This window comes from Ursus arctos, unplaced genomic scaffold (assembly GCF_023065955.2).
Source record: "Ursus arctos isolate Adak ecotype North America unplaced genomic scaffold, UrsArc2.0 scaffold_23, whole genome shotgun sequence".
Lineage (NCBI taxonomy): Eukaryota > Metazoa > Chordata > Mammalia > Carnivora > Ursidae > Ursus > Ursus arctos.
The window spans coordinates 42,122,089-42,189,209 of NW_026622908.1; the positions used below are offsets into that span (position 1 = coordinate 42,122,089).

General features: G+C 53.9%; 6 protein-coding genes and 1 non-coding gene across 8 annotated transcripts in view; 5 read left to right on the forward strand and 2 right to left on the reverse strand.

The window, feature by feature from the left end:
* The window catches only part of TSGA10IP (testis specific 10 interacting protein), a 15,112-nt gene extending 2,837 nt beyond the window's left edge, over positions 1-12,275 (forward strand). Inside the window, exons 2-9 of the mRNA XM_048217645.2 lie at positions 3,630-3,822; positions 4,578-4,711; positions 4,815-5,536; positions 5,697-5,844; positions 8,277-8,447; positions 10,993-11,092; positions 11,302-11,426; positions 12,126-12,275. Coding sequence (XP_048073602.2) covers positions 3,630-3,822; positions 4,578-4,711; positions 4,815-5,536; positions 5,697-5,844; positions 8,277-8,447; positions 10,993-11,092; positions 11,302-11,426; positions 12,126-12,249 — 1,717 coding nt within the window. The 3' untranslated portion in view covers positions 12,250-12,275. The remainder of the gene's footprint in view (positions 1-3,629; positions 3,823-4,577; positions 4,712-4,814; positions 5,537-5,696; positions 5,845-8,276; positions 8,448-10,992; positions 11,093-11,301; positions 11,427-12,125) is intronic.
* Positions 12,276-13,611: 1,336 nt separating this feature from the next.
* SART1 (spliceosome associated factor 1, recruiter of U4/U6.U5 tri-snRNP) lies at positions 13,612-28,644 on the forward strand. Its single transcript, XM_026483169.4, has 20 exons — positions 13,612-13,992; positions 15,834-15,891; positions 16,275-16,330; positions 16,863-16,989; positions 17,116-17,221; positions 17,484-17,561; positions 17,682-17,781; positions 17,872-18,014; positions 18,095-18,301; positions 19,408-19,532; positions 19,614-19,747; positions 19,847-19,989; positions 26,052-26,225; positions 26,418-26,528; positions 26,845-26,932; positions 27,268-27,358; positions 27,475-27,610; positions 28,160-28,249; positions 28,358-28,479; positions 28,560-28,644. The coding sequence occupies exons 1-20, from the start codon at positions 13,680-13,682 to the stop codon at positions 28,576-28,578; spliced, it is 2,421 nt and encodes an 806-aa protein (XP_026338954.2). The 5' UTR covers positions 13,612-13,679; the 3' UTR covers positions 28,579-28,644.
* Positions 28,645-34,919: 6,275 nt separating this feature from the next.
* On the forward strand, positions 34,920-35,027 carry LOC113244208 (U6 spliceosomal RNA). Its single transcript, XR_003312317.1, has one exon. It is a non-coding gene; the product is annotated as a U6 spliceosomal RNA (small nuclear RNA).
* Positions 35,028-48,976: 13,949 nt separating this feature from the next.
* On the reverse strand, positions 48,977-53,955 carry EIF1AD (eukaryotic translation initiation factor 1A domain containing). 2 transcript variants are annotated; one of them, XM_026483166.4, is made up of 6 exons: positions 53,761-53,955; positions 52,180-52,359; positions 51,925-52,033; positions 51,715-51,823; positions 51,493-51,543; positions 48,977-50,993 (listed from the first exon to the last, which is right to left on the reverse strand). In XM_026483166.4, exons 2-6 carry the CDS (start codon positions 52,264-52,266, stop codon positions 50,849-50,851), a joined length of 501 nt encoding a protein of 166 aa, XP_026338951.1. In that variant the 5' UTR covers positions 52,267-52,359; positions 53,761-53,955; the 3' UTR covers positions 48,977-50,848. The 2 variants fall into 2 exon arrangements, with proteins under 2 accessions (XP_026338951.1, XP_026338949.1); XM_026483164.4 differs by having other exon boundaries at positions 53,438-53,766.
* BANF1 (BAF nuclear assembly factor 1) lies at positions 53,862-55,492 on the forward strand. Its single transcript, XM_048214999.2, has 3 exons — positions 53,862-53,885; positions 54,855-54,992; positions 55,243-55,492. Exons 2-3 carry the CDS (start codon positions 54,870-54,872, stop codon positions 55,387-55,389), a joined length of 270 nt encoding a protein of 89 aa, XP_048070956.1. The 5' UTR covers positions 53,862-53,885; positions 54,855-54,869; the 3' UTR covers positions 55,390-55,492.
* Positions 55,493-61,746: 6,254 nt separating this feature from the next.
* On the forward strand, positions 61,747-63,146 carry CST6 (cystatin E/M). The gene is made up of 3 exons (XM_026483167.4): positions 61,747-62,012; positions 62,481-62,606; positions 62,956-63,146. The coding sequence occupies exons 1-3, from the start codon at positions 61,773-61,775 to the stop codon at positions 63,040-63,042; spliced, it is 453 nt and encodes a 150-aa protein (XP_026338952.1). The 5' UTR covers positions 61,747-61,772; the 3' UTR covers positions 63,043-63,146.
* Positions 63,147-65,865: 2,719 nt separating this feature from the next.
* CATSPER1 (cation channel sperm associated 1) overlaps positions 65,866-67,121 on the reverse strand; it is a 9,407-nt gene continuing 8,151 nt past the window's right edge. The window contains exons 13-14 of the mRNA XM_044378371.3: positions 66,099-66,213; positions 65,866-65,939 (exon numbers count right to left, since the gene is read on the reverse strand). Of these exons, the coding sequence (XP_044234306.2) occupies positions 65,913-65,939; positions 66,099-66,213 (142 nt within the window). The 3' untranslated portion in view covers positions 65,866-65,912. The remainder of the gene's footprint in view (positions 65,940-66,098; positions 66,214-67,121) is intronic.

Sequence of the window (67,121 nt, forward strand, 5' to 3'; positions counted from 1 at the left end):
AGGACTTTGGGCCTGAGTTTTCAAGAGCACCGCAGGTCACATCCACAAGGAGGCAGCTATCAACAAACGAACAAACAAAATCTACCAACACCCCCGCCCCCCCAGAACACAGCATGTGTTGGCAATGATATAGAAGAATGGGTACCCTAGGGCACTGCTGGTGGGAATGTGAAATGGGGGGATCAACTGTGGGAAAGTTCAACGTAGAATCACCGTATAACCCAGCACCTTCCCTCCTGAGCCCCCAGCCGGGGGAACGGGAAGGAGCTCCTGGGCGGACTTCTGTGCGTCCTGGTTCCCGGCAGCACTGCTCACAGTAGCTGAAAGCTGGAAACCACCCAAATGCCCATCAGCGGATGGACGGATAAACCCAATGTGGTAAATACACTCGTGGAATATTACTCGGCCTTAAAAAGGAAATTCTGACACATGCCACCACGTGGGTGAATCTTGAGGATTTTACACTAAGTGGAAGAAGCCAGTTGGAAAAGAACAAATGTTACATGAGTCCACTTACATGGGATTCCACTACCGACGAGGTCCCTAGAATAGTCAAAGACAGAGAGACAGGAGATAGAATGATGGCTGCCGGGGACTGGGGAGGTGGGGAGTTATTATTTAATGGGTAGAGAGTTTCAGTTTAGGATGATAAAAAAATGTTCCAGAGACGGAGAGTGGTGGGGCTTAGGTAACATTTTGTAAATATAATAATGCCACTGAATGGTACACTTAAAAATGGTTCTAATGGTAAATTTAGATAAGCGCTGAGAGTGGTGTGAGCTCAGGTGGGGGACATGCTCCAGTTCTAAATACACTTTGACAGGAGGATTAACTGCCAGACAGGATAGAGAAGAGAAAGAAGCAGCCAGGGTTTGGCTTGAGAAACTAGGAGGATAGGTAACCACTTGGCTAAGCTGGGGAGGGCCGTGGGGAAGACAGAGGGCTCGGTTTGCGACCTGGTACCCTTGGGATGCCTATCAGACATCCGGGCGGAGGAGTGGAGAAGAAATTTGACGTCTGGGAGAGAGGGATGGGGTTCCGAGTCTGAGAGAGGCACGAGGAGTACCGAGAACTTTGAGACTCACTCGCAGATAAACAGTATTTCAAAGATGAGTTTGGATGAGACCACCGGGAGCGTGAATGTGGACACAGAGGATCGCAGGCTGAGCCTGCTCCTGGGGGGGGGGGGGAGGAGTGAGCGAAGGAGGGGGGAAGGAGTGGCCAGAGAGGAGGAGGATTAGGGTACCTGGGGTTAGCAACAGGTGGCTGGGGAACAAGGCAGGAGCGGGTTCAGTGGGCAGTGGGGGTGACAGCCTGAGGGGAGCGGGTCCAAGAGAGAACAGGAAGGGGAGATTGGTGTTGGCAAGTCCGGTCAACTCTGTCAGGAGGTTTTGCTGCAAAGGGGAACAGAGAAATGGGGCAGTGCTGGGGAAGGAGAAGTGCGGTCAAGAGAGAAGTGACAGCACATTTGCGCTGATAGAAGCGATTCTGAAGAGAGTGGAAAGTGGCCAAGGAGAGAGGGGCCGATGGCTGGAACCACATCCTTGGGCGAGCAATAAGTGAACATAAATGAACTGTGGTTAGTGAAGTAGAGTAAGGGCACCGTGCCGCTTAGGCAGTCTTTGGCAAGGGACATTATAGCAGAAAACTGAAGGAAGTGGGAAAGTGAGCCACAGCGATTCTGGAGAGAGAGCATTTCAGGAAGCAGCAGCAGCAAGTGCAAAGGCCCTGAGGTGGGACTGACTGGTATGCCGAAGGAACAGTGCGGTTGGATCAGAGTGAGTGATGGGGGCAGGGATGGCACCTGCAGAGAGGTGAGGGGCGGACAGATCAAGCAGGACCTAGGAGGCCATTTGAGGCCTAGGAGGTCTTTACTCTATGCGAGATGGGATCCATTTGAGAGCTTTGAACAAAGGCATGACAGGCTCTGGTCTTAACAGCATCATTCCGGCAGCTGAGTACAGAACAGAATTGGGCAAGAGCAGAAGGCAGGTGAAGGGGCTTTTGCAGTGAACCAGATGAGAGCCGGGGGGCCTTGGGGGAGCGTGTTCCTGGTGGAGGTGGGGAGAAGTGGCTGGATTCTGCATGAATTCTGAAGGGGCACCGGCAGGGTTTGCTAGTGCATGGGGTGTGGAGCGTGAGAGAGAGGAATCCAGGATCCCGCTGGGGTTTTGGCTGGAGTGACCTTGACTGAGATGGGGAGCGTCTTACTTTCAACGCGCCAAGCCGAGATGCTCTCACCAGCCAAGTGACATATCAGACGGTTGGCGGGTAGGAGTCTGGACTTCGTAGAAGTCAGGGCTGCCATGTATAAACTGGGGGCGGGTGGAAGGCGAAGGATGGCTTGTGTCAGACTGGATGAGCTCCCTTGAGAAGTGAGAGTGGCTAGAGAAGAGAAGAGGTCTGCGTGCACCTCGTGAAAATACTGACCTGAGAGACCCAGGTCTCTGCCTAGGAAGGAAGTGGCCCAGAGTCCGTCCGGGAAGTCAACTGGGCTGGGGTCTGAGAGCAGAGGAGAGTCCACAGAAACAAAGCTCTGGGAAACGCACACCTGTAGGCCATCTGCTGGGATCTGCTTGCTCTACTGGTCTCACTGGGGCCGCACCGTTGGCTAAGGAGCAGCAGCTCTTCCATAGCAGTTAGGATGCGCCGTGGGAATGTTCTAGCACTGTATCTATCACTGTGACCCCAGGAGGTAGGTGCCATTATAACCAGCCCCATGCTGCTCGAGAGGACACGGAGGCATGCGTGGAGCTGGGATTTGAACCCCAGTGCCTCCTCTGTTCTCTTAACCACTTCGGGCTGCTACCTCCCAGTAACGGTCCATTATTGTTAGCAGTAATAATAACAAACATTTACCCAGGGCACCGCCTTTATGATTTCATTTAATCCTTGCCACAAACCTATGGGATGGGCCCTCGATTTCCAGTTTTGCAGAGGGGAGAGGTGGCTTGCCCAAGGTCACGGGGCTGGTGAGCAGCCAAGCCAGGCCTCCAGCCCTGCAGCTTGGTCTCTATCCCGGTGCTGCTGGTCACACTGGTCAGCCCCAGGCATCTCATGGGGATTTACCTTGTCAAGGCATTTTGGTGATGCTTATTAATTTGGGGTGAAATTTAAATGTTCTGACTCCCTCCAGAGCCTCCTCTGGGCCCTGGTTGCCTGCTGCTTCCCTCCTGGACGTGGTGTTCAACTTCCTGGCCTCTCTTGACCTGTCAGGACCTGGAAGGCCGAGCGAGAGTTCAGCTTGGCTTCTGCAAGGCCTCCATCAGGGCTGGGGTGGGGGCAGCCCAGGCGGCAGGTGGAGGGAGAGGGCCCACCTCATGCACCACCCGGCCATCTTCATAAGGTGTGAGGACCCTTCCAGATGGTCCAGTCTTGAGGTCCCTTGCACAGATAGGTGGGGAAACACAGGCCGAGTGAGGACAGGGGACTTTCACCAGGTCAACGAAGAGTGCCGCAGAGGCAGGGCTTGGCCCTGGGCCTTGGGACTCCCAGCCCTGGACCATTCCTCAGCCTCCTGCCGAACCTTTTCCCCCTGGAAGGAAGTCGGCCCCACATACCCTGGCTGACCATCTCTGGCCTGCTTTTTGCCAGAGCTCTTGAGACTGGCTGAGGACTGGTTGCCATAGAGATGGTGGGGAGGGCAGTTCCAAGGCTGGCAGATGGGGGTGGGGGACGGGGCAGGACACCAATATGCGAAACACCCATCAACAGCTGAGCAGGACTACTTCAGGGAGACCAGGGCGGGACACGCGGCTCCAGGCTCCAGGGACCACCATCGGGCTGCTCAAGTTTCTGTCAGACATCCCCCAGGCCGAGCAGGTGAGGGAGGCCCTGTGGGGGACTTCCAACTGCCTGGAGGCAGGCTGTCTGTCTGGGGGCAGTGGAGGCCAGGGCTGAGGGAGGCGCTGGAGGAGCCCCAAGACCGGAGCTGCGGCCCAGGTGAGAGACAGAAAGGCCCAAGGCAGGCAGGGACCATAGGGAGGCTTCAAGGGTTCGGGGTGAAGACGAGGAAGATACCCAGGGATGACTCCCAAGCTTCCAGTGGAGCGATGTGGGGAACACTGCAGGAGGAGGAGGGTTTCGGGAAAGATAAGGAATTTCCTCCACCTTGACTCAGCAAGTCCCGGGCCCCATGGGGCATTCAGAAGAGCTGTCCGGGACCCAGAGGCAGCATTGTACCATGGTGACAAATCCGGGCTCTGGGGACAGACCCAATGTGTTCAGACCCTGGCTCCACTTACTGTCAGGGTGACATTAGTCAAGCGATGTTACCTCTCTGAGCCTCAGTGTTCTCATCTGGGATGAGACCAGATCTCATAGGGATGACAGTGGAACATAGGGTCCTTGCGAAGGTTAAATGAGTTGATGTGCGAAAATCCCGAGTACCCAGCAGGTACTCAGTAAGCGGCATCTTTGATTATTAAAAATTGAGGTCGTGATTTTAAGTGGTTTTAGTGGTAACAAGACCCCAGTGGGCCAGCCAGGGTGCACAGAAGAGGAGGGTCCCCTGGGGGAGGTGTGAGTTGGTCCAGGAGGCTGCTCAGAGCTGGGCCTCCTCTCCTGTCTTCACTTAGGGAAGGACTGGGAGTGGCGAAGGTGGGATTCTGGGCCAGCAGCCGAGGTCTCGGAGCGCAGGGCAGACGGCAAAGAAGGACCGGAGGCCCCAGGCCCAGAACAAAAAAGGGCACGGCTCTGCCGAGGCTGAAGAGTAAGCAGTTGTGCGACAGGCTGGGTGGGAGGCTGGGTGTCAGGCCCCACTGGGGGCTGGCGCCCTGACCTTGACCCCTGCTCCCTGTTCTCTTCTTCCTCAGTCTCATCCCCTCTTCTTCTCGGAAACTCTCCTTCCCCTTCCAGTGGGCCTGGGAGAGCTTCACCACTGATGGCCGGGCTCTGCATCAGCCCAGATCCCTCTCGGCCCCCGGCTACCAAGCCCTGCCCCTGCCCCGAGCAGTCCTCAAGTACAAGGCCAGGTGCGAGTCCACAGCCACCCTCCCAGAGGCCCATGGCTTCTGCGGGAAGTCAGAGGTGCCAAACCTGGAGAGGAGCCAGCAGCTCAGGGCCTGGGGCTGCATTCCCATCTCTCCTGGCAAAGGGGAGAGCCCAGAACTGGAGGCACTCGGTGAGTGTGACCTCCAGCCACCTGGGAAGAGGTCAGGATCAGGATCCGAGTCTGAGGAAGGCACTGAGCTGGAAGCCCTGGGTGCTGAGGAGGTGGGGAGGGGCATGAGCCCTGGGGAACTGCCCCACCTCCTCAGGAGGGGGTCGATCTTCGAAGAGGAGCGGTTTACAGAGGTGACAGAGGAGGCCGAGGAGGGGGAGCACAGGGCCCCCCATAGAAGGAGGGCTGGCTCTCAAAGAAAGGGGCGGAATGTTGGCAAGGAGGCCTCCGATGAGGGTGACCTGCGGTGCAAGGGTAACAGCTCCAGCTCCAACCTCAGAAGATCGCAGAGGAGGAAGTCAAGGGCCAAGGAGCTGGAGGGGCCGTGGGACCTGGAGAAGCTGCAGTGGCAGTTACAGCAAGACTTGGACTGTGGTGAGCGTGGGCTAGCAATGCCTGGGTCCCCTGGGAACTACGCCGTTGGAAGGAGTGGTTGAGTTGGGAAGACAGGGTTGTGCTGTGCTCCAGGTGTTGGGCGGGATTGCCCAATGGGCTGGGAGGGAGGCTACTCTCTGACTTGTCCCACTGTGGACAGGCCCTGAAAAGCAACCCTGGAAGGCTTTGCGGGCTGCTGTCCAGGCCTCCAATCGGAGTGGGAAGTCCTATGCCTTGAGAGATGAAGAGAATTTTCTGTTTGCCAACTTTCCTAACCGTACCTTCCACAAACGACAGGAGGCCACGAGGTAAGGTGGGAAGAGAAAGGAGGATGGGAAGAAAGGGGTGGGAGTAGAGAAGGAGCCAGTTCTCCAGAGATGCTGAATCATTCATCCTCTCATTCATTCCTTCATTTATCCATTCTCTAATCTTCTGGTCATCCAATCTTCTTTGGATCCATCCATCCACCCATCCACCCATCCATCAATCCACCCTCCCACCCATTTACCCATCTATCCACCCACTCACCCATCCATCCACCCACCCACCCATCCATCCATTTATCTACCCATCCATCCATCCATCCATCCATCCATCCATCCATCTATCCATCAACCCATCTGTCCATCCACCCATCCACCCACCCACCCATCCATCCATTTACCTACCCATCCATCCATCCATCCATCCATCCATCCATCCATCAACCCATCTGTCCATCCACCCATCCACCCACCCACCCATCCATCCATTTACCTACCCATCCATCCATCCATCTATCCATCAACCCATCTGTCCATCCACCCATCCACCCACCCACCCATCCATCCATTTACCTACCCATCCATCCACCCACCCACCCATCCATCCATTTACCTACCCATCCATCCACCCATCCATCCATCTATCCATTTACCTACCCATCCATCCACCCACCCATTCATCCACCCACCCATCTATCCATCAACCCATCTGTCCATCCACCCATCCATCTACCCACCCATCCATCCATCTCTGTCTGCTTGCCCAGGTGTCTTGACACAAACCACTTTTCATTCATTTCCTGTCTTCTATCCATCCATTAATCTATTAACTAATGATTAACACAACATATGTTGCGTATCTACTCATGGGTGCTTAGGATGTAAAAATAAAAAGACTTGGCCCCAGCCCTAAGAAAGTCAAGGTCTGCTGGAAAAAGAGACAGGTGGGCTAGACAGCAATGAGGGCAGCAGAGTTAAACAGCTGCTATACTTGGGGCTTGAACAAAAGACAATGGGAGCAGAGGGGGAAGCCTGGGAAGGGGCCCTGTTGCATTGTCTAGGCGAGGGATGATAAGGGCCTGAACCAGATGGCTACATGAATGGAGAGGGGGATCCATTTAAGAGATATTTGGGGGCTGGCTCAGCAGGTCTTGGTGACTGGTTAGAAGTGGCAGGTGAGAATCCATTTCAGCATTCTGGTGGCGCACCTCAACTCTTACTCAGTCATCCCCTGCTTGCTTCCCATGATGCCCAGCGCACTTGGAACAAAGCTCAGATTTCTCGGGAAGGAGGCCCCTGTCTCCCACACTAGCCAGCCAGAAGGGCTAGAATGCCCCATGCTCTCCCTCCCTCCTCTTCCAGGACTGCCCCCTCCCTTATTCACCCAGCTAACTCGATGCATCTTTTGACTTCCAAGTCAGGCGCCCTCCAGGAAGCTCTCCCCTGGGCTTCCCTCTGCCACAGCTCTTGCCACGTGGCCTTGCATTGGAGTGCCGGGCTGCCTGTCTCTCCCTGTGTATAGGCTTAGAGCTCCCTGAGGACAGGTGCCGATCTTATTGGTCATGGCCTCCCTGGTGCCCTACACTGAACGGGGCACCTAGTTGGTGCTCAAGAAGTATGTGTTGAGTGAATGAGTGCATCGTCCCTTTAATTTGTTCAACCATGATTGGATTATGCATGAATTCACCAACACTGAGTTTCCATTTATGTGAAGCACTGTTCTAGGGGCTGGGGATACACTGGTGGTGAAGAGAGGGGTAAGGACCCTGCTCTCATGAGGCTTACACTCTATGTGGGATGAAAGAAAATTAATAAAGAAATGAACAAAATGTATAGCCAGAAATGGAAAATACCTGGGAGGTAGAAAGGGGTGGCCAGGGAGTCTCTCTCTGGGATCTGAGCAAAGACCTCATTGGCAAGGAACTGGCCATCAGAGCTAAGGGAAGAATGTTCCAGGTGGAGCTAGGTGTTGTCTATTCAACCATTCACACCATTTGTCCAGCCCTTCATCCATCCATTGATCCCATCACTACTTTGTTTCTGTTTCACATCCATTCATCTATCTGTCCTTCAAACCAAAAGGCATGAACCTAGTTCCTACCAGACATGGGGGTCAGAGAGAACAAGATCTGGCCCTGCCCTCAGAAGAGCTGCTTTGCCAGGGCAAGTTAGCAAAATGGGTGAGGGCACAGGGGCACCAAGCCTCACAGGGCTGAGGATATTCAGAGTTGGGGCACCCAGCTGGCTGGAGTGGGAGGAGGCTTCCAGAAGAGTAGGGAAAGTCCGTGAGGTGGACCTGAGGGCCGAGTCCCACATGCAGCCCTCGTCATGTCAGACTTCCATGACAAACCCCATCCCCCAGGCCTGTGATCCCTCCCTCAGGCCCCCATACTCCTCTCCCTGCCCCTGGCCTCCATGAGACTGCTGCTCCCCCCCCAGAATTCTCACATCCTCTTCTTCCCCTCTCCCTACCCAAGAAGCCTGCTGCAGGCCTGGGAGCGGCAGCAGCAGGAGGAGAGGCAGCAGGCCGAGCTGCGCAGGGCCCGGGAGCAGCGGGTCCAGCGGCAGGTGGCTCGATGCCTGGCGGCCTATGCACCCAGAGGGACCCAGGGGCCGGGCGCCGTCCAGCGCAAGCTGGAGGAGCTGAGGTAGGAAGCCTGGGCTGGGGAGGGCCCGGTGGGGAGAGGGCAGGGAAGGCAGTGCGAGATGTCAGATACCAGAGGAAGGACAAAGGAGACCTAGGCCTCCCCTTCCCTCAGGGCCGAGTCTCCACAACCGTCCTCCAGCCCTGGCGGGCGGGCCAGGTCACCTGGCCACACTTTACAGATGAAGACACTGAGGCACACGAGGCGAAGGGGTAGAGCCAAGGTCACCCGGTCAACAACAGCCATCCTGCAGCTGTCAGAAGCACATGGTTAAAACGGTCTACATGCGTTACCACACGTTCAAATCCTGTTTTTCTGATTTCACAAGCCATTCAGGTTTATTATCAAAATGCAGATATTACCAAAATCGTTCACGGAGCGCGGACACGGTGCCTATGATCTCGCTCCTGGCGACGACCGCTGCTTGCCATCAGGTGAAGAGTCATCTGTTTTACTCTCTTCCTATACGTTGACCATTAAAAAGAAATAGGCAAATGTGTATTTAAAAGCAAATCTTTTTAAGACTCATAACAGGCCCACAAAGTGGGTATTATCATCAGTCCCATAATTTGACAGAGGAGGAAACGGAGCTCAGAGAGCTCAAATAATTTGCCAAAGGTCACAAGTGAGCTGTAAAACTATGATTCCGACTTGGGCAGCCACCCAGCCACCCTGCTACCCCGTCTCCGAGGGCTCGGATATGCAATCTGTAGATAAAGTGCGCCAGGGTCCTCCCCCCAAAGCCCTACCTAGTGAAACAGATAACACACATAAACGAGATCACCAGAGTCACGGACATTGAGCAGCTTCTGGGTGCAGCCGGCGGCAGGGCAGCCCTTTCCACACCTCATCTCCTTTCACCCTGGGAGAAGGACTAGGGCAAGGTTGAGTGGAGCACTGCGAAGGGACCAGAGGGTCTCTGCCCTGCAGTGGGGCCACCAAGGACTCAATAGGGCTCTGATCACCTACTCTTTGAAGCTCAGTCTTATCATCCCCAATTTTGAAGATGAGAAAACCAGGGCTCTAAGAAGTCAAGGGTATTTTAAACGAATCCTTGGCCGGGGATCAGGGAGATGTCTTCTCCTTGCCAGACCTCAAGTTCACTGTTTGTGTATTTATTTTCTCAATAAGGCAGGAAGCCCAAGGTTCAGAGCTCCAAGGGACAGAGGTCAGTGAGAGGAGCGTTTCACACATACCTTTTATTTTCTACTTGAGAGCAGATGTTTTCCCCAGGGGTCTCTCAGCCCTTACATCCTGTGACTTTTGCTGTCTCTGAGCCGCAATGGCTCTGCCCGGCACAGGAGGGGCAGGCTCAAGAGAGGTCGGCTGTGGTAGGGAGGCTATGTGCCTTCCTTTCCTTCCAGATGTTGGACAGGGCTGACATCCAGTCACAAGCTTCCTTTCTGCTTGGGGCTCCAAGACACAGACTTCCTCTCAATTCTAACAAACAGCATCAAGAATCAAGAAGGAAAAATATGCATGACATCATAGGCGAGACAGAGACTGATGCCAGCTCACTCCCCACCCCCGCCTTTTGTAACTGCTGAAATTACCTCTTGAATGCTGAAGACTCCATTTTGCAATAACTTCTGCTCCTGGCCACGGGTTTTCAAGTTCATCTCTTCTTCGAGAATGGAGGAAGGTTCCTTCCCTGGCACATAGCCAAGGGTCCTGGTCCGGCAAGGCAGTGTTTTTCCGTGGGGCCCCTGCACGTTTGCTAGAGGTCCCAACATAAGTCTTGGAATCTTGTCTGCTTCTCCCCTGCCGTTCTGTGTATGGGGGCTGCCACCACACCCTAAGACCTCTCTTCGTGCTTCACAGGATTCCTGGTCCCGTGTGTAGTGTGGCCAGAGGGCTTCTCTTGCTGCCCGGATACTCAGCTTGACGAGCACACATATTTCAGACAAGCACACAATCTGGGTTTTTATAAATGGATGTGTGCTTCCCCCATGGAACCCTGATCTTGTTCTTTCATTTGCAACATAATTCTTTTGTTCCTCCATCCCATTTTCTAAGTTGTGTGCTTATAAGAACCACAGAGAATGGTGACAAACTTGTCCAATTCCTGCCATAGTGCAGAGAAAACTGAGCCCAGAGCGGGGCCTTGCCCAAAGCCACGGCCAAGAGCCCCCGCTTCTCCCTCACAGGCGCAGTGTGAGAGGGTGCAGGGTGTCGACGCTGTGGGAAGGGAGAGGCTGTGCAAGCAGATGCCCAGTTGCTCGAAGCCAGTGCTGGCTCCTCTCCCTTGGGGGGTGGCTGGGAGGCTAGATGAGCCCTGGCTGCACGGCCTGCGGACTAGGGCTCAGGGCTTAGTCTCTCCCTTCCCAGCTGTGCGACCTTGGCCAAGTCCCTCAACCCTCCCGGGCCTCAGGCTCATCACGGGTAAAATGGAGCAAATAATTTCCACCCCACTGACCTCAGCAGGAATCCAGGGCGAGGATGGGAATGAAATGGCTTTGCAAGGTAAGGGTGGGGAGGATGTCAAGTCCTCAAGAGTGCGGATGGGTTGCGTTCGTGGTTAGCTGCCCAGAGGCCCATCTCCCTGCAGGCGCCAGGAGCGGCAGCGCTTTGCTCAGTATCAGGCAGAGCTGCAGGGCATCCAGCACAGGGTGCAGGCCCGGCCCTACCTGTTCCAGCAGGCCATGCAGGTGAGGGCTAGCACCTGGACAAGCATACCCCCTCCCTGGGAACAGCGCTTCTCATCGGATGAGTGGGTAGGATGTAAGGCAAGAGTGGGCCCCCTCAGATGGGGCCCCGGGCCACTGCCCATCTGGAAACCCTGGGACCCTCTCAGTAATCCCAGCACCATTTGTCCTCAGCAGCCTGGGTGCAGAGCGGGAACCTTCTCTTTCCTCAGGTCAATGCCCGGCTCACAGTGACCCGGCGCTTCTCCCAGGTGCTGTCAGCACTGGGACTGGATGAGGAGCAGCTGCTGGCTGAGGCAGGAAAGAGGGACGCAGAGGGTTCCTCCAGGAAACCCAGGTGAGGCCATCTAGCTAGCCAAAGAACCGCTCTGCCCAGCTACAGGGAGAAAGGGTGCCGTTGCCAGGACTCTGGGCCCTATAGGGTCTCCCCCAGCTGTCTCCCTGCCCACCTCCAGCCTGGGCTGGATATCCAGGGAAGAGCTGAGAAAACTCGTGAGCAACCACATTGACCTGCCCTGAATCGAAGCTTCAGTCCTGCCCTGGTCCACCCCCCCAGCCTGAAGGGCTCTGCCTATCTCTAGCAGTCAATAAGTCCCTCCCCAGGCCCTGTCCTTCATGTCACCCCAGGAAGGCAGGACCTCGGTTACGTTCTCCAGATCCCAATAAAGAAACTAAGGACCCAAGGGGCAGGGTCCTGCCCGAAGACACAGGAGCAAGTAAGCCGCAGAGGTAGTCTAGGGATCTGTGGCCAGCTGGCCACACACCAAGCCCGTTATGGGGTGCTGCCACACTAATCACCCCCTGGATACTGTCCCTTACACTTTAGAACCTGGTACACAGCAGGGATTATGAGGCTCATTCATAAGGAAACTGAGGCTTGAGGGGGGGAATCACTCGCTCAGGGTCCACACAGCATAGGAGCCAGATTTGAACCCACATTGTCAATCATGGCCTTTCCTCTCCTGAAGCCCAGGTCTCCTTGGGCATGGGGGTGGGGAGCTAGAGCCCATGGTCTCTATCTGTCTTGGTCTTTAAGGAGCCACAGGTCAATGGGGGTGAGAATGGAGCACTCTTCTGAGAGTCCCCCAAAGACAGAACGCACTGGAAGCCAGCCTGACAGGCACTCCGCTCCAAGCCCAAACCAAGAGCCCAGCCCCTAAGAAAACAATTAAATGCTTTATGGAAAATACAGAGTGTACTTTCTGGTGCTGCTGGGAAGAGGCTGCAGGCTGGGAGCAGGAGGCACCAGGTGGGAGCAGGCTTAGCTTGTCCCATCACCCGGAAGCGGGGTGTGGAGCTGCTCGCCAGGGTCATCTCACAGAGCAACAGCCTCAACTCCACCCCCATTTCCAACATATATGCTGGGTCCTAGGAATTCAAGAGCGAACACAGGACCTAACGGCCTCTTGGGGGGGGGGTAGAGTTTGGATCTTTAAAGGGGTGCATACCTCACACTGTAACAGGTGGGTTGCACAGGGGCATCCAGACAGAGCAACTGTGGGGTGGGGTCCTGAGGAGGGATTATGTGAATTGGGATTTTAACTTTTATGTAACTTCAAGTTAGAGCCCCCAAGGGGAGAAGTAGCTCACATACACAGATGTGCCGAATTTTCTACTCAGTTTCAGGGAGTTCAGAGTTTAAAAATTAGATTTAAAAAACCTAATGCGTGGGGCGCCTGGGTGGCACAGCGGTTAGGCGTCTGCCTTCGGCTCAGGGCGTGATCCCGGCGTTATGGGATCAAGCCCCACATCAGGCTCCTCCGCTATGAGCCTGCTTCTTCCTCTCCAACTCCCCCTGCTTGTGTTCCCTCTCTCGCTGGCTGTCTCTATCTCTGTCGAATAAATAAACAAAATCTTAAAAAAAAAAAAAAAAAAAACCTAATACGGGGAGGGGGGGGTTGCCTGGGTGCCGCAGTTAAGGCTCCCACTCTTGGTTTCAGCTCAGTTCGTGATCTCAGTGTCCACCTCCCGGCTTCTCTCCCTCTCCCTGCCCCAGCCGCTTGTGCTCGCTCTCAAATAAATAGACCTTAAAAAAAAAAAATCCAAGGAAGGAGGGAAAGCAGCATTTGCTGATAATACTGGTTGTAGGGGCTCGGAGGTTGGCCTGTAGAGCGGGTGGGTGGGGGGGGTGGGGGGGGTGTCTCAGAACATAATGCGTCGTCCCACACCCCATAGAGCCACGACCCCGGGGAGTCCACTAAGAGGACGCCTGCTGGAGCTGCAGGTGCTGTCCACGGCAAGACCACGAAGCCGAGAGCGCCCCGCGGGAGGTTCTTCCAGCTCCCAGGTTGCTGGCTTAAAGGGCTTATAATTCAGAGACCTCTAACCCCTACACTGCTTCCACACACCCACAGGAGCGCATGCGCAGTCACACTGCCAGCTTCAAGACGGCCACCCAGACGGCAAATGCGCAGTTGGGCGCCGATCTCGGCCTTCCCATGAACCTTTGGGGCCGGTTCCGAGGCGAACGACGGAAGCAGCCACTCTTGGTTTCCGGCAACACGACAGCGGCTGCCGGGCGACCCGGAAGTGTTCCCATTTTGCGTCGTCGGGGCTCGGCGGCGGCCGGGCTCGGGGCGGACGTACCACCATGGGGTCGTCAAAGAAGCACCGCGGGGAGAAGGAGGCGGCCGGGACGACGGCGGCGGCCAGCACCGGAGGCGCCACCGAGCAGCCGCCGCGGCACCGAGAGCACAAAAAACACAAGCACCGGAGCGGCGGCGGCGGCAGCAGCGGCGGCGAACGTCGGAAGCGGAGCCGGGAGCGTGGGGGCGAGCGCGGCGGCGGGCGGCGCGGGGCCGAAGCCGAGGCCCGCAGCGGCGCGCACGGGCGGGAGCGCAGCCAGGCAGAGCCCTCTGAGCGGCGCGTGAAGCGGGAGAAGCGAGATGACGGCTACGAGGCCGGTGAGGGGCGGGGCGAGGCCTGGGGGGGCGGGGCGGGCCGGGGGTCCTAGAGCCGGCGGGCTGGCCTGGGGGGGCGGTGCGAGCGCTCTGGGGCTCCGGGGCCGAGGCACCCCGATGCTGTCTTCGCCAGCCCTTATTAAAGAGCCTTATTACAGTTATCTGGGATTAAAGGTTGTCTTCCTTTACTAAGTCCCGCGAGAGCAGAGATTTTCTGTGTTCTCAAAATTGGCACATCACGGGGCTTCAATAAAAGTTGAGTGAATGAATGAATGAAGTTGTACTAGCCTGTGCAGAACCAAGAAGAAACCTGGTATTGGGCAAATCGTGTAGGGTTCATTGCAGAGCTATGAAACAGGTCCGAACACAAAGGACCCTATAGGAATTTGAATTTTGTCTTGAGGGTGGTGGGGAGCCATGGATTTGAGCTGAGGAACGAGTTGATCATATTTTGCAAAAATCACTGTATTGAGAAGTGGCTCAAGAGTAGTCAAGACTGGAGGTCAGGTGAGGGCTGATGGTGGCCTGCACTGAGGCAGTAGCAGTAGGATGGAGAGACCTGAACAGGTTGAAGGACTGTTTTGAAGGAGGAATTAAGAGAGCTTGACACTTGGATGAGGGTGGGAAGAAGGAAATGAGGATGGCTCCTTGAATCTTGTTTGAGCAACCGGGTGGGTGGTGGTTTTGTCTATTGAAATTGAGGACTTTGGGAGAGAAGCAGACTTCTGAGGGGAGAGAGTTCAGTTTTGGAGAGCATTGCATTTGATGTGCAGGGTTTGGGCTGGATAGAGCAGTTTGGAAGTCATGAGTATTTAGGTGGCAAGGGACGCCCACCAAGAGAGTGAGGAGTGGACAGGAGAACGTAAGAAGCAGCAGCGTTTTAGTAGTAGGTGGAGCAAGATGCTATAAAAGTGCTTGGTACAATATCCAGGAAGGCAGGAAAACCGTAGAATCTTGTATCGTGGGGTCTGTGGGAACAGAGATCTAGAAGGAGTAATCAACGGTGTCACGTGCCATAGAAAACAAAGGAAATCTGAGCTGAAGCGACTCCATTGGATTTAGAAATAAGGAGGCTGGTGACCTTGGAGAGAGCCTGGAGAGGTTGGGATCCAGGGTCCAGGTGAGATATAGGGGAGGAGGTAGGTTGTGGGGTGGGGAGGCAGGGAGGATGAACAGGTGGTGGCAGCTGGGTGGGGGACACCATCCATCTGATGGTGTCCAGCTTCTGTCTGTGGTGTTCCGTGAAGTTATTTGCTGATGGTGAGGTGGGTAGAGGTAGAGGTCTGAAATGCTTCTTTATCTCGATGTTCTCAACATCCATCACAAATCGGGGACCAATAAGTGTATTTCTTGACTGGGTGAACTGCACAGAGGACGCAGTCATGCTGCTAACACGGTCCCTGACCTGTGGGGAGAAGCAGACTCGGAAGTGAGTGACGGGATTGTGGAGTTCAGGGAAGAGCAGTTCATTCTGATCAGTCATTAAACAGGACTTGAAGATGGAGGGGGCATTTGGTCTCTGCATTTGGATAGGATCTTGTCGATCAGAGTTAGGCCCAGGAGGGCGGTGCAGGCTGAAAACAGGGTACAGAAGTGGAGCGGGGGCAGAGGTGAAGGATGCAGCGAGGTTGGACCTTTTGGGTCAGGAAAGGAAGGTTATGTAGAGAGTCCGGGTCTCAAGAGACTGGGACTGAAGTAGAAGGAGCCCAGGGGGTGGAGGAAGACCTCTGTTTTCGGGTGTCTCAGTAAGGCCCAGGTGCTGGTGAGGGGGTCCCTGCAGCTAGAGCCAGAGATGTGGCTGGTTGGCCCTTTGGTCAGCTCCTGAGGCATGCTTCTTCTTCCAGCCGCCAGCTCCAAAGCTAGCCCAGCAGATGCCTCGTCGCTCAGCATCGAGGAGACCAAGTAAGTCCTGGCTGCCTTATGTTTCTGCTTTTATCTTCTGAGAGGGCTTTTGGGACAGCTTCTTGGGGGGCCTTTCACCCACTAAAGCATTCTAATTGGAATTGGTAGTGCTGTATAACCATTTGAGTTACAGAAGAGGATGATACGACCCGAGAGGAAAGATGGCCTTCTCCTGGTTAGGGGCAGGCCAGGCCTAGCTCCTGTGTTCCTTGATTTGGTGGCCCGTGTCCATCCCAATGTTCTAGGCTGCCTGGGTCAGTCCCTGCTTTTGGGACCCTAGGACCTCCCGGTTCCATCCTGTTTTCACCCTCTATTGGTCCAGAAATGTCTTTGATGTCCGTATTTCATCGACAGCTCTTAACACTTGTATCTCTTGTCCTCAGTAAACTCCGGGCAAAGTTGGGGCTGAAACCCTTGGAGGTCAATGCCGTCAAGAAGGGTGAGTGTGGGGCTGAGGACTGGGGTGAGGGAGACCATCGGAAGGGGTCCCTGAAGAGGGTGGGGTTATGGCACAGGTTCAGCACCATTTAGTGGCCGTGTGTGTGCGCGTGTACGTACTTGTTGACGGGCACAAGGCCTCTCCTTATGGTCGTGATGGGGGGTTGGGAATAGGCTTATTCTTTAAATTCAAACGGCGAGCACCGTGTGCTTGCTGTAGCTGTGAGGCCGCGTCAGCCAGGCTGAGATGCATGCACTGGTGCTGCACTGGTCTGGGCTGTGCAGCCGTCGGGCTGGTTTGTTTCTTAAAGCGTGATGGGGGGAGTGTTGTAAGGTGTGGAGGATGCCATCATGCTGTGTGGGGTGACATGGAAGTGTGGGGCTGAAGTGGGAGGAGGGAGGTGAAGGATTAGCCCCCCCCCCTTCCTGGCCCCTTCTGGCCCCCTGAGCTGGAAGGGGGCAGGGTGAGTGGCTCCCTCCTCTCCCCACCAGCCATGGGCAGGCATGGCCTCACGTCTGGGCCCCCCTTCCAGAGGCGGGCACCAAGGAGGAGCCCGTGGCAGCCGATGTCATCAACCCCATGGCCTTGAGACAGCGAGAGGAGCTACGGGAGAAGCTGGCAGCCGCCAAAGAAAAGCGCCTCCTGAACCAAAAACTGGGGTGAGGGGGTCCCAGCCAGGGTGGGCAAGGGAAGGAAGGACCTAAGGAGGCTGCCAAGGAGCTCTTGAGTCGGGTGCGGGGAGCAGGAGTGGGGCTCCCCAGAAGGCCACTTTCTTCTCTCTTCAGAAAGATAAAGACGCTGGGGGAGGATGACCCCTGGCTGGATGACACGGCAGCCTGGATCGAGAGGAGCCGGCAGCTTCAGAAGGAGAAGGACTTGGCAGAGAAGAGGGTGAGCGCCTGGGCAGCTGGGGGGGGTGGTCGCTCAGTGCCTCTGGTAACCTGACTGGCTGGCGAGGCTGGGGACTTGTCCTTGGGAGATGACTGGGCTCAGAGAGGTTGGAGGCCCGTGGTCAGTGGTGTCTGCTCTGGATTCCTAGCAGCTGGCCCACGAGGCCTGCCGTTTTTTGCACTCCCACCTGGTGAAGTCGCACATGTCTTCCAGTGATGTTAAATGGCCTGAGGTCATAGGTCACCCCCCTCCCATTCCATAGGCCAAACTGCTGGAGGAGATGGACCAAGAGTTTGGGGTCAGCACTTTGGTGGAGGAGGAGTTTGGGCAGAGGCGGCAGGTGAGGCTGCAGCGGGGCTGGGGGCAGGGGGTGGGGAGCACTGCTGTCCTTGGTGCTGGGATCCCAGGGCTGGGTGAGTCAGAGCTCCTCACTTGGCTGGACATTCCCCCTCCCTGGTAGGACCTGTACAGTGCCCGGGACCTACAGGGCCTCACCGTGGAACATGCTATTGATTCCTTCCGAGAAGGGGAGACTGTGATCCTCACCCTCAAGGACAAAGGTGGGTTGAGCCCCGGCGCTGTGGGGGGGGCATAGGCGCTGCTGCGTCAAGGGCAAGTGTGAAGGGCCACTGCCCCTGCCCTGTCCGCAGGTGTGCTGCAGGAGGAGGAGGACGTGCTGGTGAATGTGAACCTCGTGGATAAAGAGCGGGCAGAGAAGAACGTAGAGCTCCGGAAAAAGAAGCCTGACTACCTGCCCTATGCAGAGGATGAGAGCGTGGATGACTTGGCACAGGCAGGCCCGGCAGCGAGATGGGGGCTCTGTGGCTTTTCAGGAGCCAGGCTAGGTCCCAACCCGTCCATCTTGTCTTGCAGCAAAAACCCCGCTCTATCCTGTCCAAGTATGATGAGGAGCTCGAGGGCGAGCGGCCGCACTCGTTCCGCTTGGAGCAGGGTGGCGCCGCTGACGGCCTGCGGGAGCGGGAGCTGGAGGAGATCCGGGCCAAGTTGCGGCTGCAGGCTCAGTCCCTGAGCACAGCAGGGCCCCGGCTGGCCTCTGAGTACCTCACGCCAGAGGAGATGGTGAGCCGCGCACCTTGTAATTGGGGCGGGGATCCCTCCCTCCCCTCTGGGGTTGTGTGCTGCCTGGGGCGGCTGTGGAGGAAGAGCGGGGAGGGGGGGCCTTGGCCCTCATGGGTCAGCGGTGTATGGCAGCCCTGGGGAGGTGCTGCGGGGAAACGGTGAGTGTAGACGGGACAGGGACTGCCGGGACAGATGGTTCTGAGTTCGTGTTTGAGCTCTGCGACGTAGCCAGCTTGTGCCTTGGGTGAGTCATGTGACTGTGAGCCTGAGGGCCCCCAGTTGAAATGGGAATGGCAGGAGCCATCCCTTGAGGGCCGGGGCGAGGATTAGTGACGGTGTGAGCAAGTGGTAGTTTTCCGGCTGTGTGTGGAGTTGGGTTTGGGATGGTCGCAAGCACAGGGGTAGACGTGTGACTGAACAGCTGGCTTTGCTGTGTGATCAGGAGCAGGACTCTGCAGCCACAAGAATACGGTCCCCAATTCTGGCTCTCCCGTTGACGAACTGGGTGGCCTTGTGCACGGAACTTAGCATCTCTGTGCCTTGATTTTCCGCACGGGATGAGATCACACCTACCAGGGGCGCCTGGGTGGCTCAATCGGTGAAGCGTCTGCCTTTGGCTCGAGTCATGATCCCAGGGTCCTGGGATCGAGTCCCGCATTGGGCTCCTTGCTCAGTGGGGAGCCTGCTTCTCCCTGTCCCTCTGCCTGCCGCTCCCCCTGCTTGTGCGCTTTCTCTGTCTCGCTGACAAACAAATAAAATCTTAAAAAAAAAAAAAATCGCACCTACCTCACACATTGTGTGTATGTGTGAAGTGCTTAGGCCAGTGGCTGGCGTGGGGGAATGCAAAAGAAGCGTTAATTCTTGGGGTGCCTGGGGGGGGCTCAGTCAGTTAAGCCTCCGGACTCTTGGTTTCAGCTCAGGTCATGATCTCAGGGTCGTGGGATGGAGCCCTGCCTGGAGCCTGCTGAAGATCCTCTCTCTCGTCCTCCCTCCCTCCCCGAACCCTCTAATAAAAAAACAATTTTTTTTTAAAGCACTCATTCCTGTGGGCTCGTGGCTGCCCACCTTTCCTGTTTCAGGTCTCATCTCTCCTCTCCTGTCCTCAGGTGACCTTTAAAAAGACCAAACGGAGGGTGAAGAAGATCCGCAAGAAAGAGAAGGAGGTGGTAGTGCGGGCCGATGACTTGCTGCCTCTTGGAGACCAGACTCAGGATGGGGACTTCGGTTCTAGGTAGGCTTGGGAACAGGGTTGCGGTCCGGGGGCTGGACTGGCCCAGGGGCCCACGCTCACTGAAGAGGCCTCTTCCCACAGACTGCGGGGCCGGGGTCGGCGCCGAGTGCCTGAGGTGGATGAGGAGGCCCCGGAGGAGGAGGAGAAGGAGCCGGCGCCTCAGCCCCCGCAGTCAGATGACACCCGCGTGGAGAACATGGACATCAGCGATGACGGTGAGGGGCCCGGCCAGCCGAGGGTGGGCGGCAAAGGCAGGGCCGAGCGCCCCGGGGCAAGGAGATGATCCGAGCAGGGGTCTCCTGTGTTTCCTCCAGAGGAGGGTGGAGCTGCCCAGTCCGGGTCCCCAGAGGTGCTGGAGGAGGACGAGGCGGAGCTGGAGCTGCAGAAGCAGCTGGAGAAGGGGCGCCGCCTGCGGCAGCTGCAACAGCTCCAGCAGCTGCGGGACAGCGGCGAGAAGGTGAGGCGGCCCCAGCGGCTGCGTGCGGGGCGGGCGTGCGCTGGCCTCTGCAGGGCCAGGGCCTGCGGGGACCGGCGCGTCTGTGGTGACCTGTCCTCAGGAGCACGGCACCCGTGTTCCAGGTTGGGTGGGCTTCCTTGTTTAATGTGATGTCGTGAGCAGATTTCTTCAAGCTCGAGCAGTGTTTTTGCTCTAAGACGTTTTAGGGTTGGAGCCTTCCCCGTCTTCCCTTCTGTGGCTGCGTGTTGCACGCCTGCTGCGAGTCAGGCATTGTCCCGGGGGCGGGGAGTCCTTGGTGAGCAGGACAGCGAGGGGCCCCTGCTTGTAGAGCTGCCTCTCTAGCTGCGGCCGGTGGGAGGGGGGGGGGCAGGACGGCAGTGAGCGGGGCAGCAGTGAACGGGTATACACATGCGCACACTGCGCTTCTGGTAGCGCCTGGGGCTGGGCAGACTGGCGGTGGGATGGCCGAGCAGATGGCTGGAGGGCTGGCGACCTGCGTCCGCTGTTCAGGGGAGACCTTGCAGGGGGCGGCATTTGAGACTGAAATAACACCGAGGAGCAACACTCGCAGAGATGCGGGGCGGAGGTGGGCGGGCAGACCCGGCACTTAACCAGCCAGCCGGAGGGTGTCCTGGGAGGAATGGCCTAGAACACTCAAGGGCCTGGCGGTGTGAGCTGAGCAGAGGCCAGGGGAGCGTTGTGGCCGCGAGCATTGCTCAGCGCCAGCCTGGGCCGGGCCCTGCCCGCATGCCTTGTGTGTCCGCTCCATGTTCACGGCAGCTCCCTGTGAGGAAGGTTCTGTTACCTGCGTTTTGTAGAGGAGGAAACTGAGGCACAGAGGCCTCGGGCAGGTGGGGCCAGGGTTCCATGGCTGTAAGTGGCAGAGCTGGGGTTTGAACAGCCTGACTCCAAAGTCCATGCTTTTCACCCCATGCCTCCCGCCTGGGGGGGGGGGTGGGGAGAGGCTGGAGCAGGGACCCTGCGCGCGGCCTGGGGGGCTGAGCTGTGGGGGCTCGTGCAGAGGCATCGGAGAAGCAGCAGGCCCCGAGGCAGATGACAGCGCCGGCAGGGGGGCGTCACAGAAGCCGAGAGCCCCGGCGGGGTAGGGCGTCTTCTGACTGCTGGGATACGGTCCCGTTTGGTACCGTGGAGTCAGCGAGACCAAGGCGATGAGGAAGCCAGGGCGGCGACTCGGGACAGGCCCTCGGCGGCGGCGGCCGCGGGCGGCCTGCACGGATGCTGGTGGCGTTGGGCTTGCGGTCTCGGCCGCAGTCGCTCGGCTGCTCTGCCGTCGCGGGAAAGCGGCCCGATCGCAGGGTGAGCGGCTCGGCTGCAAGCCGCTAAATCTTGACTCGGAAGAGCAGGTGTTGGGCCGGGCGGTGTCCGCCGCCGCCGTAAAGAGGGTCAGGGACACGGGGCCGGAGCCGAGAGCGCGGACGTCTGTCCCCGTGGAACTTCTGTTCTACTGAGGGGACGTGCAAGACAAAAGCAGCATCCGCTGGGAGGACCCCGGGAGCAGAAACAGGAAAAGGCAAGGCGGTGGAGGGGTGGGGCGTGAAGGAGTGCCCCCATTTTAGGTCTGCCGGTCACGGTGGGCCTCCCCGAGGACGTGACCGTCGAGAGCCAGGGGAAGTGAGCCTCGGCAGCATCCCAGGGCGCAGTTCCAAGCTGAGGGAGCGCCCGGCTCCCGACGCCCTGAGGCAGGAGCCACCGGACTTGCTCGGGAGGTTGGCTGCGGCCTGCGTGGCGGCGGTGGCGGGAGCCGCAGGGAGAGCGACGGGGAAGGAGACGGTCACAGGCGGCGCCAGGTAGATCCTTGCTGTTGCGGTACGTTCCGCGGGTAGAGGAAGACGACCGGAGGCTGTCGTCGCCCAGTTGAAGTGATGGTCGACTGCGCCGCTGGCCATGGAGGCAGGAGGCGGCGGCCACGCCTGGAATGCGTTTTGAGGGGAGCAGCAGCAGCGTTTGTCGGTGGATTGCGTGCGAGCTCGTGAGCGGGTACGGGAAGTACGGCTGACCGCCGGGAATCCCGAGTTGGACAGCTGGCCGTCGGCTGAGTTAGGGAACAGGTAGGGCCGTTCCCGGGAAGAGCTGGGGCCGGAACAGGTTTGGAGCAGATAACAAAGCGTTCGGTTTGGGTTAAGCCCAAGCTGCCTTTTCGTTAGCGGTGATTCATACTGAACAGGCAGTGGGATGCGAGATCCTGAACTTTAAGGGAGAGGCTGAGACTGGAGTTACAAATGCGGAAGTCAGGAAGCGTGTAGACGGGAGTCAAAGCCATAGGATCGCTGGAGTCCCCAGGACGGTGAGTGTGGATAGAGGAGAGGAGCTGGAGAAGGAGAGTGAGTGAGGACGGCAGAGGACAGGGTGTCGTCCTGGCGGTCCCGTGACAAGAGGCTCTTGCGAGGAAGCATCCGCGACAGATGTCCCAGAGAATTTGGGTCTTGGGAATGAGCATCGACCTTTGGATTGGGCAGCGTGACGGTCACTGATGCTCTTGTGTAAGGTGGCCTCCGTGGGGTGGTGGGAAATGAGGGCCAGGCCACGCAGGCTTCAGCAGGGTCGCTGGTAATACAAGATCACCAGATGAGAGCCGGTTGTGTTTCCATATGCTGCGAGAGATGGAAAGTACAATATTAAAAAAGATAGCGTTTGTGAAGGCAGTGTAGACAGGGAAGTAATGTGGATAAGCAACAGAAAGCAAAACGGAGAAGCAGCAAGCTGGATTGCAACCAAATAAAAGGAATACACGATGTGCAAGATCTATGTGGGGAAATTGGAGTCCGTCTTTGAAAGACAGTGAAGAATACATAAAGAGACTGTTGTGTTAGGCAGCTGGGGCCACCATGACAGAATGCCGCAGACTGGGTGGCTTCAGCAACAGAGATTTGTTTCTCAAAGTTCTGGAGTCTGGAAGTTACAGATCAAGGTGCTGGTAGGTTTGGTTTCTTCTGAGGCGTGTAGGTGGCCACCATCTTGCTGTGTTCTCTCATGGCCTGGGTGCGTCCATCGTGTCCCTTTCTCTTAGGCGAACACCAACCTACTGGATTAGAGCCCTGCCCTTATGACCTTCTTTGACCTTAATCATCTCCTTAAAGGCCCTGTCTCCAAATACAGTCACACTGGGGGCAGGATTTCAAACATACAAATTTTCGGAGGACACAATTCAGTTCATAACAGCCATGTTCGTGGTTAGGACTCAGTAGCGTAAAGATGTTCATCTGCTTACATTAATTGGTAGATTAAATGCAATTCCAGTAAAAATTCCCAAAAGGATTTTTGTGGAACCTGGAAAGCTCGTTCTTAAATTTACTTGGAAGATCAAAGGGCAAAAAAAAAGCCAAGATGCTTTCAATAATAAAGTGGTAGCCTTTGCTCTGACAGATATGACTTTATGTCATTGTGGTAATTGAGGTGGTGAAATAGTGGCGTAAGGACGGACTGACAGGACGGAGGCCGAGTAGAGTGCCCAGGAACAGACTCCTGAGTAGGACAGCTGCTGTGCCAGCGGGAAAGGGCGCTCGGTTCAGCAGGTGCTGTCTGGACGGTCACTTACCTATTTGGAAAAAAGTGAAATTGGGTTTGTACCTCACACACGATTTACTTACAGATAGATTAAGAACTTAAAAGTGTGGGGCGCCTGGGTGGCTCAGTCGTTAAGCATCTGCCTTTGGCTCAGGTCATGATTCCAGCGTCCTGGGATCGAGCCCCGCATCAGGCTCCCTGATCTGCTGGGAGCTGCTTCTTCCTCTCCTACTCCCCCTGCTTGTGTTCCCTCTCCAGCCGTGTCTCTGTGTCTCTGTCAAATAAATAAAATCTTTACAAAAAAAAAAAAGGAAAGAACTTTAAAAAATTAACATTCTAGAACAAGGTTAAGGAAATGATGTTTGTGACTTTGTGGCAGAGAAAGATTTTTTTCTTTTGTAAATTGCATTAAAATACATAGAACATCAAATTTACCATCTTCACCATTTTCAAGTGTCCAGTTCCCCTGAACTGTTAAATCTGCTCACATGGTGCAGCCAGCCCCACCATCCACCCCACAGCTCTTCTCATCTCGTAAAGCTGAAACTCTGTCCCCGTTAGACACTGACTTCCCTCCCCCCACCCCTGCTGCCACCGGCCTACTTTCTGTCCCTGTGATTTTGACTACTCTAGGGACTGCCTATAAGGGGAGTCACAGAGGGTTTTTTGTTTTTGTTTTTGTTTTTTTGTTTTTGGGTGACTGGATCATTTCAAGAGAAAGGTTTTTTAAGATATAAATGTAAAGCATAAACCACGAGGAAAAAACCTAATTTAACTATTTAGAAATTAAGAACTTCAGTTTTTTTGAAGAGGTACCGTAAGGAGAAGGTATTTGCCCATGTGGATATAACCATCAATGGGTTGGTGCCAGGAATATGCAAACGACAAAAATTGGCAAAACAGAAAAATAGGCAGAAGACCTCAGCGGGCAGTTCACAGAAGTGGAAAGAAAAATGGTCAGTAAAATCCCCAAGGGGGGGCGCCTGTGTGGCTCAGGTCATGATCTCGGTGTCGTGAGATGGAGCCCCGTGTCGGGCTCCGTGCTGGGCGTGGAGTCTGCTTGAGATCCTCTCTCCCTCTGCTCTGCCCCCTGGTCGTGCGCGCTCTCTCTCTCTCAAAACAAAAACAACGCTCAGTGAGGCCCGAACGGCAGACTAAAACAATGACGGACCAGGTCATACCCACGTCATTTGGCAAAAATGTCAAAGTCGGACAGTATCAAGTGTCGGGATTTGGAGCAGCCAGAATTCTTACACACGCTTTGCGGGAATGGAGGGGAGTCTGATGAGATCGGGAAGGCGGTGAAGTGTTATTGTAGAGGCAAGTGTGTGTGCCCTTCGGCCTAGCACCCCCACTCCTGCACGTGTACCCCAGAAACGTTTGCCCGCGTGCTTCAGGAGACGAGCATCTGATAGGTTGTATTTGCATTATTTGTGCTAACAGAGAAGGCCCCTCCGCGGTGCGCGGGGGAGCCAGATGAAGATACGTTCGCGTCATGGAACGTGATTCTGTAGTGAAAAGCTAGGAAGTACAGCCACTCAGGTCAAGATGAGTTTTAAAATACAAAGCAAATCGTAGGGGAATCAGATTCAGATTATATAATCTTTTAAAAATGCACAACAAAATAATACCCTGTTGGTGGATAGGTCCTCATGTGGAAAAACTAAAGAAAAGCCAGTGAATCGTGACCACAAATAAGGGGCGAGGAGATACTCAGGCTTGGGAGAGTATTAATAGTGTTTCTCAGACCGGGCGATGGGTGCCTGGGTGTGTGTGTGTGGTGGTTACTGTTTTTAAAAACATGCACGTGTTAAATAGAAGCCTTTTATGTTTATGATGCCATTCACTAAAAAAATAAATGGAGTGTAATAACATGGAAGGGGCGTTGAGTGGATATGGTGGCTGGAAACTTCCCTGAGGAGCTTGCTGTCAGGGGAAAGCAGGGGGGGGAAGGGGGAGGGAGCGGAGATCCTAGGCAATCCTGCGTGCTTATGGGAATGACGCAGTAGAGGGGACAGCGGGGACTGTCAGTGGTGTCAGGAGCAGAGAGGTGAGGGGAGCCGTGCCGGGCAGGAGGGTGGCCCGAGGGAGGAGCGAGGCAGAAGGGGTGAACGGGTGGTGGGTGCTGGAAGCATGTGGGAGTTGCACAGGGCATCTTTCCGCCCTCTGGCCTCAGGGAAGGGTTCTGGAAGAAGCGGTGTTTATGTTGAGTCCTAAAACGGGTTTGTGGGGTGAAGGGAGGGTGGCAGTGGTGCGGTATGCTCTGGTCCCGGGGAAGACGTGGGGCTGTGGGGCGTGGGAGAAGGGCCATGTAGAATTTGGATATTAATTTAAATGGCAGAAGGAAGCCATTGATGGCTTTGGAGCAGAGTGGAGAGCGGACTGGGAGTCAGGGAGGAAGCAGAGACCAGACGAGGCCTTCTGCAGACAGTCAGAGGGCTTGTCTTACTGCCATCGGGGAGGATTCGGGGTTTCTGGGTCTCAATGGCACCTCCCCAGAAACTTCTGGGTTTGCCCACAGCTGCTCCCTCCCCCAGGTGGTGGAGATCGTGAAGAAGCTGGAATCTCGCCAGCGGGGCTGGGAGGAGGACGAGGATCCAGAGCGGAAGGGGGCCATCGTGTTCAATGCCACATCGGAGTTCTGCCGCACCTTGGGCGAGATCCCCACCTACGGGCTGGCCGGCAACCGGGAGGAGCAGGAGGAGCTCATGGTGGGTCCCTGCGGAGCCTGCCTCTCCCCTCCCCGCCCCTCCCCTACTCCCCTCTGCTGTTGGTTCGGGTCCCCCCTGCCAGTCAGGTCCTGGTCAGGTTCTCCGTAACTCTAACAAGCCTTGGTGCTCCAGTGGGTTAGGCTGGCTGGGGGGCTGGGGCTCCCTGGGCTGACCCTGCTGTCTGACCCCCAGGACTTCGAACGAGACGAGGAGCGCTCGGCTAACGGCGGTTCGGAGTCTGACGGGGAGGAGAACATCGGCTGGAGCACAGTCAACTTGGACGAGGAGAAGCAGCAGCAGGATGTGAGGGGCGCGGGGGCGAGGCGGGGGCCGGAGGCGGAAGAGCAGGAGAGCGCAGCTGATGGGGTTGAGGCCGCCCCCCGGGCCCCCGGCCCAGCTCTGGCCTTCCTTGCTAGAGCAAGGGGCTCGTGGCCTCAGAGCCCCGCTGTCCTGCTCTGTGACGGGGTCTGCAGAGCTCAGTGTCATGGCGAGGCATCTGGCCCAGCGCCCGGTCACGGGAAGGACCACAGTTGTGTGTGCTGGGGGCGAGGGGGGTAAGGGGGTGAGAAGAGCCCGTGCGGCCCACTTACCACCTTTCTCCCCGCGTGCTGCCCCCCAGTTCTCTGCCTCATCCACCACCATCCTGGACGAGGAGCCCATCGTGAACAGAGGGCTGGCAGCTGCCCTGCTGCTGTGTCAGAACAAAGGTGAGGGGCTGTGAGCCTCGGAGGGGCGGGGTGCTGGCACGGCGTCCTCTGCTCCCCCTGCTGCCTCCGCCTCTCCTCTCGTTCCCCGGGCCGAGAGCTGCTCTTCTGCACCCTATCCTGGGGCAGTCCTAGCAGCATCTGGCCTTTCTGCTCTGCGTCACCCCATTTTGAGGGTTTTGCCGCTTACCCCCATGACGCACCACTCACCCTTCAGTCTCGGTGTGGCTGGGGAGAATCGGGGCAGTTGAAGCGGTCAGGCCGTGGTGCGGAGAGGGCCCGGCGTGAGGACCCCGTGGAGGGCAGCAGCCTGGAGTCTGACCGCCGCCTGTCCCCAGGGCTGCTGGAGACCACAGTGCAGAAGGTGGCCCGGGTGAAGGCGCCCAACAAGTCCCTGCCATCGGCCGTGTACTGCATCGAGGACAAGATGTGAGTGCGGCGGGGCGGGCAGAGGGTTATGGGGTGGCGCCGGCCGGGAAGGCTGCCGGGAACCCCAGGCGCACCGCGGGCAGCGGCTGGCTCTTAGGACCCCTCTCTCGGCCCAGGGCCATCGACGACAAGTATAGCCGGCGGGAGGAGTATCGAGGATTCACCCAGGACTTCAAGGAGAAGGACGGCTACAAACCCGACGTGAAGATCGAGTACGTGGATGAGACGGGCCGGAAACTCACACCCAAGGAGGTGAGCGGGGCTGGGGTGATTGAGTCACGGAGAGGTGGGGCCCCTACCCTTCCCAGATGAGGCGGTGCTGCACCGTGGGGCCCTCAGTGCCCCAGTTTCCATCTCTGGTGGGCCCAGCGGGCCCCATCACAGTCCTGGTTCCTTTGCTCACCAGCCCCCTCAGTGGCTTGACCTACCCGCGGGGCCTCCTTTCTTGGGGGGTGGCATCCAGGCCATGGGCTGACTCGTGCTCGCTGTCCTGTGCCCCTGCCCCACATGCTTCCAGCACCCTCCCCCCGGGTGTGCTACCCCCCCAGCCCCAGCCCACTGGCCGCCTCAGCCTCCATGCACCGGTCCCACTCAGGATCCCGAGTGACCCCATCACAGCACATCCAGCCCCAGAACCCGTCTCCCCAACTCTGGGGAGCCTCCAGAGGGTACCAAGGTCGCGGCCCTTCTCCCAGCCCCTTCCCACCACCCCTCAGCCCCACACGGGTCGGGTGAGTCCCCACCCCTTCCCTGCCCTCTGGGCACAGGCAGCTCTAACACCATTCCCACCCGTGTCCCCAGGCTTTCCGGCAGCTGTCCCACCGCTTCCACGGGAAAGGCTCGGGCAAGATGAAGACGGAGCGGCGGATGAAGAAGCTGGACGAGGAGGCGGTGGGTGGCCCCCGGAGACGTGGGGTGGCTTCCGCACCTGCAGGTTCTGGGGTGGCTGGTGGCCTGGGTTCCGCGCCTGCCCTGTGCTGACTGGCCCTCCTCCTGCAGCTCTTGAAGAAGATGAGCTCCAGCGACACGCCCCTGGGCACAGTGGCTCTGCTCCAGGAGAAGCAGAAGGCCCAGAAGACGCCGTACATCGTGCTCAGCGGCAGCGGCAAGAGCATGAACGCGTGAGTGGGGCGGCGCGGGGGCTGACGGGGTGGGAAGGCCGGTGCCGGTGGACAGCCTCATGCCCCTCTTCTCTCTGCAGGAACACCATCACCAAGTGAAGCGGATCTCCCTTCTGATGCCCTCTCCGACTTTAATAGTAAATAAAGTTCCCTCCTTATTTTTTCCTCCTTCGTCATGGTCAGATTCCGGGGTTAGACCCGGGAGGAGGGGCAGGCGGCGCTGGGGGGAGCAGCCACGCGCTGCCCTCAGGCGGGCCCTGGCTGCTGTGTGACCTCAGGCAAGTCACCAGACCTCTCTGAGCCGTAATTCTGCCGTTTGTACACTCCAAACATGTCTGTTCCATTGAAGTTCGTTCGTTCGTTCGTTCATTCATCCACCTGGAATTTAGAGGCGAGCCAGACCCCTCAGAGGTGGCTTCGAGTCTGGTGTCTGCTCGGTATGACCCGGCCATCCGATGACACAGATAAGTAAGAGAGGAGGGAGAAAACCGTCCAGATCCTCTAGGCCGGCCTCCGCCCCCACCCTGGGCCCCAGCCGGCTGAAGAAGCCAGGTGGTTTATTTTCTCAGCCCCTTGCCCTCACCACCCCTGGCTTCGTTGTACGGGTCTTGGCGGTTGTCAAAGGTCACATGTTATTCTAGGCCCGGCTGGCTTTCAGGTGAGAAGGGGAGGTGTTTTTAGCGCCTCGCTCACGCTGGTCTCTCCCAGCCTCCGTTGCTATGCAGGTCACTTCCCGGGGGCCCAGGACTACGTGGAGGTGCCACCCCACGCTCCGTACCGCCTTGGTCTGCGTGGAGGCTTGTCCCGCGTGCCGTTACCCAGGGAGGTGGGCTCTGAAGGACGCTGGCGCGTGCTGCCCAGGGACACACTGGAGCCCCGAATTGAGGGCAGGGCGACCAGTGGCTCCTGTGGGTGTCAGAACCGGTGTCCTGCCCCTGCCGAGGCCCAGGTGCGTGCCAGGTTCACAGATTTGTGTTGAATGAAAGCAAACACTAAGTAGAAGGGAAGGATGGTTTAAGTTCTCCTGGAATAAATACGGGCAAGGACAACAGTTGTCCTGGCGGATGGCTCGTAGTGACGGTTGCATGACAAGCCAGCAAGCGGTCCCATCACGCTTTCTTGAGCTCCTTGTCTCCCTCATGTGAGGTCTCACTCTGATTTAATTTTCGCCTTGGCTGCTTCTCCCGTCCCTCGGGGAGGTGTCCGCAGGCGTGGAGCACTGGGCTGGGGGCGGCGCTCCGGACTCTGCGCCGTCCTCCCGGAAGCTCGTGAGGCTCAGTGGTGGGGTGCGCGGTCTGTCCCTGGTGCGGCTCCCGCCCTGGCCGTGCCGTAGCTCTGCCTCACCCTCTGCAGGCAGGCGTCCCTGGGGAGGTTGTCACCGCTGTCAGAGCCGGAAACAAGGCTTTGTCGGGAGTGACAGTGGACCAGGGTCACGCTGATCCGGTTTAGCCTAAGATGCCACCAAACTCTGACCCTGGTAACTGAATACACAGTAAAAGGTGAACCAGGGACTAGGAAGGGCTTCCAGTGACACTCGGGCCACCTCCAGGAAGCCCCCGAGTTGGTGCTGTCTGCCTGCATCCTCTCCTCACACCGGCTGCTGGTCCCTTCTGTGCGCTGACACACACTGGCCACGTCCCAGGCTGTGTCCACCCACCTGGCTGGGCCCAGGAGGCAGCAAGGAGTCAGCTCGGCCCCCGAGGGGTAGGAGGGGCCGAGGACTGGACCACCAAATCCTTTGAGGCCTGAGCCCAGAGGGTGGGCAGAACCCGGGGAAAGGGTGCGTCCCAGCTCTGCAGCTCAGTGTGGGGCCCCACCAGCAATACTTGCCCAGACCCTTGCCAGCGGGGGCAGTACTTCTGCCATGGAGGCTGGGGCTGAGGTCAGTGAGCTCTTAGCCGGGGCGGGGGGCCATGCAGCTGGGGCAGGAACCATCAGGGCTGCTCTTCCATGGACGAGCTGTTTGACCCCGGGCAACTTACCACTGAGTCTCCGTGTTCCTTGCAAAACAGGGGACATGATCTTGGGCTTCCAGGGCTGGTGTAAAGCACAGTTGACGTTCATCCTTCTGTTACTTCAACACCTAGTTAGCATCAGCTGCGGCCCGAGGAGAAGGAGCAGAGCCAACAGCCGGCCTGGGCCCCGGGGGTCTGATGGGTTGGGCAGACTCGGAGCTAGGGCAACGCTCGACGTGAACAGGACTGGAAAGGGTCTAGCCAGTGCCCCTCCACATGGCGCCTGGCCCCTCAGAAGGGCTCCAGAGAGCCCTGCCTTAACTTACAGAAGCCCGTTCATCCCCTTGCCAAGCATCTTCCTTCTCCGCCACCGGCGCACACGGCACCCTCACTAAGAAGACCCAGGGGCCGCCCAGGACCCCTTCTCCACTCCCTGCTCAGCTCAGTTCTCAAGGAGGCCCAGCACGGAGGCCAAGTGGCCAAAGCGGGCTTGAGCTGGGCACTGAACGGGGGCAGGATGGTTCCCGTCCTTGCTCGAGCGGTCTTGCTGTGTCTGGGCCGTGCGGGCACTCTCCCCAGTCTCCCGACCTGGGAGGTCAAGTCCCAGTGGCCGTACTTAGCCTGTGGCTCCACCTGGCAGTTCACGGCCTGTTCTGTTTCCCCCATTGTGGGGAAAGGGCTGCCAAGCCCACAGGACCAGAACCTGCCCCCTTCCGGATCCAGCAGGATCCCTACTTTCTCCCTGCCCCCTTCTAGAGGGGGCTGGCTGAACGTAGAAGCCTTCACCCCACTTCATATCCTGGGGGCTAACCCAGCTCTCCCGGTGCAACGGGAAAAACGTGCTCCTCTGGATGGCCCTCAGAGCGCAGGCTGGTGGGCAGAATTCTTACCTGTTCTGTCCCTGAGGTGCCATTCTTGGTGCCCCTCAGTGCCAAGCCCACGACTGCGGCCGGAGCTGGGCTCCTTGCGCCACCTGTACCAGCTGGCATCCTCAGGAAGGGCTTGGCTCAGGTGGCCGAAAGCTGACGGAGCAGAGCGAGAGGCTGGCTCTGGGCTGCCAAGCCTCTGGGTTTCAAGGTCAAGGGCCCAGAGAGGACTGTTTCCCAGAGGAGGGGGGGTGTGGCAGCAGGAGGAACATTCAAATTCCCTTTCTCTCCTTGGTCACTGGGCCAGGTCTCCCCCCCCCCCCCCTCCATCACTCATCATTTATGCGCTCGTGGGTGTGTTCCCTAACCCCGCCAAGCCCGCCTCCTCGGCTCCGGGATGGAGAAAAAAGCTCCCACCTCAGATTTCCCAAGTTTTGCCAGCGGGAGCCCCTGGAAGCTGGCTTTGGTGTCCTTTTGATGTGTCTGTCCATCCTTCTTTAAGCCCGTCCTTACTTTCTGGTAAAGCAAGTGCACCAGGCCCGGCTGTAGTTGCTCTGCCCTCATTCTGGGATCGGCCATTTCCCCAAAGCACCCGGTTCCTTTTAGCGAAGGCAGCATTAAAACCCAAGATCTGGATGTTGTGCATGCTCACTGCTACGGGGGTGTCCCCGCTCTCGAGTCCTCGCAGTGGCGGAGCTAGGAAACAAACATATGACATTTCCATCTGGATTCATTTCTCTATACTTGGGTGTATTGAAAACGGTTACACCGAGAGCTCCAATTCCTGTCCAACACCGCGGGGCTCATTCTACGTTTCTTCTTTTCACATTTAACTCCCTTCTCTGATAATAAGGAGCTTGCCTCCCTTTCTCCTCAAGATACTGACTTCTTGGATCAATTTCCAGGATGTATATCGTCTCCTGTCACTGCTGTCACCCTCTTCTCCCCACTTCACCCATTTTGCAGCGCTTCTGGCTGGGCCATGGATGCCACCCGTGCCCCTGGCGCGGATGCCTTCCTCACTCCACCCCCATGATACCCCCTCACTGCGCTCAGACTCCCTCTGCCCCCATGATGCCTGCGCCGGCTGCTCAGGTCTTGCCCCCACTCTGATGGGCAGGGACACCCTCCTCACTGGGCTCCGGCCGCAGCACCCACTGCTCCTCTGACGACCCCCTCTAGGCCGCCCCGACCCCACCTCCCCACCCAAGCACACACAGGGCTCTGGCTTTGCTCCACCTACAGGCTTTCAGTCTCAGAAGACATCCTCTTAATAGTTATATATTTTAGAGTCCAGTTGTTTTCTGTACAAAGGAGTACATGTTCCTTGTAAAATTCTAACGCAAAAGCTTGAAGAATCAAGACTGCTAAAGCCAGACAGATCTCTGAACTTTTGAGTGAGCAAAGGTGGGGGGATATTAATATATACAAATAATCTTATCTTGTCTAAAATAATGGAAGAAAAAATTGAGTGGAGACATGGAAGAAATCTGGACTAAAAAAAAGAAAAAAAAGTCAAGACTTTTCTTGCCTCTCCTGTACTTGATTATATTTCAGGGTCACCAAATAGCTGATAATGAAAAGCTTTTCATTTTAGAAAAATTCCAGGGGTGCCTGGGTGGCTCAGTCGTTAAGCATCTGCCTTCGGATCAGGGCATAACCCCAGTGTTCTGGGATCGAGCCCCACATGAGGCTTCTCCGCTGGGAGCCTGCTTCTTCCTCTCCCACTCCCCCTGCTTGTGTTCCCTCTCTCGCTGGCTGTCTCTGTCAAATAAATAAATAAAATCTTTAAAAAAAAATTCCAGCCAAGAATCCAGAACTAACGATCTAATTAGAAAAATCACCATTTTGCAATGCCTCGTTAATGAAGAATGTGGGTGAACGTGATCAACCAACAGCTGCTAAAACCATCACGTGAAGGTTGGTAGGGAACTTAATCACTGATGCATCTTGCCAACAACTCCTGAACCCACGAGTCAGTTTTCACATCATGAAAAGCAGAACCCGCCTCCTGATGTGACGTCATCTGTGAAGCATTCCTTCCAAAATCAGTGCTTCTAAGTGTGCCTAGCCCTCTACACGAAACACGGGCAGCGGCAGCGCGCACAAGACGTCACCACTAGGATGCCGTCAGCCAGATCAGGCGTGGGTGGTCCGCAGGCAAGTGAACTCATTTCTCCAAAAATAAAAGGCACGAGAAAAGATGAGAAGGGACTGCAGCGGATGAAAGAGACACAGAGACATCCACAGGAATGCACGGTGTCGACCCTGTTTGGACCCTCACGCAAACAGGATTGGAGAAACATATTTAAGATTTTCAGAGCAATCTGAACACAGACTATTGGATGAGAAAATCAAGCAACTATGAATGTTGTTGAATATGGTGCAGGCATGACGGTTACGTTAAGATAAAAAATCCTTATCTGCTAGAGAGACTTGTAATATACACGTACATATATTATGCATATCATATGTGTATTAAAGTGTATATAACAGGAGGATGGGATGAGATCCGGAATTTGCTTTAAGTTCCCCCAACATTGAAAAATAAAGACAGAAAAGGGGTGCCTGGGTGGCTCAGTCGGTTAAGTGTCTACCTTCGGCTTAGGTCATGATCTCTGGGTTCTGGGCTTGAGTCCCAGGTCAAGCTCCCTGCCTTGCGGGGAGCCTACTTCTCCCCCTCCCTCTGCCTGCTGCTCCCCCTGCTTGTGCTCGCTCTCTCTCTCTCTCTGTCAAATAAATAAATAAATAAAATCTTTAAAAAAAGAGAGAGAGAAAGAAAAGGAAAATATGGGGAGTGGGGATCTATGAGGCAGGGCTCCCAAGATGATGGTTATTGAAGCTGGGTGATGGGTTCTAGGGAGTTCCCCTATTCCATTCCGTCTACTTTTGAGGATGTTTGAAAATTCCTATTACAAAAGTTTGTTTAAAAAGAGAGAGTAAAAATATGTTGGCTTAGCAACAGAAAAATGTACGTATGTTCAGCCAAGACCATGAACAAGAATGTTCAGAACAGCACTATTTATAACCATCCCAAACTGGAAACGGCCCAAGTGTCCGTCAGCCCTAGAATGGGTAAGTAAATGGTGGATATTCATGTGATGGAATGAAAACCATGGAGGACGCTCATAGACCCAGCACAGAAGAAGCCAGATATAAAATTGTACGCATTGCTTCCATTACTACAAAAACAGGAAAGGAATTTATGCTATTAGAAGTCAGCATGTTGTTTCTGGGCGCAGAGACTGAAAAGGAGCAGGGAGGGGCAACTAGGGGAGCCGGGCCGGGCATGAGTTCTTTCTTCATCTGGCTGCTGGATACAGGCCTGTTCGCTCACGTTGTGGGAATATATTGAGCTGTGTACTTACTATTTTTGTACTGTATTGGATGAATATTCTTCAATAAGAAACTTGAAGTGCAGGTGCCTGGGTGGCACAGTTGGCTGAGCGACTGATTCTCGGTTTCCGCTTGGGCTGTGATCTCAGGGTCGTGAGATCGAGCCCCACATTGGGCTCCGCACTCAGTGCAGAGTCTGCTTGAGACTCTCTCTCTCCCTCTCCCTCTGCCCAAATTAACAAATAAATCTTAAAAGAAAGAAAGAAAGGAAGAAAAACTTAAAGTGTTCGCTTCAGCAGCACATATACTAAAACTGGGAGGATGCAGAGAAGATGAGCCGAGCTCCTATGCAAGGACGACACAGCAAACTGGTGAAGTGTTCCATATTTTTGTAAACAAAAATGATTAAATAAAACATTTACAGTAAAAAAAAAAAAACCCAAACCTTAAAGATATATAGGCTTGAGAAAGAGGCCGGGCTCTGGTACATTATCACAGATCCAGAAGAAATCAAGGTAATCACGGGAGAGAAGGTTTTGAGAAAAAGTAGGACAACCGGCTGGAAAATTCAGAGGAAATTAATAACTTCCTAGGATAATGTAAAATACCAAGATTGACCCTGAAATTCAAGTTCATGAATAGATTCATTACCAAATAAGAGATTAGAAAGATGATTAAAGTTGGTGAAGACAGAAAAAATATAAGGCCCCTCGTTAAGAAAAAGCAAAAAAAAAAAAATCAAAGAAATTTTGGCCCCTTTTATAAGATTGTAAATTGCTTCACTAACTAAATTTGTTAAAGCTAAAAAAATTCTGGGGCACCTGGATGGCTCAGTCGTTAAACGTCTGCCTTTGGCTCAGGGCATGATCCCAGGGTCCTGGGATTGAGCCCCGCATCAGGCTCCTCCGCTGGGAGCCTGCTTCTTCCTCTCCCACTCCCCCTGCTTGTGTTCCCTCTCTCGCTGGCTGTCTCTCTCTCTCTGTCAAATAAATAAATAAAATCTTTTTTTTTTAATTCCTATTGCTCATTGTATTATCTTATAAGCTGGTTCTTAGATCCCGGGAAGTTTATCTTTTTCTCTTATGAATAAATAAAAAGTTCATGCTAAGATATGTCACGCATTGTTTTCAATAATTACATAAGTAACCAAAATGTCCAAATGTTTCAATTTGGTGAGAACTGAGGGAAGTCCATAAACTTCCATTCACTTGAGGTATAAGGAACTAGTAAGAACTCACTTACCTTGCTCTCTCATTTCCCAGGCCTGTAACCTGCTGTCTTCCTCCTGCAGTTGCTTCAAACAAAGAGCCACTATTAGTTTTCCAAATCTAAACAACGTAGGGGCGCCTGGGTGGCTCAGTCAGTTAAGCATCTGCCTTCTGCTCTGATCATGATCCCAAGGTCCTGGGACTGAGCCCCACGTCAGGCTCCCTGCTCAGTGGGGAGTCTGCTTCTCCCTCTCTCTCTGTTCCTCTCACTCACTCATGCTCTCTCTCTCGCAAATAAATAAAATCTTTAAAAAAAAATTAAACACAATGTAAATCTTTGTTGTGGTTATTCTTTGAACTATCAAAAAAGGCACCAGACCCGGATGGTTCCATCTCAAACGCTATTTACACTATTCCAGATCCGAGAGAAAGATGGTAAGTACTCTAACATGCTTTATGTTGTTCATAAAATGGTAATGGCCAAATCCGATAAAGATACTGCAAAAATGAATCTTGCTTATAAATAATATAGATGCAAGCCCTCTAAATAAAATACCAAATCAGGGGCGCCTGGGTGGCTCAGTCGTTAAGCGGCTGCCTTCAGCTAAGAGCGTGATCCTGAAGTCCTGGGATCGAGCCCCACATCAGGCTCCTCCGCTGGGAGCCTGCTTCTTCCTCTCCCACTCCCCCTGCCTGTGCTCCCTCTCCCGCTGGCTGTCTCTCTCTCTCTGTCAAATAAATAAATAAAATCTTAAAAAAAAAAACCACAAACAAATCAGGGCACCTGGGTGGCTCAGTCAGTTAAGCGTCTGACTCTTGATCCCAGCTCAGGTCTTGATCTCAGTTCAAGCCCCACATTGGGCTCCATGCTGGGTGTGGAGACGACTTAAAAAACAAACAAATTAAATCAAATCCAGCAGAGTACAAAAGAATAATGCAGCATGAGGTTTATTCTAGAAGTGTAAGGGTGATGCGCCATGGAGAATCTACTGACATAATTCATCACTCACACACAATTAAATAAGAAAACCATATGGGGCGCCTGGGTGGCACAGCGATTAAGCATCTGCCTTTGGCTCAGGGCGTGATCCCGGCGTTCTGGGATTGAGCCCCACATCAGGCTCCTCCGCTATGAGCCTGCTTCTTCCTCTCCCACTTCCCCTGCTTGTGTTCCCTCTCTCGCTGGCTGTCTCTATCTCTGTCAAATAAATAAATAAAAATCTTAAAAAAAAAAAAAAAGAAAACCATGTAATTACATCCGTTATATCTGATAAAAATACATCACCTCTTTCAGATAAAAGCCCTAAGAAAACTAGAGGCAATGACGCTGAACGCAAGTGCTGACATTTACTGACCTTCCAGAGGAGAGAGAGGTGGGGTGTGGATGCTGAGGTCCTGGGCCAGCCCAGCGAGATGCCTCCAGAAGCAGCCCTTCCCCAGCTGAGGCCACCAGAAGCTTCAAACTGGTGTTTCTCCTGGCTGTGGAGCCTCGGAGACTGGTTCTCTGACCCTCCTGAGATTCCGTGAGTGTATTAGTGAGGCTTCCTCAGAGAAACAGAACCAACGGGGTAGACACACAGGTATGAGGAGTTTTGTTACAGGAATTGGCTCACATGATTATGGAGGCTGAAAAGGCCCCCAGTGTGCTATCTGCAAGCTAGAGGCCCAGGAAAGCCCGCGGTGTAATCAGTCCACGTCTGAAGCCAAAGAACCAGGGGGACCTGGTGGTAAGCCCCCGTCCAGGTCCGAAGGCCTGAGGAGAGCCGACATCCCAGGCAGGAGAAGATGGGTGTCCCAGCTCAGAGAGCAAATTCACCCTTCCTCCCCCTTCTTTTCTCTTCAGGCCCTCAATAGATTGGGTGATGCCCACAAGCATTGGGGAGAGGGACCTCCTTTTTTTTATTTAAAAAAATTTTTAATTAAATTTTTAAATTTTTGAATTTTTAAATTTCATAGGTAGAATTTAGTGATTCATCAGTTGCATATAACACCCAGTGCTCATGACATCACGTGCCCTCCTTAATGTCCATCACCCAGTTACTCCATCCCCCCACCCCCACCCCTCCAGCAACCTGTTTGTTTCCTAGAGTTCAGCATCTCTTACAGTTCGCCTCCCTCTCAATTTTCATCTTATTTTTCCTTCGCTTCCCTATGTTCATCTATTTTGTTTCTTTTTTTTTTTAAGATTTTATTTTTTTTTTCGTCAGAGAGAGAGAGAGAGAGAGAGAGGGAAAGCACAACTGGGGGAATGGGAGGCAGAGGGAGAAACAGGCTCCTTGCTCAGCAGGGAGCCTGATGCGGGACTTGATCCCAGGACCCTGGGATCATGATCTGAGCTGAAGGCAGCTGCTTAACCAACTGAGCCACCCAGGTGTCCCATCTATTTTGTTTCTTAAATTCCACATAAGTGACATCATATGGTATTTGTCTTTCTCTGACTGACTTATTTTGTTTAGCATAACACCCTCTAGTTCCATCCACGTTGTTGTAAATGGCAAGATTTCATTCTTTTTACTGGCTGGGTAATATTCCTGTGCGTGTGTGTGTGTGTGTGTGTGTGTGTGTGTGTGTGTATGTGTGTGTGTGTGTGTGTGTGTGTGTACACATACACCATGTCTTCTTTATTCATTCATCTGTCAATGGACATCTGGGCTCTTTCCACAGTTTGGCTACTGTAGACATGGCTGCTATAAACATTGGGGTGCAGGTGCCCCTTCAAATCACTATGCTTGTATCCTTTGGATAAATCCCCAGTAGTGCAATTGCTAGGTCGTAGGGTAGCTCTATTTTTAACTTCTTGAAGAACCTCCGTACAGTTTTCCAGAGGGGCTGCACCAGCTTGCATTCCCACCAACAGTGTAAGAGGGTTCCCCTTTCTCCGAATCCTCGCCAACATCTGTTTTTTCCCTAGTCGTTGATTTTAGCCATTCTGACTGGAGTGAGGTGGTGTCTCATTGCGGTTTTGATTTATATTTCCCAGCTGCTGAGTGATGTTGGACATTTTTTCATGTGTCTGGCGGCCATTTGTATGTCTTCTTTGGAGAAATGTCTGTTCGTGTCTTCTGCCCATTTCTTGACTGGATTTTTCTTTTTTGGACGTTGAGTTTGATTTTGGATACTAGCCTTTTACCTGATAAGCCATTTGCAAATATCTTCAGGGAGGGGGACCTTCCTTACTCAGTCTGCCCATCTAAATGCTAATCTCTTCCAGAAACAGCCTCACAGACACACCCAGAAATAAAGCCTCTCTGTACCTCCCTTAGCCCAGTCAAGCTGATACGTACAATTAACATCAAAACGTGCCACCTAAAATGGTCTGCAAAATTCCTTTTCTGCTTAAAGGAAAACGGAGCCTTTTCTATTCTCCACAACTAATACTTTCTATTTGTCCTGCTTCCTGTTCTTTTCCTCCCTCCTTGCTTTCCTTTCTCAGGATTGAGTTTTTAATGCCTTTTCTTTCTCCTGGCTTGGAAATCATACACTCATTTTCTATGCTTTTGGAGATTAACCTTAACACTTAAACAAGTGTATTGACAAAGTCGAAGCTAACTCGATGGATTTATCTCTCTTCAAACTACACCTTATTTAGAACACATTATGACTACCCCTCTCTGTTCTTAGCGGTCATGTTTTCTAGTACTTTGACTTTTTAAGAGTCCTCCCCCACAAATTTCACATCGCCACCATTCCTTCTTGCCTCTCAGGTCTCTTCTCTGGAGTCACTTTCATTCTTTCTGAAGTTCATCTTCTGGAAATTCCTTCTGTCTGTTGGTGATAAACTCCTATGTTCTTTTGGTCTGCATGTCCTCGTCTTGACATAGGATAGGATGGCCGTCCTCATTCACAGGGCTGGGGTGAGTCCAAGTCGTTCCTCCGTGGCCACTTCTCTGAAGCCCCAACACCTTGGGAAGACAGTCGGCCTTACTCAGGGGCTACACTCAAGCTGGGCTGGTTCCCAGCCCTTCCTGCAACACCTGTCTCCCCTTCCCAGACCTGATGTACTAGATCCTGCCATCTCAACAGATTCTTGTCTGGGGAGCCTGGGTGGCTTTGTTGGTTAAGCGTCTGACTTCGGCTCAGGTCATGATCTCAGGGTCCCGTATGGGGCTCCATGTTCAACGTGTAGTTAGCTTGAGATTCTCTCTCCCTCTCCCTCTGCCCCTCCCACTCATGTGTTCTCTCTCTCTCTCTAAAATAAATAAAATAAATTGTAAACAAGAGAGAGATTCTTGTCAAAATCCCCCAAGCCCTGTACCTTCTAGACTTAACGTGCCCCTGCCCAGCATGGACGCACATTACCTGCCCTTCCCCAGACCCCTGGCCTTTCCCTCCTCTGTGCTTCTGCTCTGGGAGACACTAAGAGAAGTAAAACCGTTCTCTGTGCCAATATATGCTCTGCCTTGGGGTGTGGGGAGGAGATGGCTGGGGGTGGGGTGGGGGTTCCCAAAAAGTGGACTGAGAGCACCAAGAAAGCAGAGGACCCCCCTGCACAGGCCCCCCTCACAGAGCCACGTATGGCCACAGATGGTTTGATAAGACAGAGCTCGATTACCAAAATGCTACATTATGGGAGAAGAAAGCACCTGGAGGCTTCGGAGACAAGCCAAGGGAGGGAAGGCAAGGGAAGTAAGAGTCTGAAAGCTCCAGCAGTACCTAGAAGGGAAACAGTTGAAAGAGGGCTGAGGAGGCCTCTGGGGAGAACACCCTTTTAGAGTTCTGAGGTCTCGCCCCCTCCACCTGCTCCACACGGTCCCATGGCCTCCTGAATTCCCTGCCATTTTCTGAAACAGGGTTTCCGAGGGGGACAGATACTGCTTTGAGTCCCCCAGCACCCTGACTGGACATCTGAAAACTGAAAGACGAGGGCAGCTCCCCACCTCTCTCCAAGCACATCTCCATTTTGTATGTGCTGGAGGGGAAGGAACTGGTAATGCCTTGGTGGGCGATTCCCCATGGGGGGTGGGACTTGGATTGCTGTCGGCGCTGGGGGATCATACAATAGGAATGGATGGTTTGGGTGCTGCAGAGCCAGGGTAGGCGCTGACTTGCCCGTTGGACATGCGAATTGTGACCTCTGCTGGTAGCTTCTAGAAACATTGACAGAATACGGTGCCAGCAACCTCCTGTGGGCCCTGGGACCAGGTCACACAGTTGCAACCACAGCGCATCCCCCAGGGGGAAAAGGGAGTGCTGCGCTCATACAAGAGTTAATGAGAACAGAGTGATAGCCGGGACTGTCTCCATGTTGAACAACCGGGACTGGTGAGGAACGAAGGTTTCCGGCGCTTGGCACCTCACTGTGAGCGAGCAAGGGTTACGCACCGGACACATTTTAGCAGCAGCAGACTCGATCATAACAATAACTGAACAAATTGCTGCCGCTCCGCACTCAGGGGACAGCCTGGGACATCGTCTGCGCACTATGCCTTCCGTAGGGACGGCGGGGTCTCTCACAGTGTGTCCTCCATGCATCAAACCGAAGCACCTGTGAGCCGTGGCTGCTGTCCCGACTTGCCATGACAATGAAGAGACGGACCCTGGTTCCTACTCAGCGAATGTCCACCTCGCCTTGCACACGCCTCAGATATGGGGAAGGGGAGATGGTTGGGCTTTGAATGAAGGCAAAATCCAGGGTCCTGCAAGCCAGGTCACTTCCCTGGGGGACATCTGGGCAACTACTAAGGATAAATTGCTGGCCTGATGCCTCCAGCTACAAAGTAAGAAGCCCTATAGCAGGCTAGCTTCTTTGTATATTGAAGGCAGCAGACTCCACATTCGAGAGTTTTACTAAAGCCTTTTAGTGAAGGGGCTGGCAGACAAGAGACCGCGTCTGAAGGGCCTTTGCAACAAGGAGATTTGGAAGATTGGGAAGCTGTGAACCAAGCGCGGCCACTGAGCCCTGTCTCCTTTACACCCCGCGGAATTAGTCTCAGCTTTGGAAATCATATCCACCAGTACTCAGGGCTTTGCATTCATGGTCCTTTTCCTGTTGGCAAGATGTGCACTCTGTGAACCCCACACATACCCCTCGGCTCACAACAGATCCGTGCATGCTGGCCAGATTTCAGTGGCCACCGCCTACAACTCTCTGCCTGAGGACTTTCCCTGGCCACTGAAGCCTGGTCTACCCACACGCGGGCAGGCTAGAAGCTAACGCCCCCAGGAGCAGCCCTCCTCCAACAATGACTGGAGTGTGTTGATGGGAAAATACCCTTGCTGTCTTGCCCCTCGGGGCTATTGCTGAAGTGTTAGCCATTGGCTTCCCGGAGTCCTCTATAAAGGAAATTTCCAGTATGGTCAGCTGCACTTGCAGCCTGCTAGAGAAGTCAAAGTAACAAACACAATAGATGGGATATCCAACAGAAGGGATATGGCTTAGGCATGAAACAGGGAAATCACGGGGGCGCCTGCGTGGCTCAGCCAGTTAAGCGTCTGCCTTCAGCTCACGTCATGATCCCAGCGTCCTGGGATCGAGTCCCACAGAGGCATCAGGCTCCCTGCTCAGCAGGGGAGTCTACTTCTCCCTCTCCCTCTCCCTGCTCATGTTCTCTCTTGCTCGCTCTTGAATAAATAAATAAACAAAATCTTAAAAAAAAAAGAGAGAGAAACACGGAAATCAGAAGACCTGACTGAAAACATCTTCTAAGAGGAAGGACTAATGAAAACTGTCCAAGAAAAGCAAAGAGATATGGAAGGTAGAAGTAAAGGTGCTAAAATCTGAATAACAGGGATTCTAGCGAGGAATATAAACAGGGAAGGAGAAAATATTTGAAGAAATAGTGGAGATAAATTTCCGGGAGTAATACAAAATAAAGCGTCTTGGGTGAAAAAATGCCCAGAGTGCCAAAAGGAGAAAAAGGAGGACGTGAGGGTGATCTGGCTGCAACATCTGTCACCCCATTGATCGCCAGGGTTGAGTCGGCTGATCTGGATGGGTAGGCGTGTGTCCCCTTCCTCCCTCACCGCTCCGTGTGTGTCCCTCCCTCACCGCTCCGTGTGTGTCCCTCCCAAAGCTGCGTGCTTGGTCGAAGAGGTTGACCTTCCCCCATAGAGGAGGACCGTTCTTTGGTCAAGGGTATGTGAGTAGCTGTGCTTCCTTGCCAGAACCTCCAAACAAGCTCTCAAGGTCCCTTTGCACGAGAATACGGGGCGGTCAAGCTTCCAAGACTCCAGACCCAACCAAACACGGCGCTGCACGTGGCGTCTGCCTTGCTTTAAAGAGAAAAACAAAAAACAAGAAGAAAAAAAGAAAAGAAAAAGGAATAACTCACATCTACATACACCATCGAGAACTTTAAGAATATCAGAGACAACAGAGAGAGGAGTGAGCATATGACATACAAAACAGTGAGGATCAGACCGACACCAGATTTTTCAATAGCCACATTGAAAGCAGGAAAACAACGAAGGAGTATTTTCAAAGTATTGAAGGAAAAGAATTTAGAATCTAGAAGTTTATATCCACCCAAACTGTCATTCAATATGACAGATGGGCCCATATACCAATCATTATAATAAGTTAAATGAGCTGAATGCCTCAGTTAAAGAAAAAGAGTGAGTCGGTTTTTAAGGATCCAGATACATGTCCGAGAGACTGGTAAAGCCTGAGGACATGTGCAGATTGAAAGTAAAAGGATGGAAGATAACCGCTCAGGCAAAAATAATCCTAAGCAGAAGAAACCTAGCAGAGCTATACCAGCACCAGACGAACTAAGACAGAAAGCATCTGTAGGGATGGAAAGCGTCACTCCACAAGGGAGGGTTCAATTCACAAAAACAGCAGTGTTAACTATGTTGTACTTAATAACATAAGATATATTAAGCAATAACCAAGAGGCTACAGGAAGACATCATTAAATCCACCTCAGGGATCCACTGCTGGCGAATGTCAATTGATGTAGCCACGTCGGAAAACATTTGGTGGCATCACCTAAAATTCTGACTGAGAATGCCGTGCCTGAGAACTGTCGCGAGAGGAACTTTCACACCTGAACAGGCGCATCTACGAGAATGTTTACAAGGAGGAGAAACAAAGAAGCTGAGGGCCATCAGCCGAAGAGTGAGCGGATAGATTGCGATAGAGCCCCACAAACAAATGTCGGCAGTCAAAACAGATGAACTACAGCAACGGACGGCAATTAGGAGAATCACGTAACGTAACAGTACATGAAATGTCAGCCCCCAAAGAGGACATTCAGCATGTTATCCTTTACATATGATAAAAAAAAAACACACATGTAGATACAAGAATACCACATGGAAAGAAGACCAGGGCATACGGAGTTCAAGTTGGTTGCCTTGGGCGGGGGAACGAAACTGGGATGGGCAAGGGTTTAGGATGGGAGAGTGGAGGCGAATGGTTGCGTGGGTTATTGTACAGTGCTAGCCTTTGTTTTGTAGTGGTAGGTTTGAACGTGCTTACATAATTAAAAATAACCAACTAAATATTTAAATATAACTTATGGACCAAAAATGGAATAAGAACGAAAATTAAAAAACACTCAAAACTAAACTATAATTATAACACCAGATACTTCACACTAATCAGGATAGCTACTACTATTTAAAAAAAAAAACCTAATGTGTTGGCAAAAATGTGGAGAAATTGGAACCCTTGTGTGCTGTTAGTGGGAATGTAAAATGGTGCCACTGAAATGGAAAACAGTATGGCGGTTGTTCCTTAAAAAATTAAAAAGAGATTTACCGTATCATCCAGCAATTCTGCTTTTGGGTGTATCTCCAAAAGAATTGAGAGCAGGGTCTTAAAGAGATATTTCACCAAAGAGATGTTCATAGCAGCATTATTCACAATAGCTAAAGGGTGGAAGGAATCCAAGAGTCCATCAATGGATGAATGGATAAGCAAAATGTAGTCTATACATAAAATGGGGTGTGGTTCAGCCTTAAAAAGGAAGGAAACTAGCATGTGCTACACCATGGATGAACCTTGAAGGCGTTATGCTAAGCGAAATAAGCCAGCCACAAAAGGGGACTGTTGGCACAAAAACGTGAATGTATTTAACACTATTGAACTGTACACTAAAAAATGGTTACAGCGGGAATTTTGTTTTTTAACTCAATAAAAAAAAACCACACACAACTAAATACAAATATATAGAGAGATGCATCAGAGGACATTTTGGCCTTAAAGGGTAAGACTGCCCCACGCAGGAAAAATAGTACCTTCGTAGAAAAATGACCTAGAAGTCATCTCTTCAACCAGGTGATCAAAAGCTTGTCAAAAAAGCCTATTTAATGAAAAAAACACAAAAAAACAAAACACACACACACACACACACACACACACACACACACACACACCATTAAGTCATCTGTTCTAAATCGAAAGAGGTTAAAGAGATGTAATAACTCCATGTAAACACCATGTGTGTTGTGCGTAGAGAGAAACAGAGGTGGCAAATGTGACAAAGTGGTGGCCCCACCAAAGGGCACACAATTCTTTCACCTTTTCTTCAGGCTGGGGCAGGGGAAGAAGTAAAGATGAAGCCGCCCAACCTCAAGGGTTAGAGTAAGAGCCACAGAATAAACCCAAGCAAGCGCGAGGAAAGGGCAAACATGGAAGAGCAGAAATCCATGACCTAGAAAGAAGCTAACAGTGAGGAAGAATGACAACAAAGAAACGTCTACCAAGACTGACATGATTCAAAGAAGGAGAAAGCACAATGATATTAGATATAAAAAGGGGACATGTGGATACAGTCAAGATTACAAACAAGGCAATTCTTCAAATAACTCTGTGGGATAAACTTGAAACCACAGATAAAATGGCGAAATAGGAAAATACTTTTCCTTGGAAGTATCACTGACTCAAGAACAGAAACCTGAACAATCTAGTATTATCAACAAAAATCTAGAGTTAAAAATCTTCCCACCTGGGGCGCCTGGGTGGCTCAGTCGGTTGAGCGTCTGACTCTTGATTTCAGCACAGGTCATGATCTCAGGATCAGGAGATCGAGCCCCGCGTCGGCTCTGAGCTGAGTGTGGAGTCTGCTTAGGATTCTCACTGTCCCTCTGTCCCTCCCCTGCTCATGCTCTCTCTAAAAAAAAAGTATATAAAAAAAAGAAATCTTCTCACCCACCCTAAAAATGTCAGGCACGGCTGGTTTTACAGCAAGTTTTACCAAAAATTTTAGAAATGCAAAATTCCAATCTGGTACAAACACTTACAATGAAAATAAAGAGAGAGAACGCTAACTCATTTTATAAGGTTGGCATAACCTTGATAGAAAAAGACAAGGGCAGCATGGGAGAGAAAAAACTTAAAAAACCATCTCATTTATGAGCCTGAATGCCAAACTGCTCCCAAATATCAATCAAATCCAGCAATATGTTGAAAAATGGATCACGACAGTTTTATTCCAGGAATGCAAGGACGTTTTACGGGGAGCAACTTCAAGGTCTCTTACCACATTTACAGGTTCAAGTAGAAAAAAACACGTGGCTAGCTCAGACTGCTGTGTGCACTGCTCGGCACATACATTCGGGTGGCTGGATGATGAGGGAGGAAGTGGGTGCGGAAGCTCTGGTGGAAATGACCTGCTGTAAGGTTGGTGATACACGTGCAGAGCCTGAAGGGCCACAAGTCCCAAACCTAACTGCAGAGGTGTCAGTACTGTTAGGCGACCAATCACAGGCACTGGCCACGATATGGGGGAGAAAGGGCTCTTAAAACCCTCAGCTCATTTGGGGAGAGCTATTCGCCCATGGTTGGAATCTGCCACTAAGCTGGGATGAGAGAGGTGGAATTCATCTTCAGAGAATGGCCACCAGGAGGACTCCGCAGAACACACGGACTCTCCCTCCAACAGGAGTCTTAGCTACAACCCACGGAGCTAAATGGCTGATAAGAGATGGAGAAGTGGAGATGAAAAGGTTTTAGGGGGGAAATAGGGGCTATTAGGTAAATCACACAATCACTGAGGGCTGGAGAAAAACTAAGGCCAGGCTCACAGATACGATGCCAAAAAAATGACACAGATCCACACGACCATGTGGGTAAGTCAAAGGAGTACTTAGAGGAAAATTTGTAGCCATAAATATATTGGAAAACAAGACGGAAATGAAGCATGCAGCTCAGTACGGCAGAAATGAGCAAATAAACCCAAAGAAACGGAAGGAAATGGCCAACAATGTAGGCAGACGTCTTGCAAAGTTAGTCAAAGAAAATAAAATACACAGAATACAGGCCAAATGTTTTTTGGTTTTATCTGCTCTCACCCGTCATCCCCTTATTCTGGTAAAAGAATCGCTTTATTCTCCGGGAAGCACGTGTTGTACGTACGGATCAGGCTTGGCTCATCTTGCCTCTCACCCCATCCTCCCTGTTCAGCCCGCAGCGCTTGCTCAGGAGAGGGCCAGTGACCCAAGACGACCAAATGGTCTTCCGTGACATACACAGACGCTAACGAAGAAAGTGTTTGCACATAAGCACTGAGCGCAACTGGAGCCTCCTGCAGAAAACAACGGTAGGGAGACAGAGACTGGCCCACCTAGCAAAGCAGAGATAATCCAAGAAACAAATGAGAGGGAGCCCTGACAAAGTCATGCTGGCTCTGGATCAACTCTGCCTTAGAGCTGTTCTCTTAGACTTTTGGTCAATGAGCCCTAGTTTGCTTCTACTAGTTGGGAGTTAGGTTTTGTCACCTACAAGTAAGAAATTCCCAAGTAATACAAATACCGTGCATACCCTTTTGTCTGAAAAAGCTTAAATGCACATGAACTACGACTAAAAAAAATACAAATTGCCAAAATGGACTCAAGGATGGAGAACCTGAATAGACAAAAGGCCACGGAATTAAAAGGCAGGCAAATATCTACCGTTTAAAAAGGAACCAAACACAGATGGTTTTATAAATAAAGCCTACCAAACTTTGAAGCAACAAGTAACTCCTGTTCTACAAATTATTCAAGAACAAAGAAAAAGATCAAATGTCTCCAAGTCCATTCTACAAGGCTAGCATAAGGCTGTTACCAACTCGGGACAGGGAGATCAATAAAATAAGAAGGGAAATTGTCCCCGAAGTAAATATAAAAATGCTAAAAGAAACAAACAAACACTCTAAAACTCAGCGGGGCTTATATGAAATTGCAAGGATGGCTCAACACAAGGAAGCCTATTCATGGAAAGCAGCACGATAACAGAACGAAGTCTTTTGGTTATCTCAATAGGCGGTGAAATCCATCATTACTGAACAAAGGGGAAAAGCCTCAGTAAGCTAGGAACAGAAGGAAACATTTCTAGCCTAATGAAGGTTATCTACCAGACACCTAAAGCAAGAATTGTGTTACCTGACTCATGAGAACAGTTCCCACAGGGCGAAAAATGAGGGTGCCACCCAACATTATACTGGAGGCCTTGGTCTCTGTGACCCCCTAACAGAAACAAGCGTAAAGGATAAAGCTGCCACCAGTAGGACATGATTGGACTGCCCAGAAAGCCAAGAGAATCAACTGAAAAACTATCAGCACAAAAGAATTCCGTTAGAGAGCTCCTGGGTGGCTCAGCCAGTTAAGTGTCTGCCTTTGGCTCAGGTCATGATCCCAGGGTCCTGGGATGGAGCCCCGCATTGGGCTCCCTGCTCAGTGGGGAGTCTGCTTTCCCTCTGCCCCTCCCCCTGCTTGTGCTCTCTCGCTCTGTCAAATAAATAAAATCTTAAAAAGAAATTCGATTAGATCGACTAGGTGAACAAAGACAGCTTTCCTAAATGCCAGTGACTGAGATGTAATTTCAAAAGATCCCATTCATAACAACAAAGAACTCTAAAATTCCTGGTACTAAATTGAACCAGAAATATGAAAGACCTGTATGAAAACCACCTTACAAAAGCATGTACACACTCCGTTTCTGGAGAGGAAAATTGAAAACTGTGAAGATAGCATTTTTCTCCACATCAAGCTATGAGATTTAAAACCCTGCCAATGAAAATCTCAACAGGATTTTTAAATGGGAACGGACAAGTTCCTTCTAGAGTTCTTGTGTAAGAAAAAGTATGAAATTTTCAAGGAATAGTGGGGCAGGGTGAGAGCTACGAAATTACCAGTCGTGCCATAAAACATGGTATGTGCACACGCATCAACAGAACAGATCAGACACTCCAAAAGGAGAACCATATGTATGCAGGAATTAAGTTTATTTTAAAAAGGTATTTAAATATGGAAAGAATAACCCATTCAGTAGATGGTATAGAGACAAATGACTACCCCTTTAGAAAAAAAAAGTTGCCTCCCATAAAAAATAAATTTCAGACAAGTTAGATATACACACACATACATATCCTTAACTCATCTGAAGTTTATTTTTTGTATATATACACATACACACAAATACAGAGACATGTATATATTTAAAGCTATACGAAGTAATATAAGGGAAAGTGAACAAGGAGCAGACAAACGAAGCACTAGCTGGAGAGGACGTGCGATCAGCGACAGGTCTTTCAGATTGTGTTTTAGATGGGAGATTCCATAGCACCTCTGACGCTAACATATCCAAGAAGAGAGGATGGCAAAAAACAAAACTCACATAAACTCCTTAAGTGAGAGGACAGACAAGCTCCGAAGCACAAGAGAAAAGGTTGAAGTCCCACTGGATTATGTGGGGAAGTTAAAGACAGGACAACCCATGAGCACATTTGTAGGGTTGGTAGTGAGGAGGTGACAGTTCCCTCCAGTGGCTCTTATTTCTTAATGAAGTATGTGGTGAACACCTAAAAGGGGGAGGGGAATTGGTAGACAACATACAAGTTTTGAAACACGACATCCCAAAGATCTGCTCGGCAGTGCTGAGTGTCCACCTGAGGTCTGGAGTTATGAATTGAAGGTACGAGTTAGGTCGGCTGTTTTCTCTAGCGGAGACCTGAGCACAGGCACAGAAGCGAGCGGCTGGGCTGGCCAGGGTTAGGTCCTACCAGATGCACACAGGGGAGGGACACAAGGGAGTGGAGGCGATGGATGCAATCGATGTTGCACAAGGAGGGAAGTGAAGATAGGACAATAATGGGAAGGATGTGGGGGGGGGGTTATGGATGAAGATACAGAGGAGGTGGTTGAGGAAGGAAGCGAGAAAGCCAGGAGGTGGTGATTGTACGGATATGTGAATTCAAGAGGGGCTGCAATTCCTATCAATGGCAGGGGTGCAGGGAGTGACCAACGAGGTAGGCAGCAGGCCTGGAACGGAAGACAGGGAACTAGGGGGGCACGGTGTTGAACAGGCCCATCCATGGGATGGAGAAAATGGCGGCAGAGGCAAAAGTGGAAGACTGTAAACCAGGAGATAAACTGTTCACTGTCTGAACAGTGATTAGGAGATCAATGACAAAAATGAAGAGAGTATATAACCAGAGGTAAAAGCTTCAAAGAAGTGGGATGACGTGGTCTGTAGGAGAGCTGAGGAGTAGAGGTCTGAGGAGCCACAAAGAGGCCACCGAGCACAGCATGTACACACAGTATGGAGGTGGGCACTCCTGCAATCACGGTGACTAAAAAGCCAGGAAAAGCAGCTTACGAGGCATGATGAAATTTGTCCTGAGTGTTTCTGAGAGGCAGGGGGCACTAGGTCCTAGAGCCGTGTTCCTGAAGGCCTGAGTCAATATTAATTGCAAGCAGGCAATACGGAGGGTCTGCTCCCAGTTATTATTAAATACATGCAAGAAGGCACAGCACAGGGCCTGGTGAGTGCCCAATGAGAGAGAGAATCTAGGAAAGGTTCCAGCCATTCCCATTTCCTGCTCATTTAGGACCTGCACCTGAGCGACCCAGTTTTTAACTTCACCACAAGTCCCTCCTCCCTCCAGAGAGCCACTCAGACACCAGCACAAATCATCACCCGCCAGGGGTTTAATTCTCCTTGAGCAGAAGGTCAGTTCAGAGAGGGGCCCTGCCTTGTCCCCCATCCCGGGGGGAAGAGCTACAGAGCACCCTGAGAATGTCCAAACTCAGAGGAGCCAAGAACTAGTCTCTGAGCAAGAGAAGTGGGTCCAGGGACTCAGGCTGCCTCCTCTTCTTCGCTTTCCTCCTCACTCTCGTGATACTGTCTGCGGTTGGTGTTAACAAAGAGGTCAGAATCATCTTCAGAGCTGGACTCTTCTCCTGAGGACTGTGGCTCCGCCGGGAGTTCTGGCTGAGTCTGTCTGCATGGAGGAAAAGGGACAGGGTTAACCCAATGCCTTCTGGGAAAACTAGATCTGCAATCAAGGAGCCCCACTAAAAGGAGGACCACATGGCCAAAAAACTCTCTAAAGACTACCTCCCACCCCACCTCAAAAGTTTGCTAAAATCATTGGCTTTAATAATAAGGAAGTCTACAACCACCAACTAACGCTCAGTGGACTCACACCACATACCAAGTATTATGCTAAGCAATTTTACAAGCTTAACTCCTTTAATTCCCACAAAGCTCCCACTTTATAGAGAGGAAATCCAGGCTTAAGAAATCAAGTAACCTGTTTGAAATCATTCACTTACAAGTGGCAATGCCATGATCTTAACCTGATTTTCAAGCCATACTCCTAACCACGTATTTAGGAGCGTCCACCAAGGATGCTACATAGAAAGAAAGAAGGTCTCTACGTCCCCCTCAAGGCACCAAGGCCTGAACCCCTATTTTTTGTCCTAAAGCTTGTTTCTCACCTGTTCCTATTGTTGTTCTGTTTCTCGGCCATTTCTGAGAACGCTTCAGGCCTGTGCCAAGAGAAAAGCCAGGGTCAGAAAGGACAGAAAACTTGATCAGCAAAAAAGCTGTTTCGAGCTGTCCCTGCCTGGGATGCCATGATCTTCCCTCCTCTGATTTCACAGCTAGGAAGTCAGTGTCCCCAGAAAGGAGGCAGCCAATGACCAAGGGGACTACCCTACCAGAGCCCTTCCTTCTGCAGAGAGCGCACATGGTCTTTGCAGAGCACAAAGGAGATCTCAGCTTTCACTTTTTCTCCCTCTTCAATAGGGTCAACAATGAGGAAGTCCCCTGCAGGTGAGAGAGAAGAAAAAACACAATAGAGCCTGCTTGTAGAGGGGAAAGCCAAGCTCACAGGAAACAGTTGTTCCGTAGAGGGCTACCTCTCTCACCTCTCTTGATCCAGATGTTCTTACGGTATTTGGAGGGCATGCTCACCAGGAAGCGCTGCCCCTGGGCTGTCTCCACCTCATGCAGATTGTTCCCTGGGGTCCTGAGTACCTGGTCCAAGAGAGACCAAGAACTAGTCAGCCTCTCCAGTCAGCTCAGATACCCAGTAAGCTATGCCGCATCCTATCCCCATTCTAGGGGCCCAAGGGAAGTAGAGGGATGGGGAGGCAGAGCAGCTTGTGCCCAATGCCACTCACCCTCACGATCTGCTGCTGGTCAGAGGGCACCATGTGCTCCCCCAGCACCTCCTTCACCACATGCTTCCTCTTGGTGGCCTGAGACATGCTGGGTCCTATCCCAGGGGGGTGAGGGATGCAGAGACTGTCAGCTCCTCCTCCTGAGTTTCTTGGATGGCCAGTTCAGAACCCAGGACTGTTCTGAAGATGGAGAGAGACCTTTTACTGAGGACTGACTGTGTCCTGGTTAAGAACGTGAGCTCTAAGGGGCGCCTGGGTGGCTCAGTCGTTAAGCGTCTGCCTTCGGCTCAGGGCGTGATCCCAGAATCCTGGGATCGAGCCCCACATCGAGTTTTCTCAAAGACTTCAGCCCCACTGCTCTGCTGGGAAGCCTGCTTCTTCCTCTCCCACTCCCCCTGCTTGTGTTCCCTCTCTCACTGGCTGGCTCTCTGTCAAATAAATAAATAAATAAAAATCTTTGAAAAAAAAAAAAAAAAGAACATGAGCTCTAAAACCTAATTACTAGTATTCAAATCCTATATTGGCTATTTCCCAGCTGTTCAACTTCTCTAGCTTCAGAGAAAAATAGTAGCTAACTCCGATCACTATTAGAATAAAATAATGCAAACTAAGCACTTAGTACACATAAAACACATAAAAACAACTCATGTTAGGGGCATCCGGGGGCTCAGTCGGTGAAGCATCTGCCTTGGGCTCAGGTCATGATCCCAGGGTCCCGGGATGGCGCCCCACATGGGGCTCCCTACTCAGTGGGGAGCCTGCGTCTCCTTCTCCCTCTGCCCCTCCCACTGCTTGTGCCCACGCTCTCTCAAATAAATAAAATCTTTTTAAAAACCCTCATGTTATAAGTACTGGCATAATCACAGAAACCAAATACACGTTCTACAGAAATCATTCTGGCAGCCGCTCGGGAAGGAGTGTGAGGGCAGCTGTATCTTCCTCAACACATCTGTACATCCGACGCGTGGCACATCACACACCACAGATGCTCAGTTTTTCAACACACGACAGTCAGAAGCCAGTGAGGAGATGCGCGACGGTCCAAGCCAAGAACGATTTAATAAAAGGTCGGGTAAGCCGGCTTGGTCTGCGGCATCGGCTAGATTTCTGACGTGGGTACTGAGAAGACAAGGACTGCTACCACCGAGGCTGATGGTTTCCAAAAGCAAGCTCCGAAGTGTCACCTCTAGCTGTCGTCCCCTGCCGTCCTCCCTCCCTACGCTGGAGAAAAGGCGCTCAGAGAGAGACCCACACTTACTCTCTGGCGCTCGTCTCCCACAGGCGCTGCCCGAACGACCTCGCTCTCCAGGCTGGACGCTGGGAGCGGCTCGCCCACGACTCACTTCGCAGCTGAATCAACGAGGGCACAGAAAAGGGGCCTGCCAGCGGTCACGACACTGGCGTGCACATAGACTCAAGTCCCCCGCGCCTCCGACTCCTACCCGACTCCTCCAAGCCCGGTGACGACGCGGACCACGCGAGCCTTCCTGGGTCGGACCCTTCCGAGCACCGTACTTCCGGTGCTATCTCGGAAGCCTATCGGCCACCTTCCCCCGCCTTGTCCGACCCTCTAACTCTTACCCCCGCCGGATCCGCCGAGGCTAAGCTCTTGAGTTCCCGATGCCGCGCACCGGAGAATGGAGTTTTCTCAAAGACTTCAGCTCTCTGAGACCGGGCATGCTGCCCGAAAAGCGAGACCATATAAGGTAGCCGGGCTTCCTGCGAGGCAACCCGAGAGCAGTGCCTACTAAGGGCGCCGATGAGGTCGGGAGCCCCTCATCTCTATGGCTCTCTGCGGCTAGAAGTGCCCAATTCGGAATTTTTTTCAAGGCGGCTCCTGAGGCGACCCGGAAGCGGAAGCGGAAGAAAGTTCTAGTGGGTTGAGGTATCGGTGGGAGCAGCCGGGTGGCGGGAGGAGCCGTTACAGGAGCCAGAGCTGCTGGTGAGCGCTGGCCGCGAAGCAGGGCCCGAGCTGGAGGCGGGAGGGGTCGCGGGGGAGAGGGGAGGAGAGCGGCCTTGCCGCTGTGGCTGGCCAGAGGATGCACCCTCGGAGAGGGCCCGGGCCGCCGTGCGGGGAGAGAGCGGGGCGGGGCGCGGCGGCGCGTGGACGGGGCGGGGCCTGCGGGCGGAGGGGGCGGGGCCTGCGGGCGGAGCCGGCGGGTGGGGCGGGGCCGAGCCGGGGCGGGAGCCAGAGCCGGGACCCCGCGGGGCTGAAGGAGCAGGTGTGCGCGTTCCGGCCCGCGCTCTAGCCCTCTGAGTGGTGCGTGCGGGCGACTGGAGCCGAGAGACCCTTCATTTGCTTTTCAGGCCGGGGAGCCGCTCCAGGCGGTCTCGGTGCCTCCTTAGCCCACCAAGGTCACAGAGGGAGTGACCGCTTCAGGGAGGGCCCAGGCTACCGAGCCTGGGAATCTTCCCACTGCCCCGCCTGCGCCGCCTGTGAGGGCAGGCTAGTTTTTCCTCTGGGGCAGCACGAAAACCCAGTTCCCGCAGAGAGCCATTCGTTTGCGGAGCGGGGAAAAGGCTCTTCTTGGACCTCAGTTCTCACATCCGTAAACCGAGGGGAATTGAGTTGGCCGCCGTCATGGCTGGTTTCTGTTTCTCCTAACATAACATTGCACCGGGCCCTTGGGAGTTCCCGGTTTTCAGCCCTAACTACCTTTTCTTGGGATTCCCAGATTAAGCTGATCAAGATGACAACCTCCCAAAAGCACCGGGACTTCGTGGCAGAGCCCATGGGGGAAAAGCCAGTGGGGAGCCTGGCCGGGATTGGTGAAGTCTTGGGCAAGAAGCTGGAGGAAAGGGGCTTTGACAAGGTGTGGGGGGGCTGCATGCACCTGGGAAGGGCTGGGGGTGGCGGACCACCGTATTTCCTGGCACTTTGGGGGTGAGGAGAGTGAGAGTAGCTGTTGGGGGTGGCCAGTGGTGTGTAATCTGAAGAGACAGCCACAGGCTGCCCTGCTTCCTAGGCTCATGTGCTCTGAATGCCACAGAAGTGGCCTCCTTGTTCTTTCTCGGCCCCACAGAGCACTTAGCAGCATGCCCTTTACTTTGCCTGTTTTGCAGGCCTATGTGGTCCTTGGCCAGTTTCTGGTGCTAAAGAAAGATGAAGATCTCTTCCGGGAATGGCTGAAGGACACATGTGGTGCCAATGCCAAGCAGTCCCGGGACTGCTTCGGGTGCCTTCGAGAGTGGTGCGACGCCTTCTTGTGAGGCTCTCTTGGGGAGCCCCCAGTCCCTAGCCCCAGCATTGAGTCTCCAGAGTTTGCAGCCGCGTGGGGACTCCTCCCCTGTCCTCTACAAAGGAAGAGATTGCTGTTGTCGTACTCACTTACGTACTTCCAGGTCTTTTGGGGGTTCTTTTCCCTCACCATTTCAACTTTTTTGAAATTCTCGCTCTTGCATGCCTCTCCCTTCTCCTTCCCCTGGCAGTTTCATGTCAACAATTACCAGCTTTTCCGAGTGGATTCCTGGCCCTTCCCTCAACCCCACCCCCACTGGTCTGTTTTATGCTATTTGGCTCCTTTTTTGGCAGAATAGTCACTGTCCTTGTAAAGTTTTTTAAATCAATAAAGTCAGTGGCCTTCGTGACTGGGCTTCATGCGTTGAAAAGCAGGTGGGCTGGGACTTCCTCAGGGACTGACCAGGTCTGCGGTACTCCTTATCAGTGCAGATCGAAACTGGCAGCTTCCTTCCCACTCTGGAGGGCAGTCACCCTGGCCATGTGGGCCTCAGGCAGGTGCCTTGGAGTGTCCCTTAGTAATCTGGCAGAGAGTGTGGGTTGATCCCTTCCTGGGATCTGGGTGGGCTGTGATGTTCCAGATGTCAGCCCAGTCAACAGCTGGGCTAGGCAGCACCTGGTGGAAAAGTCAGTGGGAGTCAGATACCAGGAAGAGGGTGGATCAAATGTGGGTTAGAGTTCACCTGACAATTGTCATGTGCTCTCCTGGCCTCCTGGAGGAGTGGCCAGGGCTCTCGTCGTCTGTCTGGCTCTCTTAGGGAGGCAGAAAGAACATGAACATACACTATTGTTGGGTACATTTTTGTCCTTGTCTTTGTTGAACACTCAGTATGAACCAGGCCCATGGCTAAGATCTTTGCAAACATTTTTTTCTCCCACAGTAAGAAGTAATTGTTTTCTCTTTTATAGGTGAGGAAACCAGAGGCTCAGATAGACTGAGTAATTTGTGGATTTACTGCTAGGAAGGAACCAGATTGGTTCTCAAATGTAACTCAAAACCCATGTACCTTAGGGCCCTTTGTTCCTGGGTCATGTCACTTGGCCTCTCTGAGCCTCTGTTTCCCCACTTGGAAAATGAGGTTGTAAGGATCAGATGAAATGCTAGCTGTATAGCACCCAGCCCTGCTTGGATTTCATTCCCAGCCCTGCGTGGAGCATCGTCCAGGAACTACTTGCTTACAGAATTTTCCTCAGAGGGCTTACAGCCCGGTGAGGAGAGAATGACAGATATTAAATGCAAAAAGGAGAAACCATGAGAAGGTTCTCGTGTTCTCGGGTAGGGCAAAATTAAGAAATTGATAAATTCGACCCCACTCAGAAATTTGTCTAAAGATACCACGAAGAGGATGGCGGTGCTAACCCAGGGAGGGAAAGGATATTTGCAGCACACATAAGCAACACGGGCCTGCGTCCAGAGAAGGTGACTATAACGAAGACAAAGCAGCCAACACAACAGAGAAAGAGTAAAAGACCTGTGAGGCAGCCACGAGAGGAGTGCCCAGATAGTGAATAAGCTTGTGGAAAGGTAGTTAGTCACAGCAGTAATCGGGAACGCAAATGAGATGCCATTATACACTCACTGGCAAAAATTCTGAAGTCAATACTAAGTGCCGATGAGGGAACGGAGCAACAGTTTCTGACATCCAGCTGGTGGGAGTGTCAATTGGCCTGAACCCTTGGGAAAACAGTTGGGCGTTTTCTAGTAAAGCTGAAGATAAGACCCGTCCTGTGACCCAGCAGTTCCATTCCTGGGGCTGTTGTAAGGACACCCGCAGACCTTGCACCTGAATGCGTGTTCACACGGCTTTGTTTCTAACAACCCCCAGGGGCTGTCCATACTAGTGAAAACGAACAAATGACAGGTGAATTCCAACGCTCAGCAAACAACAAAATGTCAAATAGTGTGATTCCATTCACGTAAAGTTAAGTGGATTCTTGCTCAGTAGTCTCTGTATCAGTGGTAAAACTAGAAAAAGCAAGGAAATGCTTATTGCAAAAATCATTAGTGGAAAGAAGTGGTAGTAGTGACCTTTGTGGGAAGGAGGCAGGTGTGAGGAGTGGAGGGCTTGGGGGTGAGGGCGACAGTTTCCACGTCTTTTGTGGTAATACAGGCATTGACTAATTATCTATTAAACAGATAGGTTCTGTGTGCTTTTCTGAATATTAGCTACATCTCTGAATAGTAGAAGGGTAAAAAGGAAACCAAAAGTCAAGCCCCAGGAATAGAGCAATTATGTGATTAGTTGGAGATCATGATGGTTATAGTAGGAGTGAGGGTTCAGTGCAGGGCCGGGTCTGGAAAGTGAGCAGCTGCCCCGGAAGGGTGCCAGGTGGCCAGAGCAGCACCCGGCTTGTGTTACAGGCCACATCTGGGAGGGTGCCGGCCTGACTCCCAGACTGAGCTGGTAATTCACACTGTCCCTAGAATTCAGCCTATGTTTCTGATGCTTCCCCCGATGGGTTCAGGGTCACCTCAGAGTCCCCTCAGCCTTGACCCTTTGTGTTGCGATGCTGTTGCACAGGCCTGGTGTGCTTAGGCAGGAGCCTGGCAGGGCCATGGCCTTCCCCTACCGAAGTCCTGATACTGCCAGATTGTTGCTGATGCTCTGGGAGGCCCTGGAGACTCCCTCCGCCTCCACAACACCCTCCCCGTGGCTCCTGCCTTGCTGGTTGTCAGGTTTTGCCTCTCACGGTGCTGGCACTGGGACCCACCCAGCAGAGACCTGTGGGACATGCTGCCGTTCTGCTTCTGCCCCAGGGCTCTTCCCTGCCTCGCCCACAGGCTTTGTCTCTGAAGGGGCTGGAGCCTGCTTTCTCACCCCTCGCTTGGCGCTCAGGCAGTGTCTGTGACGCGTTAGTAGGTTGAAACCCTTTATCTGGGCTCTTTAGTGCATCCCACACAAGTTCCTGGTTCAGTCCTAGAGCAGCAGGAGACAAAGGGCATCTAGAATGTACCTTACGACAGTGTGGCTTCAGAGATCCAGCCCCAACTTAGCCTGCAGGACAAAGGGACCAAGGCCCGGAATGCTGGAAAAAGTAGACCTGAGTGGGGACTGGTAGGTTATTTAAATGTCAGCCCAAGGGGCGCCGGGTGGTGCAGTGAGTTAAACTTCTAACTTGGTTTCAGCTCAGGTCGTGGTCTCAGGGTCGTGAGATCGAGCCCCACATCGCGCCCCACGTCATGCCCTGTGCTTCGTGCAGAGTCTGCTTAAGACTCTTTTTCCCCTCTCCCTCTGCCCCTCCCCCCCAAAATAAATAAATCTTTAAAAAATGAAAATGCCAGCCCCCAAACTGCTCAAGAGGTTGTGCCTGGCCAGGGGGCGTGGAAGTCAGCAAATATTGACCAGTGTTCCTTCCCTGCTGGACTCCGCCAGAACTTGACCCCCTCAGCCAGTCTAGTCATGAGTGCTCAGATCGGACCCAGAGCTTGGAGGGAACCCAACTCCCATGCTCTGGAGTCCTGAACGGGTCCCGCTGTCCCTGGCGGAAAGTAAGGAGAAGCTACAGGGCAGATCCAAGCCCAAGACACACCTCCCCACTCTGCCCCAGTAGCCGCCCAGGTGGTGTGAAAGGCTGAGAGTCTGTGACTATCAACCTCCTTCCCTGTTGCCGCCTCCCTGCAGGGACCCAGGGCTCCTTCTGCTGTCACTCCTGGTTGACTGATTACAGCCTGAAGGAGCCAACAGACCTGGTTCTATCTCAGTTCCTCCTTGGCTTGCTGTGTGACCCAGAGCCAGTTGCTCCCTGTTCTCTGTCACCCGGCGCAGCTTTGTAAAGATTCAAGAGCTAATGAACTAAAGCCCTGGCACTTAGGAGCGCTCTTCCACAGATGGGAGTTCTAGTCACGGTTGGATCGCAGCTTTCCCTGCCTTAATGTCTCCTTTCTGGGATGTGGTTAGGGACACAGGAGCAGAGCCCTTCCGGGGGGGGGGGGGGGCGGGTATCCGTGGCCCAGCTGAAAGTTCAGGGAAGAGGGTTCTGGGGGCAGCACAAAAGCCCTGAGTAGCCTCATCCCAGGGTGAAGAGGATGTCGAGGGCCCACCCTGGTCAGCAAGACCCTTTGGCCAGGGGCAAGAGAGGGGTGCCATGGGCAACCTGGATTGGGATGCCTGGGCCACAGTAAAAATGGAGACTGCGCCCCATGGCCAGTAGGGGTGGCCAACCCTGAGCTCATACCTGGCCCAGGCCTCTTTCTGGAAGTCAGAGGGGTCCAGGCAGGATGGACTCCAGGCTGAGGACTCTTCTCCAGATGAGACCCACAGCCCTGGGAAAATCCTCTTGGGGCACCGCTGCCCCCAGGGAGCCTCCCCCTACCCAGCCGACCTCATATCCCCATGGAGAGGTCCGGGACTCACACTAGCATGCTGACATGTGGGTGCCACCGGGCTTCACCACTGACACTTTCTTTTGACCGCTCCAACTTCCTAGTAAACCAGCTTCTGCCCAGCAGTTCTGAGGATGGCAAGCGTGTGCAGGCCCTGGTGCAAGGCCTGGCACATAGAAGCCCGGTAATTGTTGATTTCCCCTCCCCATCCCTCTTTACCCACACTAGCTGTGTGACCTTAGACCAGTGACCTGACCTCTGATTAACTTACTTCATTGGAAAAATGAGGTTGAGGCTTACTACCTAAGAGCGCTTATGATAGACCAGTGGGTGAAAGGCCTTTGGAGGTCGTTAGGTTGTGGTACTCGTCTGCCCCAGTGCAAAGGAGTGATGGGTAGGGTAGGGGCAAGTGAACTAGGGACCCATTGGCCCTTAGTGAATCAGAGACCAGGCCTTGGCTAGTTTTCCAGGGAGCTGTTGGAGGTAAGTGTGGCCATGGCTGAGCTCCAAGTGATGGCAAAGCAGGCCTGGGAGAGCCCCCTGGGGGGCTGCCTCTCCCTCCTCTGTCCTGCACAACCATCTGGAGCCTCTTTACGCCCTCCCAGGTCCTCTGAGGTTGGGTTTCTGCCTGGCCTCGGCCTCCTCTAAGCCATGCTTGAGCCAGCTCTCCCACAAACTGGGGTCTGTCCCTTTAAGGCAGACACCTGAGCCTGCAACTTGTGACTCTTCCTTGGAATCCCAGATTGGTTGTCACAGCTGGGCGGAGGGGGTGGGGAGCAGCTGGTCCGGGTCTCCCAGAGAGGAAATCACTGCCCTTCCCGGCCCTGGGTTCTGAGAGGCCGGGAACTACGCCTGCTTAGAATATTCATCATAGCTACCATTCGTAATAGCTACCAACGGTTTGTCAGGTGCTGTAAACCACCACCTCTTCCAAGCCCCAAGCGAGATCCTTGGAATCCCTAAGCCCTGACAAGACCTCAGTGTCCCAGGGCAAAAAGCCTCACCTCCCCTCAGCAATACATGATTAAAAGTACAAGCTACACTGAACTCTAAACCATGACCAAGGAAGTGCACCAAGATTCAGACTCCTCGTGGGAGCTGCTTCAGTGCTGCCTATTGAACCAGATTTTCCCAAAAAATTCACAGCGCCCTCTTTTGCTGCTGCCTCCAGCCTGCGCTGTTCACCTGTGGGGGGCCGAGTCCCAGGCGCTAACGTCAGAATAACCTTAGCGGGGTAAGAGTTGTCCCCTTTCCTCAGAGGATGACAGTGAGACCTTGGGAGGCCAAGGGACTTGTCCAAGTCACCAGTCAGTAAATGGCAGAGCCCGTGCGACACACCCCTCGTCCTTGCCATCCTCATCCTGTGGGCTCGGTCTGGTTTGAGAGCACAGATCTGAGTTCGACTGGTTGGACTCCAAAGCTGGTGTCGCCACTTACTATTTACTAGCTGGTGTCCTTGGGCAAATCTCTTCCCTCTGTGTCTTGTCTCTTCCTCTTTCTTCATGAAGTGGAAACATTAGTAATTCCCATTTCTGGCTGTGAGGGTCAGACAGCGCCCAGCTCAGCGCACTGCTCTCCTTTCCTGCTGTTTTTATAGGACCAGGCCTTCTCTAAGCACTTTACCTGTTGCGTCCTCACAGCAGCCCATTTTACAGAGAGGGAAACCGAGGCAGTGAGCTGTTGAGTCATTCCTCCCAGGTTACACACATAGTAAATGGTGGCAATAGGAACAGCTCGCTAGTAGCTGTTGGTTTTTCATACTGGTTGGGCCTTCCATGAACATGGTGGGCGCTTGCTGGGAACTGTCACTGTCCTTTCCCTCACCCAGCTGGGTGTGTCCCTGGAGGGCAGGGCAGCATCGTGGGACACAGGTGTGCTGGGGCCTTCCACTGTCCCCTCGGGCAGAAGGGAGGCGGCCTCTCAGACCGCCCAGGCTCCGCGATCCCTCCCCGGCCCTGCCGCGGGGGCGCCGGGCGGGCGGGGCCTCGAGCCGGTAAAAGCGGAGCGCGCCGCGGGCCTGGCACTGCCGCCATGGCGCCTCCGAGCCTCCCGCGGGCGCTCGGCCTGGGCCTGCTCGCGCTCTGCCTCCTGACGCTGCTCTGCGGCACCCGCGCCCGCCCCGGGGAGCGTTTAATCGGAGGCCGCACGAACCTGTCGCCCAGCGACCCGCAGGTGCAGAAGGCGGCGCAGGCGGCCGTGGCCAGCTACAACATGGGCAGCAACAGCCTCTACTACTTCCGAGACACCAACATCCTCAAGGCGCAGAGCCAGGTGCGGCGGGGCGGCGGGGCGGGCGGAGCGGCAGCCGGGGCCGGGCCAGGGGGGCATGGGGGGGGCAGGTTAATGGGATGTATTTCTTTCATTGAATTAATGCCAAAAATTTATTATAAACAACATATCTGGATTTCAATAGACAGGATCTAGCCCTGAATTTCACAGGGACTCACTAGCCTTACTCCCCGCCCCCCCCCCCCCCCCCCCCCGCCCTGGGGGGTGGACTGGGGAGAGGGGAGTGAGGGAGAGAGGGCCGTGGGCTTCAGGGCTTGTGCGCACCTGGGGCTCAGCTTCCTGCGTGGCCCAGGCCTCTGCCCCTCTTCCCAGGGATCTCCACCAGAACTTCCCCAGCCAGGTCTGAATCCCCAGGTCTGGGCCAGCGTGCTGAATGTGGAGAGAGGTGAGAGGTCTGGGTCAAGGGTAGTCTTCCAGCACTCCTGACCTGCTCCTGCCCTCCCTCCCCAGCTGGTGGCCGGTGTCAAGTACTACCTGACCGTTGAGATGGGGAGCACAGCCTGTCGCAAGAACATGGCCACTGGAGACCGCGTGGATATCACTACCTGCCCCCTTGCCACAGGAGCGCAGGAGGAGGTAATAACCCTGCACCCCACTTCCCAGCACCCAAGGCTCTAGGTTGTCCATCCTGAACCAGTCTGGCTGGCCGGGCTGATGTCTGGCTGAACCTGTCCCTGTCTTCGGGATGATACAGCCCCCGGGCCAGGGTGGGGTGCAGAGAGGCGGAAACTGGGGCTTCTCCTTCACGGGACTGGCTAGAAAGATCTGAGATCTAGTCCTGCCCATTTGACTCATTGTCCCTTTGGCCCAGTGACTGCTCCTCTCGCACCCCAGAGTGGAGCGTCACAGGCTGAGGGTAGCAGTTGCGAGGAGTCAGGCCTGGGACCCAGACTCACCCCTCCTTCTCTCCCTGCTCTCCCTGCAGAAGCTGCGCTGCGACTTCGAGATCCTAGTGGTGCCCTGGGAGAATTCCTCGCAGCTTCTAAAGCATAACTGTGTGACCATATCGTAGGCCCCTTTGGGCATGGGAGCCGGCGGGGACAGGTGCATCGTGGGAAGGCACTTTAGGTCCATGGGCACGTCTGTCACAATAAATTGCTGGTACTGCTTCTCGCATTGGACTCTCCCGAGTGCTTCACTCCTCCCCCACCTCTTCCCCTCCCCCCACCTCCCATGCCTACTTGCAGCAGCACCCCCTCCCCAGGCCAAAGAGAGCCCATACCACCCCCAGTTGAGCTTCTGTTGTCTCAGCCCATACAGTGCTGAGGGTGCCAGGGTCAGTCCCCAAATGTGGAGTCCTCCAAACACCCCAGCATCCCAGACACACAGCGTCAACTCTCCAAGGACTCTCAGTATTCTGAGTTGAGGGGTGGGAGACAAAGTCACAGGAGAAGGGATGACGCCCCAGACTGAACAGGGCAGGAGTTGGTGAGTGCCCTGCAGAGTGCCTGAGCTCTGCTCCCTCTCAGCTGCCACGATGACTCAGGGTGACACAGGCTGGGTTCAGCCAGCCGGGCCCCAGGATGCTGAGCTCCCAGCCTGTGGGGTCCTATATCTGCCCGCGGGCCAGCGGTGACAGAGCCCCCGTAGGCCAAGAGGCCATGAGGGCTAGGACAGTGGCTTTCAAGTTCACGCTGTGGGCCATTGGCCAGAGGGGGTCCCCAGGGCTTTGCCCCAGGCAAGACCCCTGGAAGGGGCTGGACAGGAAGCCCAAAGGGGACCCAGGTCAAATCTACTGCCTACAGGAGGGATGAGGGGACAGATGTGATGTCATTTAAAGAAAACAGAACTGCAGCATTTTTTGCACAACTGAATTTGTGGCTGCAAATCATACTACACACACACACACACACACACACACACACACACTGAAACCACAGTGCACGCTTGGGTGCTCCCAGACACCATATCCATAACCAGAAAGTCACAGACACAGCCTAGCCACCCAGAAACACCGACACACACTGAAGCAACACCCTCCACCCTCCTGGATGTATACAGACCTCCACACGCACAACCCCAAGACCCACATGCCCCACCCAGAGCCGTGCCTCAGATGCACCCACACACACCCACGCCTGGAACAGGAAGGTCAGTAACTGGATCCCTTGGGAGCACTAGGTGTGGGCACCACCAGGCCCGGGCAGAATCGTGGTGGCCGTGGGGCTGGAGAATGGCCCCTGCCTCCATCTTCTGCCCCTCCAGGCCAGGCCTCACATCCGCCACTGTGCCTGCCTTCAGTCCCCTGCCCGATGCTGGGACCTACTGAGGAACAGCCCCCGGTCCCAGGCCCTGCCGTCTGCTTTCAGAGGCCGTCCTGGGGTAGGGATGGGGGGGTGCACAATAGAGGCGACTGGCCTGAGGAAGTCTGAGGAGCGAAGGGGCTGAGTTTGACAGGAGCTAGGGATGCGGGGGAAAATTCAGCCCTGCTTCTGCGCCAGCCCTTCAGATGCGGCAGCTCAGCCTGCCCAGGGCCACCCAGCAGGAGCCTCCAGCCCGGAGCTGGCGCAGGGACAGGGCAGGAAATGCTTGTTGAATGAATGTGTGAGGTGGTGGGTGAGGCGAGGCCCGCAGATATGGCCAGGTGGCCTCTCCACCCCCGCAATCTGTGCCCCAATCCCAGAAGCCATTTCCTCGGCACAGTCCCTCCCCAGGTCCTGGGCCAGGCAGTACCCCTGGCCAGGCCAGGGAGGGAGGTGCTGCTTCTAAGTCCTGGGGCCTGGCATCCTCACCACTGCCTGGTCCAGCCTGGAGGTAGGGGGAAGACTGGCCTAACTGTCGCCCCTCTGCCCCCACTCCGGAGTCCTGCTGCTGACCCCCTCCAGGGGGGTCACTAGAGCTTCACTCGAGCAGAGATGAGGTGGCTGCTGGAGACAGTGGAACACCCCATTCTAGTCTGGAAGCCCCCAGGTCTCAGGCACCCTGCCCAGGATCAGGCACTTGGGGACCTGGGCCAGAGCCTCACCTCCACCCCCAGCCGTGGGGACAAGGGCTCTGGGCATTTTGCCCAGGTTCAGGCTGAAAGTAGGGAAACTCACCTAAGCCCTAGGCCAGGCAGGGTGGAGAGCGACCATTAGGCTCATTCCCTGCTTTCCTCTAACAGAGAGGCTCACTCACCCCCCCCCCCCCGAACTCCCACACCCCCTCACGTTCCCTGTACCCCCACCAACAGCCTGAGGCCAGGAGGACTTGAGCAACCTCTATCCTACTTCCCCTCACTGAGGTTCTTCAGCCTGACCCCAGGCAGGGCAGGGTATGGCAATGACCTCCGACCTCTGGGTGCGTGCTATCCCCGTTGAGCTGGCACTCTGGTACTAGATTCTGAGGGTCTTGGGAGGCCCAAGTTCCTGGGCTGTGAGCCCCTATTTCTGGAGCCTACTGGCCCTCTAGGCCCCGACAACCGGGAGCTGTTCTAACTGGTTGTTTTTCTCGCAACTCCTGGGCCAGATAGACCTTCCTCCCCAGAGCAAGGTGGCTGGCGGCCCACTCACTGCTCCGGCACTGAGCCGGGCCCCCTTTCTGAGTCACCTCTCTGGCTGCAGCTGATGCAGTGCTGGCCTGAGCTGGGATGTGGGCCCTGGAGGGGACCAAGAAGAGCACCTTTCACATACAAAACTCTCTCTCTCTCTCTCTCTCTCTCTCTCACACACACACACACACACACCACCAGTGCACACACGTGCATGTGCACAGTTCCCCTGCCCTGTGCCTTGGCTTAGCCAGGGAGGACAGAGCCACTTGGGGGTTTTAAAACTCTGTTAGGGCCCAGCCCTGCAGGCCTGACGATCATTCCAGCAGATCGGCGGACGTATCCCGACCCACGGCAGTGGGCAGCTTGCCAGAGGCTGAAATCTGCATCCCATGTCTCTCTCCATCCCGGGGTCACTTCCTGAAGTCCTCTTCTCCAGCCTGCGGGGGTGGGATGGGAGGGCGACTGAGCCAGTGCCAGCCTCTGCCTTCCCACACGCCCACGTGACTGTTCGGGGCCCTCTGGGCATGAGCCTCCCATGCCTGGCCTTCCGGGGTCCTCCTACTCTGGCCCCTCGCCTCTGGTCCTGCCCGGCCCACCTCAAACGCAGTGTCCACGATCTCATCGAGAACGGACGCCTGGGAGCGGAATTTCTGCTGGTGATGCTCCACCCCGGCCACCAGCTGCAGGAAGTGGAACAGGAGCTCCTGCTGCCTGGGGTAGGAGAGGGGCGGGGCGAGCCTGAGCTGACCTGCCTGACGGGGTCTTCCGGGCTGCCAGAGGCCCCCAAAAAGCTCTTCTTGCCTCCCGCCATTACAACTCTTCTGAGTGGAGCCTTTCGTGGTGAATCTCCTTTTACACAAATAAAAAGCCCCCTTTTGGGCCTGTGCCAGAGGGGGTTCTAACTGTTGTTTACCCTCCTAGTTACCCATCCCTCCATCCGTCCGTCCACCCATCTGCTGGCCCCTCCAGCTACCCCATAGCTCTCTGGGCACCCACTCCCCCACCTCCCCATTCGAAGCCCACCTACCTAGCCATTCACTCACTCATCCGACCACCCCTACCCCTCCATCTACCTGCTCTTCCCTGGACCCACCCACACACCCCTTCACCACGTTGTGCAGTCATCCACCTAACCGCCCCCCCAACCACTCATCCAGCCAACTACCCATCTATTACCCCCTCATCACCTGCCCGTTTTATAAATCCATCCATCACATGACAGCGCACTCAACGGACACTGCCAGGTGCTCCGAGGCCACAGAAATTAACAAGACACAACCCTTGCCCTTGAGCAGCTCCGTCTGTGGCAGAGCCCGGAACGCAAACCCAGCGTGTTCACACTCGTGGGAAGCGTAACCAGAGTGCTGAGGGTCCAGTCCTGGGGGTCAGAAAAGGCTTCCAGAGCAAGTGCCATTGAGCCGAATTTGAAAGACACGTGAGGCTTTGCCGGGCTTAGGCGAGGTTGCCGGTCCGCTGCCGTTCCGGAACCGCCGGAGTGGACTGGGGGCCAGGGCAGACCTCAGGGAAGGAGGCCGAAGCGAGTGGGTGAATTGGAGATGTCAAGTCTGACAAGAAGGAAAAACCTAAACTGCTTTTAACAGAGACCACTCTCTAAGTAA

What these genes read in the sequence shown, in the direction of transcription:
- SART1 (XM_026483169.4), top strand. Translation starts at nt 13,680, where the DNA reads ATGGGGTCGTCAAAGAAGCACCGCGGGGAGAAGGAGGCGGCCGGGACG. An exon ending in AGGACTTGGCAGAGAAGAGG is followed by an intron (nt 17,222 to 17,483) that starts GTGAGCGCCTGG and finishes CCCATTCCATAG; the next exon opens with GCCAAACTGCTGGAGGAGAT. An exon ending in TACTGCATCGAGGACAAGAT is followed by an intron (nt 27,359 to 27,474) that starts GTGAGTGCGGCG and finishes CTCTCGGCCCAG; the next exon opens with GGCCATCGACGACAAGTATA.
- EIF1AD (XM_026483166.4), bottom strand. Translation starts at nt 52,266, where the DNA reads ATGTCTCAGGCCACCAAGAGGAAGCATGTGGTGAAGGAGGTGCTGGGG. An exon ending in GAACATCTGGATCAAGAGAG is followed by an intron (nt 51,824 to 51,924) that starts GTGAGAGAGGTA and finishes TCTCACCTGCAG; the next exon opens with GGGACTTCCTCATTGTTGAC. An exon ending in CAGAACAACAATAGGAACAG is followed by an intron (nt 50,994 to 51,492) that starts GTGAGAAACAAG and finishes TCCTCCATGCAG; the next exon opens with ACAGACTCAGCCAGAACTCC.
- BANF1 (XM_048214999.2), top strand. Translation starts at nt 54,870, where the DNA reads ATGACAACCTCCCAAAAGCACCGGGACTTCGTGGCAGAGCCCATGGGG. An exon ending in AGGAAAGGGGCTTTGACAAG is followed by an intron (nt 54,993 to 55,242) that starts GTGTGGGGGGGC and finishes CCTGTTTTGCAG; the next exon opens with GCCTATGTGGTCCTTGGCCA.
- CST6 (XM_026483167.4), top strand. Translation starts at nt 61,773, where the DNA reads ATGGCGCCTCCGAGCCTCCCGCGGGCGCTCGGCCTGGGCCTGCTCGCG. An exon ending in TCCTCAAGGCGCAGAGCCAG is followed by an intron (nt 62,013 to 62,480) that starts GTGCGGCGGGGC and finishes CTCCCTCCCCAG; the next exon opens with CTGGTGGCCGGTGTCAAGTA. An exon ending in CCACAGGAGCGCAGGAGGAG is followed by an intron (nt 62,607 to 62,955) that starts GTAATAACCCTG and finishes CTCTCCCTGCAG; the next exon opens with AAGCTGCGCTGCGACTTCGA.